The 72,089-nt window shown below is 36.5% G+C and overlaps 1 protein-coding gene across 3 annotated transcripts; it reads left to right on the top strand.

Annotated features, from left to right (window-relative positions):
* The first annotated feature begins 33,464 nt into the window (after positions 1 to 33,464).
* On the top strand, positions 33,465 to 50,319 carry LOC131061654 (peptidyl-prolyl cis-trans isomerase CYP63). Of its 3 annotated transcripts, XM_057995451.2 has the most exons (14): positions 33,465 to 33,750; positions 34,844 to 34,957; positions 36,691 to 36,745; positions 36,961 to 37,049; positions 37,829 to 37,853; positions 45,311 to 45,349; positions 45,436 to 45,553; positions 45,923 to 46,086; positions 46,221 to 46,587; positions 46,870 to 47,021; positions 48,318 to 48,528; positions 48,744 to 49,274; positions 49,358 to 49,438; positions 49,676 to 50,319. In XM_057995451.2, the coding sequence occupies exons 2-14, from the start codon at positions 34,880 to 34,882 to the stop codon at positions 50,079 to 50,081; spliced, it is 2,316 nt and encodes a 771-aa protein (XP_057851434.2). In that variant the 5' UTR covers positions 33,465 to 33,750; positions 34,844 to 34,879; the 3' UTR covers positions 50,082 to 50,319. The 3 variants fall into 3 exon arrangements, with proteins under 3 accessions (XP_057851434.2, XP_057851435.2, XP_057851436.2); XM_057995452.2 differs by lacking the exons at positions 33,465 to 33,750; positions 34,844 to 34,957; positions 36,691 to 36,745; positions 36,961 to 37,049; positions 37,829 to 37,853 and adding an exon at positions 37,998 to 38,022; XM_057995453.2 differs by lacking the exons at positions 33,465 to 33,750; positions 34,844 to 34,957; positions 36,691 to 36,745; positions 36,961 to 37,049; positions 37,829 to 37,853 and adding an exon at positions 44,236 to 44,279.
* Positions 50,320 to 72,089: the final 21,770 nt, after the last annotated feature.

Genomic DNA, 72,089 nt, shown 5'->3' with positions numbered 1-72,089 from the left:
AAATTGTTTATTACTGCTTTGGACATATTTGACTTGTGACCAAAATTATTGCATATGAAACACTAACCGGTAAAGGTAGGACCATTGTTTATATTGTTCATTCCATTATTCATCCTACTTCTACATTGATTATCCATATGACCAAATTTATTGCAAGTAAAACATCTACCATTGAATTTATAGGCATTAGGCTGTCTTACTGGAGGATTTTTGTTCTTAGGCTTTGAATTGCTCTATCCAGAACCAGAGGATTTGCCTTTTCATATCCAAGTCCTCTCATGCCTTTTTCATGTCTCTAACTATCCAACATTTCATCCAACCTTGCTGAGCTAATCCAACCATACTGAGCTAGCATTGAATTTGTCTTTGTATTCATTAGCAGTAACAAGTTCATCCCTTAGGGCAATAATTTGTCTTTCAAGTTCTTGTCTGTCATTCCTTGATTATGTAAACTCAAGCTTCATATGATCATTCTCATAGGTAAATCTGAAGCATTCATCTAATATTTCCTTCTATGATTGAGTTAAATTCTCTTCATTCTTCTTCTGGTCTTCAATCTCCTTAGTCAGCTCCATCACAATGTATTGCATTTCATTCTTTAATACAACATTCTCTCTAGCAAGCTTGTCACATTCATCGGCTTTGTCCTGATTTTACATGCTTTGATCTTCTTTCTCCTTCAGCTTGTCCATCAACTCTTTTCTCTTACCTTTTTAAGTGTTCACCTGATCTTTCAAATCCTTAATGAAGTCTTCAGATGCATTCAAGTTTCTCTTTAAGGACCTTATTTCATTTCTTGCTGCATCAAGATCCTCAAGTGCCACACAAAGTTGTCTCTACAGACTGGAATCCATTGATTCAATCTCTCAGACCTTCCTCAAGTGGTTAGGGTTCCTTGAAGGAACTAGGCTCTGATACCAATTATTGGAATCAAGGATCACTGAGAGGGGGGAGGTGAATCGGTGATCCACTGACAAACAATTTTTTTGACTTAATCTCAAACCACCGAAAGCATATGCAAGAAAGTAAAATGCAGAAACACAAGATAATCAACCACAAAATCATAACACCAAAATTTTTATGTGGAAACCCAAATGGGAAAAACCACAGTGGTATTTGAACCCACAAAATTATTCCACTATGGCCAGTAGCAAAACAATATTCCATAAAGGGAATGCACTTGCATTCAGGCATACTGCCTAGAGCTCACTGCTCAAGTACAAAGGGCTACAACTGGAGGAAGGCTCATTGCCTTATAATTGATTATGAATTGGTTACAACAAGTAGTGAACTAGTAAATAGCATCTAACCATGCAAAAATCAGTTACGGTTAAGTGAAAAATGATCTGATGCAACTGATATGCCTATCTACTTTGTTTTGCTCTGCAACTACTCACCGGATCAACCAAGATCAAAATGTGCACACAAAACTGCATTGAATCTCTCAAAAGCAGTCTACCACATCACATTGCATACTTAATGCATCATTCAAATCGGTCTTATATATATATATACATATATATGGATCAACAAGATTAATCTCTCATAGGTCGGCTTCTAAAAGTTGCATAACGCGCAACATGAAACGTGTAGTTGCAAGTCGGCTTCAATCTTTTCAAAAACTTTGTACTAGACTCAAAACACATTATCACACGCTTCCTATAGGTCTCACATAACTCCCAAACATGATTCCAACCACCATAATTATCTTAAACAATTCGGACACACACTGCATCATCAAACAGGAAAAATACTCTGCTTTGCTACTCTACTAGATACCAGATCTTTAAACAAGTGACATAATAAATACCAAAGGGTATATTTGCATGATAATAGGCTTTTGATACTTAACCAATCAACCCTGATCACAAAAACCAAAATCTGCTTCACCGAAAAAGAAAAGTGCTCTCAAACCTGTACATTAAGCTTCACTAGGTAAACTGATCACAAAAGACATACTCGAGATTATCGGTTAACCAAAACTTCATACTGGATCAAATCAATAAGCTGATTTGCCATCAATGACAACTCCTAAGCATCTGCAATCATTAGAGACTACCAATCTTCACTAGAGCATCATCGAAACATCAAATGCCAACACAATCTTTTCTCTAAATTAGAATGCACAACAAAATTCTACAAGTGAAACCAAATTAGCATATATAGTAATACATATCATTTACGATGAGAGTGTAAGTAATGTACATAGAGAGCCTTGATGCATAAATAATGATGAGGAGGTAGGCAATTTGGACACAACAATTGACTAAACCTCCAAACATGAAACACTTGTAAGCTTGCTTGACAAGTGTATGTGCAAGTGGCAAGTATGTATGAACAACTAGCTAAGGTGAGGCAAAATTCTAAAATTCCCTAAGTGAATACTTAAGCAATGTGAATAGGACTATCTCTAGGCATGCTATAATCTAACTAATTTGATAAAGTCACTATTTACATTAACATTATGATGCATGAGCATCTAGATACACTAGCGATATGAATTACTAAAAATATATAATAATTATATTATAGAAATCTCGTGCATACACAATAGTGTAGTTTAGTTGTAATAAATGCTTGAAACATTTCATTGAATTGAATCTTTGAAAAAAAGTTAGAGCTTTCACACTAGGTGACGACAAGCAAAAGTCTGGCAAAAAACGGAATACATGCATAGTGTGATGAAGGTCATGCACAAATAAAAGACTTGATCATAAAAAAAATGATTGAGATGATGAAACAAAAGATAGATGAAGATTCACAAACATATAGTTTATTGATGGGGAAAACTATTCAACCTCCATAACTACCTCATATGCCCTTAATATACCTTTTAAAAAGTGATGAAAATAAGATTGATAACCAAAGTAAGAGTATACAGAGTTGAGTATAAGAGAAGACTATGAGTTGTTGTGACTTGCATGTGAAAAGAGTCATTTGGGCTCAAGTAGAGCCTTACATGGTCACAAGACTAGCTTAAGATAATTTATTTTGATTAATTAAACAGGGGTAAAGGGCCCTAATCCTGAATACAAACATAGTTTAGCACAACATAGAGAAAAAACATCTAAACCTAGAAACAACAAGAAGCTACTACAACCAACCAAACATAAATAATCCCCTTAATCAACCAAAAACATAATAGTACTAACTGGGTAACTGAAAATAATAGATAACATCATAGCAGAGTACCATCTTAACATAACCAGAATTTAGCCTAAGTGCCTTAGAGTTTTAATACTAAAACTATGTCTTAAAAGTCCTAGCCGGACTATTACCAACTAAACTACTAGCATAAAATAGGCCTATCGGACTTTACCCAATGCTAAAAAGAAATAACATCATTAATCCTTATCGTTAGGGTCAAAAATGAGCCCCCAAGTCTTTGACAATTTCTATAGATTATTTTTCTAGTTATCTTGAGATGGAGTATGGCTTTCATCCTTAGTCTCCTTTCAATTCCCAACATTCTTTGGCTTAAGAGCATTTTTATTGATATCTCGTTTGTGATATTAAACTCTCAAATTGAAGATTTTAATTAAAGAAGTAACATTCTATTCCTATTTATGTGTTTTACTCCATTGATTTTAATTTAGTAATCTATTACAATAATATTGTTTATGCTAGGTGCAAATTCTTGCTTAATATGGGAGCTTTGAGCATTGGTATGGGAGCTTTGAGCATTCCACACTTTAAGGCATCCTTTCACTTAAATGGATGTTGGGCATTAAGGGCCACATCAAATTTTTTTGTATATGTTGGGGTCAGTACTACCTACTAGATATTATCTTTAGCCTACACATATGCTTATCCCATCTTATCATTTTAGATATTACACATGATTATAGCATAATATACTCATCATTACTATTATTTTATATGATTGCATGCTCATATTTAGATTACCTTTACTTTCATGTATGATTTTCTCTCTCCTTTAACTCTTTTTATCTTACAAATACAATTAATTGAAGGGATGACATATATTTTCACTCACATTCCTACAGTGAGTGTTTAGGTAGTGACAATAATCTAAAGAGAATCATGACTATGACCAAATAAAACATTATGTGGCATGCCTTGCATTTCATGTGCCTTGTCATCCCATAATTACCATGCCAAGCACATCATTATCATTCTTCAATTAGGAATTTTTTTTTCTTTTCTTCATTTCTAATTGCTTCATCTTCTTAGTAAGTTCGTTCCTATTTTATACTTAATTCTCATTTGAGAGACAAAAGCTACTTATGAAAAAAAAAAAATCTCTATTTTGTAGGTACACGTGGAGAGAGCATGCTAGATGACATACTTTTTATGATGGCACCTTATAGGGTCTGTTGCTTTATATGAATCCCTTTTCCATATCTTTAATGTTTGAATATGTACTTTACATATGTGTGTTGTGAGCGTTATGTATACTTTGAGATGCACAATAATTTTAGGACTCACATGTACCTCAAGGTTGGAAAAAATGTACTAGTGAAAATTGTATTTCCTTATAATTTTCAATTTAGTTTTGTACAAATTTTGAGAAAGCGTATCAATACATGTGAGAATTGAAAAAACCCTTAAAGATGAACCTTTTCATTGGTGTTTAAAGGTTCTTTTCAAGTTTGGTTCCTGTGTGAAATTAATGTGTAAATTAAGGCTACCTACGTTTATCTCCAACCATCCTAACTATAATTTATAACCACACAAGTCGGAACTACCAACTAGACTTAAACTAGGCAAACTATGTAAACTAGTAATATGTAAGACTTGAAAATCACTAAGAAATCAATTTGACTATGTTGGAAAATAAAATAAAAAAATAAAAGGCTTCAAATGCACTTATATAGAAATTATTCCAAATAAAAAAATACTTTGAATAAGGTTCTAGAGCTACCTATGAAATTTGGAAGTGATTGGGCCGAATGATAAGACCGACATATGCAAAATGGCCTACCTAACAATATTAACCAATCCTTACAACCACCATCAAATGAGGGGGTATGTGAGGGGGTGTTCACTGCATGTGGAGTGCTGGTGCTTTGTCTTTAGCAATTGCGTGGTTATTTTTGGGGCCTTTTTTTTGGTTTTGTGGCCCCATTGTTATGTTGTTCTCCCATTTCGCTTGGTTGCATAGAAATGGCTTTGGTAATTTTTGTTATGTTGAGATTAGTGGTCCCCCTTTGTTGTGGTCATCTTGTGATCTGGGGTGTAGTGCTAATTATACCCCTTAATTTGATATTGCATTTTTTAATAGCTAGGTCTTGGTTTGGGTATGGTAGAGCAAGAATCCACCCCGAGTTTGAGGATTCTTGAAGCTATGGATATTGTAGATCCATACTCTTCTTTACATGTAACTAACATCGAGTCTCTGATTAAAAGTTTGTCTAGTGATGGTCCCTCATCTGTGAAGGGTTTTCCCATAATTAAAAAGAGAATGACTATTTGGAGTGATGCCAAGATTTTCATGTTATGGTAATTCAGCCAAAGGTAGTCTCAGGGTATGTAGTATATTTGACCAATAATGCTCTTATTTGCAAATATACGAGGCTTTGACTCTCTATGCTAGTTTTGAAATCTTGGGCCCAATGGATCTAGAACCCCGAAGGAGATATGGAGACAATGATGATTTCAAATTATTACTTTCTATTTTTTTTCTTGCATGGAGGATAGAAATAAGGCATTTGAAGGTGGCCCTTATTTTTATAATTAGGTTGGGCTCTTTATTAAATCCTGGCATGTGGGTTTCAACTTTATTGAGGAGCTTCCCTCGAGGGTCCCTATCTAGGTGTATCTTCCTAGGTTTTTCCTTGAGTTCTGGAGGAGCAACATTCTTCATTTGATTGCTCTCATACTTGATAAGCCTTTTGCTTCTACTTTGCAACTCCAAATAGAAAGGTAATTTCTTATGCCCATATTTGTGTTGAAATACATTTAAATAATCCTCTGCTAGATTTTTTGTAAATTTGCCTTGGATTCTCTTCTCGAATTCAATAGCTCAACTATGAAGGGGGTGCAAATAGGGAGGGATTTGTTCTTGTTAAGCCTTGTAATAAGGGGAGATGATAGCAAAAGCGAACTATGAAGGATAGGAAAAATGATGGTATCTCCAATTGGTTTGAGGATTTAGATGACTTGGTTTAGAAAGAGAGGATTCTAGTTGAGCTACCCATTAACAATGGATCCATGGGAGTAGCATTATCAAAGGATAAAGGAAATTATTTTTAGAATTCTTGTGGATGATTTAGAAGATGGGAATATGGATATAGATTTACCTTCTTGAATTATGAATGTTACAGAACCAATTGGGACTTTAGCTTTGAAGGAGGCTAATGTATTGGCTAACATGCTCTCTCCTTCAATGAAGGAAGTTTTAGATGCTAGGAAAAATAATGGTGCTTCTTAAATGTTGGACTTGCAACAGAAACCCCTTAAAAAGGGGCCTTTAGATAAATCTTTGAAGGGAGGGCATAAGAAAGATTGGGAGAAGGTAAAGCTCATTGGGGAAACATTGGTTGAATCAGGGTCAATGAAGACTGTTGACTCCAATTTCTCCCAATCTCACAAATATTTATCATCTCATGCAATGTAAGGGGCATGAATAACATCCCAAAACAAAAGGCTATTCATGAGTTAATTAACACTCATTCTTCGGACAATATTTTTATTCAAGAAACCAATTTGACTATGGATGGTTTGTTTTACAAAGGTCATAGATTCCAGTCTTAGAGTTCTTATTAGTGTGTTGGGGCTCATGGTAGCTCTGGTGGCATGGCTTGTTTTTGGGATCCAAGGAAAATTGTTCCTCTCAAGTGGATATCAAGTGATTCTTCCATTTCTATGGTTGCCTCTAGTCTAGATTAAAGTGAAACTTCTCTCTTCGCTAGTATTCATGCTCCTACTGATCTCTTGGGAAAATTGAAGATTTGGACTCACATTGGATTTGTTCGATCTTTAGTGCCCTTTCTTCCTTGGATTGTGGCTAGCACAACTTTGATGTAGTTTCTAGCTTGGAGGGAAAAATAGGGGGTTAGCCAAGATTGATCCATCTACTAACCTCCTCGGGGATAATATTGCCCTCTTGAATGTTATTAATATGAATCTAAATAATGGTATCTTCAATTGGAATTGAAGAAGTTGAGAAATAAAACTTCAGGGATCCCAAGAACACCTGCAAGTAAAATACCTGTCACAAGAGAAGAATGGAGGCAAAAAAGAAATAATGGCTCTGAAGAAAAAGATGATCATTTAGAGAGGGAATGAATATAAAAGTACAATACAATCCTTATAAAAGGAGATTGTGCAACCCTAAAGGGATAATGTGTATTTAATAATTATTATTTAATACCTACAATATTATTAAATGCCTAAGTTTAGCTTAAGCATACAGTATAATAGACTAATAATTAAATAAATAATTATTAGCCACAACATGATAACTCTAACACCCCCCCTTAAAATGAACTTAGGGAGTAGCTAAAAACAACTAAGGACTAAAAATGCATGAAAGCAAAAAGCATGAAAGTAACAATGGGTCCCGGCAACTAGGCCTGATGAGGTACCCAAGTACAAAAGATCTCTGTAAAGCGGAGAAATAGAGAAAACCTCATGGGAAAAAACTCTAGTCCAAAAAGAGATGAAGACTAGTGAAGGATTGAAGAAGCCTCCAAACTAGAGAATGTTCCAGAAAATAGGAACAAAGGATGAACATGAAGAACACCACTGAAGCATGAAGAGATCTGAAGAACCTCCACTGAAATAGAAGATGATCAAGTAGAGAAGACTATAATCTGCATGAGTGCCCTCAAATAACACTACTTGAATCAGATGACAAACAAAGGCAAACAACTGATCTTGAAGATACAGGTGGCAAAAAAAACAAAGTTTGAAGAGTTGATCAATCGAAGATGGAAAGTTTGAAGAGTTGATCAATCGAAGATGGAAAGTTTGAAGAGTTGATCAATCGAAGATGGAAGGTTGCCTCCAAAAAAGGAATGAAAGAGTGTCCATATGGTAAATGATCCATCTCATCGAAATGTATAGGTAACCAGCCACTGCATCTGCCTAGTACATAGGAACAAATACTGAATACAAGGCTCACTCCAACGAACTAAGGAAGCATTAGAACCAACAACCAACAGGTGAAACCCCCCATAATGTTGACAAGGGAGAGGTGACAAGTACACTAAAATTGAATGCCAATAAAAACTGCATGACGAAGAATCAAGAACATTGAGAGTGCAACAAAAAGTGCAAACACATATAAAGGCTAATGTCGTGGAAGGAACACTCACTTGACACACACCATGAGACTAATGTCGTGGACAGAACACTCACATGACAAAGATAGATGGCAAACAAAGGCAAACATCAAACCCCCCCATGGCACTTTATAATGGAGTGTGAGTACAATAAGGCACAAGATGTGCAAGATCCCACGCATGCAAGGCATAGTGGCACTTTATCTTAGTGTGGTTGCAGAAAGGAAAATGCTTACAAAAAGATGTATACAATGCTCAAAGAAGACAAAAGGCTGGAAATACATGAAGAACATCAAAAAACAAGTCATCCCACGCAAACGAGAAGCTTCCATGATCTCATATGTCCAAGTAATTCACCAGAGTGTGAAAACACAAAAAAATGAATAAAAGGTACTTGGAGTAAAATAAGGGAAAAGTGCATGGATGGCTGTGAAGAGCTCTGAAACATCATCCCAACGCTGTTAGAATCGCGAAAATGAAGAAACTAGCGAAACGTTATGAGCTCGAGACTGAAAACAACACCTCTAACTTCAAATGGCTATAGAATGTACCATAAAAAAAACCAGGTGATGAAACCCACAAATCTGAAAAGTAGACGAAACCAGCTTTATGATGATATCTCGTTTGCTAAAAACCGATATCATATGCCCAAGTTATGGCCAAATGAAAAAAAAACACCTCTTTTAGGGCACAAAGAGGGTTCAAAGGGGGCCAATATGATGTTTGTACTATTGACGTCAGCGAAATATTCCCTTTCCTGCCAAAAAAATCCATTGTTTGAAAAACTTGTCGAAAAATAAATACGGTCATTGCATGTCACCAGAAAAAAATAGGTCACTGGAAAAAATACCACCTGTCGGGAAGGGATCATCAGTTGGAAAAATCATTGCCAGAAAATATCGTTTGGCAACGGGAAAGGAGCTTCCAGAAAAAAAATCTGGTGGGCGGGGGCCTTAGTGGCAGCGGTGGCTGGGAGGTGGGAGCCAGGGGGCCGAAGGCGGTGGGCAGGAGACGACGATTGGGAGGTGGCCGAGCAGGAGGCGACGATCGGGAGGAGTGGTTGTGAAGGAAGGCGACGAGGGCCCGATAAAAATTATCGACCCTACTACAGTCAGAGGGAGGACAAAGGGGGGGTGTAGCGTCCACAACCTGCTGCAAGCCGTATGGACCTGCAGAAGCTGCAAGCCCCCCCCCCCCACCCACATTTTGTTTGTTTTTAAAAAAAATTACAAGTTTTTCATTTCAGCCTGGGTATGCCGTAAAACTACCCCCCCCCCCCCCAAAAAAAAAAAAACTTAATAAATTTTTTTAACGAATTTCTTGAAATTCATGCCCAAAATTGGGCAAAAATGAAAATGGGGGTTTTGGGGTGTTAAGAGCTCAACGGTGAGGTCCGTTTGAGCCCAAAATGCCCAAAAATAAAGAAGCGCCCCAGATCCAAATACAAAGCTCTGAAAAAACTTGAAACCCTAGCCTCCAAAAATCTTTTGAAAAATCAAGAACAAGCAGCATCAGATGTAGGCTCTGATACCATGAAGAAGTTGAGAAATACAACTTCAGAGATCTCAAGAACACCTACAAGCAAAATACCTGTCACAAGAGAAGAATGGAGGCAAAAAAACAATAATGGCTCTAAAGAAAAAGATAATCATTCAGAGAGGGAATGAATAAAAAAGTACAATACAATCCTTATAAAAGGAGATTGTGCAACCCTAAAGAAACCCTAAAGAAACCCTAAAGGGATAATGTGTATTTAATAATTAGAATAAATACCTACAATATTATTAAATGCCTAAGTTTAGCTTAAGCATAAAGTATAATAGACTAATAATTAAATAAATAATTATTAGCCACAATATGATAACTCTAATAGGAACAATAAGAGAAGTGAAGACAATGCTATCTTATAGAGGCTTGATAGATTTCTTGTCTCCTACTTTTGGGTGGATGATGTAAGGAAGTTAAGTGGCGGAACAACTTCCTACACTAACCTTGAGAGGAGAATAATGCAAAACCTTTTACAGATTGTTACAACCATTACAAAAACTTGACAAAATAAAACATAATAACATTCATACCACAACACAATGATTTACGTGGGGAAAACCCTTTCGAAAGAAAAACCCCACACTCCAAAAGACGCCCAATATATTTTTCAACAATCAATAACAGATTACAATATACTATTGGATTCAATTCCCTCCTCCTCCTTTGTAAGCGGCAATGGGGGAAGGAGCAGTAAGCGGCAATGGGGGAATTCAAAATTCAAATTCTCTGCAAGGCGGGAACTCTCGTTCCAATGATGGGAGCGGCCAGATTGTAGCTGGTCCCATAGGAGAGAAGGATAAGCCTCCAGACTTTTCGGAAGCTGTTGCTATTCAACAGACTGGTGGTACTCTGCCAGAGAAGACAGTGGGTTCCTTTGGGCCCTTGGGGGAAGGGACCAGCGGGGAACCCATCCCATGTGACGGCTCCGGGGAGAGCGGAAAAGAATAAAAAAAATGGTCTTCCCTCTTTGGAACTAGACCAACTGGTAAATCCTCATTTCCTCCTATCAAGAATATATCTGATCCTTCGGGAGGTAAGTTCGCTATCTCTATCCCTGATCTGGTTTTGGATCATAATATAAATAGTATGTTGAACTCCTTGGTAGGCAAATTTATGGGACCACGTCCTAACATTGAAGTTGTTAGGGCCTATGTCAAACGAAAATGGGCCCTTAAGGGTAATGTTGAAATTTCGGCCTTACCCAAAGGCCTTTTGTCCTTTTCTTTCTCTTGCGAAGAAGACAAACTTATGATTCTTTGTGGAAGTCCCTCGTTGGTAGGAAAGACAACCTTGGTTCTTTGTAAATGGCAACCGAATCTGAATATGAATGACTCTCTCTTGACACAAGTTCCAGTTTGGGTAAAGCTGCCAGGCTTGCCTCTGGAATATTGGGCAGAAAGTATCTTCTTTGGAATTGCAAACTCTTTTGGTGAACTGCTTTCTATAGACCCAATAACAACTTCAAAAAGGAGACTCACTCATGCTAGGTTTTGCGTAGGGATAACCCATGATGCAGATATGTCAGAACAGATAGATTTAGTATCAAAGTTGGGAACATGGAAGCAACATATTGAATATGAATCTATTCCCTTTACCTGCTTCCATTGTAAAAAAGTAGGGCACTGGGCGAAGTCCTGTCCCATCAAACCCAAGGCAGAATCCAGGCAGCCTAAGCCCCATTCTGAGAACCAAAGGGTGCCAAAAAAAATGGTATGGCAAGTTAAAAACTCAGAAAGTAAAGAAGAAAACTCAAATCGTTTTAATCCCTTGGGGGAGAAGAAGGAAGTGCCCTTAGCCTCTATCTCCAGTCCTACAACCCAGGAAGCTCTGAGAAATGATTCAACCATTGTCAACCTTCAGATTACTTCTCAAACAGGGGAGCAGAAAGATCAGACTGATTACCCAAATGATATAGTTGAAGTGGTGGCTGATACTTGTGAAGGAAATGAACTGCAAGAGAGAAATGATCAACCAGAGGAAGGAGAAATCCTTGTCTCCCAAGAAGAAAAGACCGATTCCTCGTTGTTCATGCCTAGTCTTGAAATACAAGAAGCCCAAAAATGTTCAATTTTGGGCCTGAACCTCTCGGACTTAGACTGGAGTTCAAAATCAGCTAACAGTGATTTAAATAATTCAAATGCTTCTAGAACCCCTAATTGGGGAAACAAAGAAGAAATTTCCAAAATCCTAAGCAACCCGGTAGTGGCTCCTGAGATAGACGCTGAGTGGAAAATACCAAAGCAAAGGAATAAGAAAGGAACTACTCCCTCAACTTCTCTTCTAAGGAAATCTAGCAGAATAGCTCAAGTGGATGTCGAGTATACCTCCTCCTCCCCAGGTCGTCCCTCTAATCACACAGTCAGAAATAAGGAGGCTAGCAAGAACATTGCAGATGGAACCTAGAAGACTCTTAAGGAGTTAGGAATTGGTAAGTAGCTATGAAGATTATTTCTTGGAATATTAGGGGACTTAATAACCCCCATAAGCATGACATTATCAGGAACATGATAAGGAATAGTAAACCTGGTATATTTATAATTCAAGAAACCAAAATGAGTAAAGAAAAAATTGAATCATTGAAGTTTTTCAAAAACGGAAATGTCAGTGGTGGCAGTTCTGAAGGTGCTTCAGGAGGTATAGCTACATTTGGAATCTTAATTCTGTCAAAGGGCATGTTATCATCTAGGACAACAATTTCTCTTGTATCAAATTTGAGCACCTAAAAGATGGTACTTCATGGGTCCTCACCAACATTTATGCTCCCAACACCTTGAAGGCTAGAAACTCCTTCTGGAAAAAACTTATTCAAGCTAGGGACAGCTTCAGAAATCTTAGCTGGCTAGTTATGGGAGACTTCAATACTCCTTTGAGAGAGGAGGAAAAATACGGAGGAAGGCCCCTCAGCTGGAAAGCAGGTTGGCCCTTATGGATTTTATTAACTCTCGGACCCTCAATGACTTGGAAATACAGGGATGTAATTATACTTGGACTAACAGGAGAACTAGTACTGATCTTATCCAAGTTCGTCTTGATAGGACTCTCATTTTCGATGACTGGTTTAGTCATTATTTTTGTTCTCTGTCAGCCCACATTCGGGTTGGTTCGGATCATTTTCCCATCACCTTTATTGCTGACTCCATCAACAGAAGGAGAAACTTCCCCTTCAGATTTGAAAAAATGTGGACCCTCCACCCAGACATCAAAAGTAATATCCAGAAATGGTGGAGCATTCAAGTTGAGGGAACTGCTATGTATAGAGTTGTTAAGAAGCTTAAGAGTGTTAAGGACAACATAAGAATTTGGAATAAATCCAGCTTTGGTAACATTTTTTAGGCCAAAAGAAAAGTCCAGGAAGACCTCAAAGAAATACAAACTCAAATCCAGATAGATGGTTTCAAAACTGTGTCCATTGCTGATGAAAATGAGACTAAAAAAAAATATCATGATATCATTGCCAAAGAGGAATCCTTTTGGAAGTAGAGATCAAGATGCATCTGGCTTAAGGAAGGAGATAGGAACACAAGATTCTTCCACATGTCGACTATCAAGCATAAAGCAGTTAACAGGGTTACCAAACTCGTGGTGGATAAAGGGGAGATTATCAAGGAGGAGGAAATTAGAAAGGAAGCTAAAAGGTTTTTTTCGGAACTGCTAATGAGGGATAATAGATTGGATGCTGAAGCTCAATCTTTTTTTCTTCTTAACATCCCTTGTCTCATTGATGATCATAAGAATGCCTCCCTTTCTTCCATTCCTTCTAATCAAGAAATCAAAAATGTTGTCTTCTCCTTTGATGGTAACAAAGCATTGGGCCCGGATGGTTTTCCAATGTTCTTTTTTCAAGATTTCTGGGACATTGTCAGGAAAGATGTTACCAATGGAGTCAAGGAATTTTTCGTGGCTAGGAAACTTTTGAAAGAAATCAATGGCACATTTATGGCTCTCATTCCCAAATCTCAAGGCACTGACTCTATGGACAAATTTAGACCTATCAGTCTTTGCAATTCCTTTTATAAGATTATCTCTAAGGTTCTTACTTCCATATTGCTTTCTGTCCTTCCTGCTCTTATTAATCACCAGCAAAATGGTTTTGTCCCTGGTCGTCAAATTCTTGACTCTATTATTACTATCCATGAGAACATCCACTCTCTTGTTAAAGCTAAGAAGCAGGGTCTCATCCTTAAGCTTGATCTCTCCAAAGCCTATGATAGGGTTGATTGGTCTTTCCTCTTGAAGGTTCTCATGTCTTTTGGTTTCTCACCCAGAGTTTTGGATCTCATCACCCAACTTATCTCCTCTGCTTCTTTTGTTGTTATTATCAATGGTTCACCTTCTCCTTTTTTCCAAGCCTCTAGAGGTCTTAGGCAAGGGGATCCTATTTCCCCCATCCTCTTCATTATTATGGCTACATGTTTTGGAAGGAGTATGGAACATTTGGTTTTGCAAGGCTCCTTTAAGGGTCTCCACCCTTCCTCTGTGGATCTTGTTTGTTCTCATCAACAATTTGTTGATGATACTATTATCATGGGGGAATCTAGTATTTCTAAAGCTAAAACTTTGAAGAGTACTCTTTGTAAGTTTTCCTTTGCATCGGGTCAGCTTATCAATTGGACTAAAAGTGAAGTTTTTCTTATCAATACCCCGGAGAGAAGACAACAAAGAATCAATAGAATCCTGGAGTGTAGGACTGCTGATCTTCCTGCAAACTACCTTGGTCTCCCTATGGGCACTGCTCCTCCTGACTCCTTCTGGAGTTCTCTAGTGGACAAATTCCAGAAAAAGTTAGCTAGATGGAAAGGAGCCCTCCTAAGTCAGGCTGGAAAGCTCCAACTTCTTAAAGCTTCTCTTATAAGTATTTCGATATATGCTCTAAGCCTTTTCAAAATTCTAGTTTAAGTATGCTGATGCTATCGAGAAAATCCAAAGAAGATTCCTTGGTGGCCTGGGACCAGGTCTATAAACCGAAGAGCCATGGCGGTCTGGGCCTGAGGAGGATCCGAACCCTAAATGAAGCTCTTATGTCCAAACAAGTCTGGAGAATGTTTCATCTTGATACTGAATGGTGTAAAATTTGGTGAAGTAAGTACTCTCTTCAGTCCTCTTCCCTTTCTTCTTTTATCAACTCGGATATTAGTATTAATGGCTCTCGCATATGGAATTATGCCTCTAAATGTAAAGAAAGTATAGCTAAAGGAGTGATCTGGAAAATTGGAAATGGTAGGAAAGTTAAATTCTGGGAGGATCCCTATCTTTTTGCTAAACCTTTGATAGAAATCAATGAATGGGCCCCCTATGCTCCCTCTTATATAAGATCTTTTGGCTCCTTAGTTGTTGAGTACTGGACTGGTAACGAATGACAGAATATTGAAAACATCCACCCAAGCCTCTCTAAGCTCAAGATCCATTTGTTTGTGGTTTGGTTGAACAAAGAGGTTGACTCCCTGATCTGGAAACATGATCCCAAAGGTACCCTTACTATTTCCTCTATGTATTGTGTTATGTCCCTTGATCCTTTAGGTAATCCCTTCTGGTCTAAAGTCTGGATTAGAGGCCTTACCCCCAAGATCAATTTCTTATTCTGGACAGTCCTTCATAATAAAATCTTGACCCTTGACAACCGAAAATGCAGAGGCTTTGCTATCCCTAATAGATGTGCTCTATGCCTTCTGGAAGAAGAGTCTGTGGACCACCTTGCCATTCACTGCCCCTTCTTAGCCTCAATATGGGAAAGATTTCTCAATAGTTTTAGCATTGCCTGGGTGTTTCCCAACACCATCACAGATTTGTTTTCCTCCTAGAACATAAAATGGACTAATTCTTTTTTGAGATCTTTGTGGTGGCTCTCGCTTCCTCACATCCTATGGGGACTATGGAAAGAAAGAAATAATCGAATCTTCAGGGATATTTCCCTCAATCAGGATATTGTGTTCCAGAAAATCCAATGGGCGATTCAGGAAAATATAGAGATCATTGAGGGTCCTTGTTTTTCGAACAATACACTGGAAGCAAATATTTTAAGGGTGTGGAACATGAAGAGTACCGATAGTCCAAACCTCAATCATAACAAAAGGCTCGAAGCTAAATGACAAACCCCCCCTCATGGTTGGTTCAAAGTTAATTTTGACGGTGCTGCCAAAGGTAACTTGTGTCCTTCAGGTTGTGGAGCTGTTCTAAGAGATGACAAAGGAATGTGTAAGGAAATGGTTGTTGTCCCTATTGGAACTCAAACTAATCATAAAGCTGAAGCTATGGCTTCTCTCCAAGGTATCGTCCTAGCAAAAAAATGGAATTGTCCCCACCTATGGATTGAAGGGGACTCAAACAATATTATTAACTGTCTTAAGGGGGTCTCAAAACCTTCATGGTCGATCAACAACATTATCATCTCTGCTAGAGACCTTATTAGTACCTTTAAAAAAAGCTACATATCCCACATTTACCGGGAGGCCAATGGCTCTGCTGACTGGGCTACCACTGCGGCGGTTAACAAGGAAGCAATTACCACGTGGGCGGGAGAACAAGGACTCCCTGAAGATGTCAGGCAAATCATTTGCTATGATCATTATAGAAGTACTCCTAAGATACTTGATGGACAGGATAATTATGAAAAGAACTGACTTGAGTACTTCGAGTCATTATAATAATGAGAGACTCATTTATTATATTACCAATGCCATAAGTTCCCACGCTTTCTGGGTGACTTTAATAGTTCTAAAAAGCTCACCGGCTAATATGCTCTGCAAGTTTCAAAATTTGGTGTTGAACAGCGACAATATGGGTGGTAACAGGAGGCGATATGAACCAAGTAGCTGTAAAGAATGGAAACAAAAGGAGGAGGTTTGGGGTATTCTGCAGAAGGGTGGCTTCTCAAAATTCATGGAGAGACTCCACGGTCGAGATGACATGGTCATTAGTTTTTTCTATAAGAATTGGAAAAAGGGCATGCTGAAAATGGGAGACCAAACTGTAGAATTCGATGAAGATTTAATTGCTCAAGCTACGGGCCTCACAAGAGAAGGGTGCAACTTCTACAGAGATAGGAAAGTCAGTAGGGAAGCTATTGAAAGATACCCGGACACCGAGAAAGAGAAGAAACAACTGGTAAAGTTGAGCAAAACCTACTACCCGCCCAGGGCTTTTGCCAAACCCTGGCGGGAAGTCCTCTTTGTTTTAATGCGATACATCACTCTAGACGGTAGGTTCACTAAAGTTTATGGTTATCACTTTGTTCTACTGAATCACTTTAGGCACAATGATAAGGTTAACTTCCCTTATTTTCTGCTCTATTCGATGAATGTGTCCTTCAAGGCCTACAAAGCGAACCCACGGGGTGATACGACCATGCACCAAGGCCTTATGGTACTAATCTATGACCATCTCAAGGCCAACCAAATTGCTCGGATGCAACCCTCTACGGATTCTGAGGATGAGGGGTCTAACCTTGCCTTCTCAGAGGAAGAGGATTCTTAAAGTGACCCTTCAACTGATACTGAGGACAACATGGATGTCTCAGATTATAAAAGTGGGAAGAAGAGGAAATACATCAAAACCAGACCCTCGTCCTCTAAGGGAAAAAAGCCTAAAGGTAGACTCCTGATTAGCATTTCTTCGGAGGAGGAGACTTCAGATGACTCTGAGGAGGAGTACCCTCAAGGGCGGCTAAAGAAGAAGACTAAAGCTCACACCCAGGCCAGGAAAATGCACAAGAAGAAAGAGAAGACTGTTAAGGAACCAGAAGCCCACAAGCAGGTAAGGGCCCTGGAAGATGATCAAAATCTGGAAAAGGAGACCATGGAAGAGGCTCTAAGGGCTGTTGACACAACCATCCAGCACATCCCTAAAGAGGAAAAGGCAACCCCTGGAAAAGTTGACCCCCCCTCTAACCCTCCCCCCGAGGGTTTGCAAGTTTTCATGGAAACTATGGAGTGGCTCGTCAATGGTTACAAGAAAGCTATGGACGAAAATAAAAAACTTTGTAACTGAATCTTGATCCTGGAAACCATCAATACAGGGGAAGGGAAGACCATGGCCAACTTCATAGAGAACCTGAAAAGTACCATCGCCAAAGCTGAAGACATAAGAGATGATTTCAACCCCAGGTTCAAAAAAATTGAGAAGGATTTGCTAGAAAGAAAGAATCTTGCTGACACTAACGACCACACTCTCACGGAAACTGTCAGCAAAATTGGTAAAATTGAGGAGTGCCTGAAGAACATTGTTGAATAGAGCCTTAGCATCCTGAAGATTTTAGCCAACAACACCAACACTCTCATCAGCAAACTGGATGATGAAAAGGAAATCCTGGACATTGACCCAGAAACGGAAGGAACAGGGGAAGCTCAAGGCCCCAGAACCCGCACCAGAGGCAAAAAGAAGGACAAAAAACCTAATAAGGATCTGGAAGACCTTAAAGCCGTCGGGGCTACTTACGACGAGTTGGTGACAAAGGCGGAGGACTTGTTGAAGAAAATTTCGGTGTAGCGCCTTCTTAGTTTCTTTGCTGTTGTTAGTTTTGTTGTCCTTTCGGTTCACTAGCTTTTTGCCAGTCTTTTTGTATGCGGTTCTTAAGCACTGATCTTTTTGGTGTCTTATCTTAATATCTTATGTTAAAGGTTTCGGGTCCTGAAAACCTATTTTTTTAATTAATCAAAACATGTTACAATATACTTGCAGAGCAATCTCTTCATAGGAGTACCACTAATTAGAGATTCAAAGGTAACTCAATAGCCATAAGAACACACAACCTCTATCTCACACACCTCATATATAAGAGATATAATACAAGAAACCCTCAAACGATATTACAAAACCATGGGCTAAAACCACCCAATAAAGTATAGCCGACCTTATCTCTAATCCATATGCCTTATGACGTGTCAAAACACACATCAACATGTGTCCCTCTCTTTTACAGCTCATTTATGTGTCTGATACATTTTATATTTCCTATTTTAGGAGTCCAAACTTCCAAAGGCCATACCTTGTGAACCGTGTGTCCGATTGATGAACCGTTTGAAGCATCAGAAATCTCACAAAGTGCTCTATCACCTTGTAAACTGCTATGCTATTCATGCCTACTTTTCAAGGAATTTTGAATGGTCTAAAGTCCTCAAAACTAATTTTAAACCTTTCATCGTACCCCTCCAAAACAGAAACTTTGATATCTTCAAAACTAGTTGTGAGCTTGCAACGAAACTTTACCGATATGCTTATCTAACCAACTAGAAGCTTTGGGGAGAATTTCACACATTTTGTGCTCAAATGAAAACTTAAAATAAATAGTAACCTCATCTAAATGCAAGGTTGAGATACCATTTTCCTAATAGATGACAGGTGGACTACTAGCTCGAAGATCTTGGATTCGAGAGGTTCTAATCATTGATCAAATTCTCAATTGTTTCTTTCAAGGATTAAAAGAACCTCTCTTTTAAGTTTCAACTTATGTAGCTACGAGATCTTTTTCTTTGGGGTTAAATGATTGATTGGTGGTACAAAGGGAAGCCTGCTTATGGTAGGGCTATTTACTACTTTGTAACATAATTCTAAAATATGAAATATAAGCTAAAGAGGTGGAATAGTCAATTTTTTGGAAACCTTCACTTTAACAAAATGTCGACTCAAGCTTGTCTAGATACTATCACTCATTTGATTTGGGATCAATGGCTTAATTTCGATCTAAGTAGAGAGGAGATTGTTGTTGTTAAAGAGTTGGAGGAATGGGAGCTCTGTGAGGAGATTTTTTGGAAGCAAAAGTCTCAAATCGATTGGATTTAGGATGGAGATAGGAATACTGCTTTTTTCATAACTCTATTAAAGCCAGAAGAAATAGTCATCTCATAACCTCTCTTGTGTCTTTGGAAGGTACTCAGCTTTCCTCGATGAGAGATATTTCTTGGGAGGCTTTGTAGTACTTCTCTACTTTGTTTATAAAGGACTTCCCCTACAAGTGAAGACAAGATTTCTATTTTAGATTGGATTCCCTCATAGTTTCTACTGAGATGAATGGGGACCTCATTCATCCCATCTTGTTGGAAGAATTGAAGGAAGTAGTGTTTCATATAAAAAAGGTAAATCTCTAGGCCTTGATGGTTTTCCAATTGAATTATTTTAAGAGTTGTGGGAAATTATCAAATTGGATCTTTTGGGGTGGTGTCGAAATCACAAAGAAATAAATAAATGTTAAAAAATAGAAAATATTTTTTTTTGGCTCTATTCCTAAAATAGATGATGTGTATTGATCACTTCAAACCCATTTCTCTTTTGTGGTCTATAAAATTATCACTATGTTGATTGCCAAAGGACCCAAGTTGTGCCTCAAATATTTAATTTCTAGTGAGCAAGGTGGATTTGTTGTTGGTAGAAAGATTCTCGATGGGATTGTGATTGTTGCAGAAGATATTCATGCTATGGCAACCTCCAAGGACAAGGCCATGTTCATCAAGATTGACATTGGAAAATCTTATGACAGGGTTAAATGGATTTTTTTTATAAAAAGTTCTTTTGGCTTTTGGACTTGGTGGTGATTAGGTTAATTGGGTCATGAGTTGTGTTACTTCTACATATTTTTCAGTTCTTATTAATGGGGAGCCATTTGAGCTATCTAGTTCTTCTAGGGGTCTTTAGCAAAGGGGTCCTCTCTCTCCCTATCTATTTATTATCATGATGGAAGGGCTTGACATATTTATTAAGTTTTGAGTTAGACAAGTTTTAGTTCAAGGTTGGAGCCGGTGAGTTTTAGGAGAAATTTGGATACATACTTGGCCACCTCAAGTCAAAAGATTAATGAGGCTAAGTTTTATATTTTCTTCTTTAATACCCCTTGACTTATTTAGAGTAGGATTTCTCATATTCTTAGATTCCGAATTGGTTCTCTTCCTCTAGTTTAACTTGTGATTCTCCTTGCTATTGGAGCTCAATGCAAAGAGTTTTGGTAGGAGCTTTTAAATAAGTTTCACAAGAAGATTAGACATTGAACTTGTATATGTTTTTCATTTATTGGGAGAGTGACCCTTTTTAATTTCGTAATGTAGGATATTCCTAATTACAGATACTTTGTGTAAGTTGCCCCTTGTAGCTTTGTTAAAGATTTTGATGCCCTTTCTCGCCAATTTCTCTAGACTAGTTATATTTTCTCTTTGGAATGGAGTTTGGTCAGGTGGTATTTAGTTTGTAGGTTGAAGCAAGAGGGAAGTCTTGGGCTCCAACCTGTTGGTTTGGTTGGTTAGGTTTTAGCTACCAAGTTATATTGGTAGTGGTGTACTTTTCAAGGGTAGGACTGGACTAAAGTTCTTACTCACAAGTACCTACAGGGAGTTGACAACTCCAATGTGACTCGATGTAACCTTGTTGGAAAGGGATATATGATCTAAGATACTCTTAAAAAAGGGGAATAACTAAAAAAGGAGGGCCTTTTCTAGATTTTCAATAAGGGTTTAGAAGCACTTTCTGAGCATGATTCTTGGGATTGTCATTTTCCTATTATTTTAAAGTTTCCTACTCTGTAGCCCCTTTATAATATTTTGGTTGAAGTTGGTTGGAGTAAGGCAAAGAATTTTAAGACTATTAAGGTCAAGGGTCATTTGGAGGTGACCTACTGAAGGGATTCTCAGGAGTGGCCACTGGGTGGTACTATTGAGAACTGTCAGAAGTTAGAAAGAACATTCACTAATAGAATTTGTAGTTCCCTTAAGGGTAGGGATAATTTGGCTTGGGCTCCTGATCTGGAGGGAAAATTATTTATTTCCTTAGGGTATCCGGAGTTGGATAGACATTTGTATGGTTAGGTTGGTGTGCCTTTGTAGAAGTAGGTGTAGAACAAATTCTCTTGGCCAAAATGTAACTTTTTTCTTTGGTCGGTGGCCTAAAATAAGTGCCTCACTTAGGAAAATTTAAGTAAGAGAGATTTTTCTGGGTCCTATTTGTGTTCTTTGTTATAATAGTGAAGAATGTACTTCACATATTTTCTTTAAATTTCCTTACTCTCGAGAGATTTGGCATCTTTGGTGGGAGGTATGGAACCATGTTTGTGTCTCGCCACTTCTTTAGTTGAGTTTTTGGAAAGTTTGGGTAGTCCTCCAGCTAAGACCTCTTTTCTATAGGTTTCTTGGGTTATTGGACCCACTTTCATTAATTTGAGCCTTTTGTTTGAAATAAATCAAAGGATCTTTCAAGATTAAAAAATGGTACATGTTTAGTTGTACCGAAAGATTGTCAATAGGCTTAAGGAGACTATTTTAGTAAAGTGTGACCTTTCTATGACAATTCATCGTAGTGATTTGGTGGTTGTAGGTAATTTTATTTGGTTAATAGTAGTGTGGGATTCTTTATAAGTGGAAGACCTCGACAGGTCGAACAAAAGATTTATTAGGAGGGACGATAGTTGCCTCCTCCTAAGGGAGTTATGAAAGTTAACATTAATGGTTTATCCAAGGGGAATCCTATACATGTAGGAATTGGTGGCATTAGTAGAGGAAGTGATGGAGGTTTTGTGTTCTTTTTTCTCTATCTACAAAGGGCAGCATTCTGATAATCTTATGGAGTCTCTAGCTATTCTTCATGCGATGGAGATATGATACTCTCTTGGTTGGAAGAAGATTATTTGTGAATATGATTCACATATTGCGGTGAATATGTTGGATGAGAAAAATTTGGATGGAGTTAACCAGTATTCAACCTTAGTGGCAGAGTATATTTTGAATTTTTGCTCCTCTTTGGATTTATTATTTTTGTCATATTCCTCGGGAGTCGAACAATGTGGCAGATTGTCTGGCTAAATGGGCTTTTGAGAATTTAGAGAGGTGGAATGTGGATGACTGGGGACTCTTGTCCTCAAAGTACTCCAAGACTTTGACAAAGTTTATTATGGAGGATAGGCATATGTAATTGTCCTTTTGGTGGGGTTCCTATTGGAAATTCTTCTTGTTGGTTGCTGGATGTATCTGTTGGGCCTAAGGCCTTTGGCTTTGTACTTCTTGTTGTGGTTTGAATAAATTTTTACCCCCCCTTTTTTTAATAAAAATATTACTTAGAAATAGAAAGGTTCACCTCATAAATAGAATGGTAATGGTTTGAAATTAATACTAATCAATGTTAACACCATAAGGAAGCATATAAAGAAGTTTCAAGTCCTAATATGCAAATAAATTATATAAATGGTCTAAAAACCTAGTAGTCTTGATTCATTAAAAAAAGTAAGACAAATTGGGAAAATTAGAGTGGTTTTACATGATTATTTTTTTAATTTAAGATAATGAATGACTTTCTAGGCTTAATATAGATCTTTGGTAGCAAATTTGGTTGAAACAAATTCCAAACAGGGCCTAAAATCAACAATTGACAATCAAATATTACTTATGAAATCTCTGCTTGATCTGGACCATATCCAAACGAGGCTACGTGGCATCATAAAATATAATTTCTAAATGCCCCCTCCTCTTATTTCGAAGCAAGGTTATTACAGAGGTAATAAGTATTTATTCAAGTGTCTTTTCATTATTGTTTGGCACAGATTCTGGGCTTTTTTTCAGGGCATCCACAGAAACCAGAGAAGAAGATTAGGAGCTGAGAGAAGGAAATTCAGAGATAGCGAAGGAAAAATGGGAGGAAATAAAAAAAGGTTCAAACCTACTTCCTGCTCGAGTTGGAGGAAGAACAGGGAAGTGTGGGATATCCTTCAGGAGGGGGGTTTGAGTGTTTTTATGGAGAGGCTTAGTGGGAAAGATCCTACAGTTACCAAACATTTTATCAAGAACTGGAAGAATGGTAAAATTTTGGTCGAGTCCCAGATGATGACTGTAGATGAGGAGATCATTTCTGAAGCTACGAGGATGATCACGGAGGGCATGCAATTTTATAGGGACCATAGAATCTCTGATAAAGCTACAGACAAATTCCCTGTAACGGATGATGAGAGGAAGAAAATGGTAAAAGTCGACAATTCCTATCATTCCCCGAAACGGATATGCAGGCCATGGAGGTTTGGTTTATCCACTACTATCACTTATATCACTTTGGATGGTAGGTTTACCAGAGCCTATGGTCACCATTTGTTTTGCTCAATCATTTTCGCCATGGGGAAAAGGTGAGCTTGCTGTATTACCTAGCCTGCTCCATGGACCACACTATCAAGGAGATTCAAAAAGATCCTAAAGGTGACCATACCCTTCACCAGGGTCTTATGGCTCTTGCTTATAAATTTCTTAAAGGGAAGAGTATTGAAAAACCTATAAAAGGCAAATATGCAAGAAATGAGGACACAGAGAGTGAAGCTAGTGGCTTTAACTTTGATTCAGAGACTGAGGGCGATTCAGAGGAGACTAGCAAAAAAGGTAGGAATAAGGCTAAGAGGAAAAGGATTGTGGTAGATTCAGATATTTCGGAATCTAAGGCCGAATCCTTTGAAGGGAAATTTATTAAAAAAAAGAAAGGGAAAGTTACTGGAAAGCAAATGCAGAGGAAGAAGACAAGCAAGGAAAGCAATAAAGATATTAGCCAAATCCTGGTTGATTTTGAAGAAGAGGCAGAGGAGAATAAAAAGGATGAGGGACGGGATAAGGAGGGGGAGGAGAACCCGGTCACAAACAATATTGAGGGTTTGAATGCCCAAGATATGCAGAAAGAGGAGCAAGAAGACAAAAGTGGTAAGCTTAGTGACTGTGTTGGTGAGAATGTGACTACAAAGGGTTTCTATGAGATTGTTGGTACAATGGTGAAGGATATAGGTAGCTTGAAGAAAGATATGTTGACTGTCAAAAGAGCTACGATTGGAAAGAAACCCCTAACGAAAAATGTTAAAGAGTTGGCAGTTGCAATTAATAACGTGGAAGCCATTGAAAGCATGGTGGGTAAAATTATTGTCACTGAAAAAAAGGTTAAAGAGATGGAAGAAAACAAGGAGGGGAAAGGAATGGACACTTCTATAAACAATCTGGGTAGCAGAATTGATAAGATGGAACTCACTGTTAAGAAGATAGCATAACAAAACTTCCAGATCCTCAAAGCTTCGATGGATAACATGAACATCCTGATCAATAGATTTGAGAACAACACTGAGAAGGATGTTGACAAGGAACAACCAGACAAAAAAGGCCATGAGAAGAGGACCAAAGCCAATACTAGGATCAAGGGCAGCATCAAAGGTCGTGAGCTGGAGGAGTTAAAGACTTCGGTGGACAACATGAAGCTGATGGTTGTCCAAGTTGAGGATATCAAGAAGAGTATATAGCTGTCTCTGTCTCTGTCTTGGTAGTTATCTTGTTTTCTGTCTTTTTGCTGTCGTTCTGCTTTTCGGATGCTATCTTTCCTGGTTTATTAATGTAATGTTATGTTTTATGGGTTGTGATCCCTTTTTGTTCGATTGGGATCTGTTTTAGTTTTTGAAGTGATCAGGCACAATGTTTTCTAGCTCTTTCTATATATCCTTGTTTGTAAAAGGTTTGGGTTCCTTTCAAAAACCTGCTTTTACTTAATCAAAACAATCGACAATCAATAATGCAATCAAACCTACTCTTAACAATTAACAAAGTGGTTTTCACTATCTGGAGTGGCATTGTCATTGTCAAATAGGACAATAAAAATTCTTCAAGGGTTCAATTGACAAATTTAAAGGAAAATTTAATATTGTAGTTTTTTAAAAACTCTATAGAATCTCTTAAAACTAACTTGCAAGCACACTTTAGTGAATGAGAACCCTTAAAAAACAAATATTAAATAGAAGAATGACTCAAGTAGTCCCCTTGTGGGAAATCAAGAATGAATCTACATTGAAATATTGGTAAATAATAGGTCATAAAACTAATCTATGCAAATGAGTTATTTTGAATAAAAGTATAACAAGCAAAATCCATAAGATGATGACAAAGGGTGCACATAAAGTCTCAATAAGACTAATGGGGTGGGAAAATGGTTTAAGGAGCAAGGTGTTGGTTCATTCCTAAGGGGATTTGGGTTGTTAAAGAGGACTAATGTGTGGATGGGGAACCTTATTGGCTCCTAACTTGAAAAGGTGTCATATAAGGGTTTGCATTCATAAGAGATTGATATACAACGCACTAAAATGACATAATGGATACATGTTGACTAAAATAAAATGAAAAAAATATGGTGCTTATCTCTATAAATCTAAAGTAAAAAAGTGAGTTGATGGTTTATTTAGAAAAAAGCTAAGTGGAAATGCTTGAACAATTGAAATGGGGAGATGAAAAAATGAATCAAAGGGGTGATGAAAATGGATGGAAGGATTATAGGGGTGTGAGGAGAGGTATGAAGAGGAAACCATAGGAAAATTAGATAAATAACTTCATTTCAAATAACATCCACAAATGGAAATAGCTCACCTTATTGAAATCCTTAAGAAATAACCATCTCATGTCAAAGATCTTGTTGCAACATTATCCAATGGACAAATAAAAAATATTTGAGTCTTTGGGGGTGAAGGTAGCTCACACTTAGAATTTTGGAAGCGTTGTTTAGATGTCATCCACGAGAAAAAATAGCTAAAATCATATGAACAACTCAAAAAAATTCTTTTTCTATGTAAAATGCAATAAATAAGGCATATTTTAAAGATCTTGTGTAATGCCCCGCCAAGAAACCCTAAGAATTAAACTAAAACACTTGAAAAAGAGTGTAATATTTAAAAAAAAAAAAACTTTGTTGAACTAAAAGATGCATTAAGATAAACATTGCATTTAATTGCACAAACGAAAGACTTAAACAACAACTCCTAAAGGGTTTCCCAATGTGGATTACTCAATTAAACTAATCATTACTTAAGGTCAATAATCCACTTAAGATATATTTAACAAATATGAACTTAATTAAAGTAAACAATGACTGATTCATACTTTTGCACTTGATAACATAAACATTTCTATGCTACATTTATTTACCTTACACCAATGTTTCAAAATAAAGATATAAATTCTCCCATTTAATTCTCATCATAATACATTGCATATACATTACGAGGTTTTCATAATATTCCATTGCACTTAAAACACCGTCTCATAAGAGTACATAATGATTACATCAAAATTACATCTTGCCATTAAGGCATACATAACAAATGATACATCCAACCACATAAGGTCCAAGAAATATAAGAATGATCCAAGAAGAAAAAAGAGGATCCAACTGGTACATGAGATGATCAAATCCATGAGAACAACTGGAGCACCTGCGAAGCCAACCCTCGCATGAAAGGGATGAACACCCAATGGAAAGTGGCACTATCACCCGACCATGTGGCTCAAAAAGAACCACCCCATCGTGCTAGGAGATAGCAATAATACCCTCTAGCAAACCACAAAGAATGCACATGTGATCTAAACCATTACATCGGGTAACTACATAAACATACACACACAAACATGACTCCACAATAAAACTCCAGGTGACATCAACAAGCCTACACATCAGTGAACATAAGGGAAGAGTGTCATCGCATAGCTTGGAATGGTTATCTTGACAGATCTCCATAGGCTCCGATCCCCATCCTGGGTTATCCTGGTAGCCTCTCTCGAACCCCCGACCCCATCCAAGTCTCATGCGGACCCAACAAACCTTTTTGTTGGCATTACAATAGAAAGGAGATTGTTGGCATTTCAATAAGGATATTGAGAAGGTTGTTGGAGATTATTGATATAACTGAAGAAGGATGATTATTGTCTTTATAATATTATTTTGTCATTGATGTCAAGAAATTGATTTTCTGATTCAGTATGATGTTGCCGTATCTTGAGAAGTATGTATTGAGGAGTGTTAAGAGGTCGGTAAGTGACATGGAAAGGATGTGATAATAAAGGGGAGAAATAAGTTATTCAATGGGCAACTATTACCGAGTTAGACAATGACGAGATCATGTTGTTTTGATTGTTTTGATATCCTACATATGTTGCTGATTATAAGTTTAATACTGTACCATGTCACCAAGCAAAGAACCTAGTCGGTAAACCCTAAGGAACCTAGTCAGTAAACCCTAAGGTTATCGATATTAGTTAATGAAGGCGGAATGTCTACCGAGTAAAGTTTAGTATTTATCGAGTAACAACCGAGTTATAATAGATCACATTGGATGGATAAAAGCATTATTTAATGAAGGATGCTGATGAGCTGGAGATGAATAAATGATTGGTATGCCACACAGAAGTTTGTTAAAGATCTACGGCAATGGAAAATCAAGAGGAAGATCTACAACACAAATTGAACCGCAATAACCTAGCACAAGTTCCTAGGAAGGTATGCAAGTTCCAAGGCGAGGTAAAACATTTTTTAGATTGAAGGATACATTGAACCTAGTCAAGATTGAAGATCAGATGGCTAAGATTGATCATGGGAAATGTGATCAAGGAGATTCAACGGTTATAAATTGTTTATAAATAAGGAATTGTTGATAAACAATGTATGCGGACAAATGTATGCACAGTGATGCTACAGGATTGTTTACCGAGCTCAGAAGCTTGAAGATTTGATTGAAGAACAGATTGAGAAGCCCAACAAGCCCAACAAGGGACTAGATAAGTCTTATGACAAGATTGTTTTGAGCAAATAAGAATCTGCTTTAGCATTTTAGATGTGAAGTTGCAGATATATTTTTATTACTGTTATTTTGTAAAGTGACAGAAAATCTCTTAACCGAGTGGACCTAATAGTCTTATTTGTAAATCCTCTAGCAAGGTAACATTCTAAATGAGTGTTTGAAATCCTTTGACAAGGTCACTTCCAACAAAGTGAAGATCCTAACAGATCTGAGGGAAATCCCTTAACCGGGTCACATCTAGCAATGTGTTTGTAATCTTTAACAGGATTTGCTTTTAACCGAGCATACTTTAGAAGGGTATATTTCTTAGTGGGTCCGAAATCCCACAGTGGTTTTTCCCTATTTGGGTTTCCACGTTAAATCTGGTGTTACACGTGTTATGATGATTATGTGTTCATAAGTTTGAATGTTTTACAGTTTTGGTTATATATTGCTGAAGTATAAGTTACCGAGGTTGAATTTGTTGATTTTATGGAAGATTAAGTTTGTATGATTCACCCCCCCCCTCTCATCTTGTTAGTTATTGGCATCGAAACTTTACAATCGACATTAGAACTTTACACTTTCGTGAGGACATGGTTGTTGGTTTTTCCATTCCAGGCCTTCCCACTGCATCTTGAGTCTGTACAAGCACTCAACCATGAGTGAGGTACAATTAATCTTAATTAGTGTTTAAGCTACCCAAACCCCCTAATATATTATTAGGTTATCACTTAATTATCCAACTTCCGAGGAGTTTATCCTGTCAACCACTTTGGGCTCGACCCCCACTCAGAAGCCACTCTTCCTTATGCCATTACAAAAACCCAAAAGAACTCCAAGGCAAAAACATAAAAACCAACCATACACAAGGAGTTCAAACGCCACTGAAGAATACACTTGGTCACACAAACCCTACCATCTAGGTTTAACCAACTGGAGGTAATATAACACAATTCAATCTACTCACAAGAAGACCGTAAAAGGGAAAGAGCGTGAAAAAGACAATCCAACATATAACCAATTAATTTACATGATGACTTGCTTACAAAGCCAAACATATATGCAACAAAACCATTATTTACATTTGAATAAAGATTGGTTTTTCCATCTAGATCATATTGACCAAGTTTACTATAATTTATAAATTTCGATTTAAATCAATTTCTTCAATAATTTCTAAAAACAATATAATCTTCCAATCCATATTCACTAACATCAATTTAAAATTTCTAAAACAACAATAGATAAATTTAGTCACACACACACACACACACACACACACACAGATATATATATATATATATATATATATATATATATATATATATATAATATTTTAATTTTGATAATTTAAAAAGCAAAATTAACTGATATTCAAACTTAAATTAAATATTAATTTTGTTGGGCCCATGCAAGGCAAGGGAGGGCATGGATTGTGGTAGTGCCATGACACCCACAGTCGTGGGTTCCCATATGGGCACCCACGTTGTGGTAGTGCCATGACATCCATAGCCGTGGGTTCCCCTATGGGCACCCACGCTGTGGTAGTGCCATGGCACCCATAGTCGTGGGTTCCCATATGGGCGCCCACGGGGCAAATATTAAATGCCCCAAACAATAATAAAAATAAATAAATAAAAGAACAACAACAAATAAAAATGACCTTCCCCAATCGGTAATAAATAGAAAATTTTACTTTCTTTCTAAGCATTTTTAAAACAAAATTTTAAAAATAAATTTAAACAAAACACAATTGTATATACACAACACACAACAATTTCTTCTGGTAACTTGTTTTTTTATCAACAACCATAGCAGATTCAAATTTCCCCTTTTTTTCCATTCACAACATAAGCACTAATTTTTGAAATTTCAAATTCCCAACCCAAATTTTATTGCTCTACATTTCTGAGACTCTCATGGAGAAATAAAAACAAACTAAACAGAGAATTTACATTTCCAAAATAAACTACAACCATTTACTTCTTTCCTATAAGATTCTACAATAGATTTTCTCTACTAAACATGCACACAAAAATCACAGAGATTTCTTAAACAACAGTAACATTCAAAAATAGAGATTCAAAAACCAACCTTAAATGCTCTTTTGGAAGAGAATTGAAGAGTCTTTCCAAACTTTTCACCAAACTAAACCCCTTCAAAAATTTCTTCAACACCTCCAGCAAAATCCACATTCAACAGCAGAGAGCCAATTTCCCAAAATGAAAGAACTCCCTATTTTGGAAAAATCCCCAAATATAAGGATTTTTACCCAAAAATATCTTTTAGGGCAAAATTCTTTTCCTTATGAAAATTGAAATTGAATTTCTTTCTTTCAATTAATAACCTTCGTATTTTTTTAAATTTAAAAACTCAAATTTCCTCACACAAATAAAAGTCATTTAGATATGTTAATTTTTAGTTGAAATAACTTTTCTCAAATAAACAAGACACAATATAAATCTACTATATGATATATACTAAAACAATTAATTTAAATAACCAACCTAGAATGCTTGATTTATTTTTTTAACCATAAAAAGTGCCCATATTAATTCATCCTTAATTTAATTTATAAATGCAATACACATTAATTATTAATAACCATAACATATTAATAATAATTTCACAGTAAATAACACTAGAAGAAAATTAATAAAGTCACACAACACATAACACACCTGTGAGATTTTGCCAAGATCAAGAGCTCAATGAAAAGTACAATAGAGAGACAAAATATTGATATGAATAAACTGTATTCTATCAAGATGAAAATACTGATAAACTAGATCATCAAAAGTTCCAATTGTTACATACAATGAATATGAGCCTGCTTATATAGGCAAGGCTATATGGATATGTGAGCACACAAACATGACATGTGGTTCAATGAGAAACAAGGGTAGGTAGGAAATAGGTGTGGTAGGTAGGAGAAACAATATAATATTCCACATGAGGTGGATCACCCACCGAATGTGGAATGTAACAACAAGATAAGACCACAAAAGGTGGAAATTCTCCTACACACACTATCCCAATGTGGCACAAACACCCAAGTGTCTCATACCCAAACTACTATGATATGCATATACCTAAGTAAACTTAAGTAAGTGTAAAAATATCCAACATGAATAATTAATTACACCAACAAGACCAACTCATCTAAACAAAATTAAGATTGACTCGCATACCAACATAGGAAAGGTTAACAAAAGACTTACAATGCTCACTATCGAGCAAGGCTAGGGATGATATTTAGGGCCTTAAGACTATCTCCTCCACTTCCATTGGGTTAATTAGGTATGCTCAGACTTGTGGAGCCAGGTGGAGTTAGTACCTTGTACCTGCAATTTTTGCATCATCGAACCTCGGTAAACACACCGGTGAAGGAGAATCGTGACTTTTCGTGTCTCACCGAAGTGAGTGATGGAAAATCATCTCCTCGCACCCCATACAAACTCCACAAATACATGAAGACAAATACATAATGCAACTCATACAAAAGGTAAATGTGTTAGTCCATGGTCAATAACACATAAATAAAGTTAACATCTAATCATTTATAAGGAAATAATGCATAATCAACATTCACTAAATCACACATCAAAGCATAGTCCATAATAGCATAATATCTGAATAAAAGCAACACCACATAGTGTATCCACAAAAACCACTGAAAAGTTAACCATGGTCAAAAGAGTATCGAAAAAGTCTGATAAAGGGAGGGGTACTACATCTTGATCTGGGATTTTGAAGCCACGAGCTTAGTAGGTGGGATGCGCTAAAAATTAATTATCTTAAATTCAAACATTATGGTGGGAGGGTAAAAGTCTTGAGGGTGTCCCATTAGTTGACAAACTATGGGCATTATTTGTGAATAAATTTTCAACTTGATCTCTTAAAGACCCTAAGCTCAAGGCGATCCATCTAGTTGTGGATGTCCTCATTAATTTTGTGTTAATTAAGGTAGGATTTAGGATGACAAAAGGTGGAGTTTACACATAAAATGGGACTAAGCACAACATTTAATGGTTTAATAAGGGGAAGGGAGATAAATCAATGATAAATTAAATGTGGGATTTAGACATGAGATGAGGATATAAAAAATAAAGGGAATAATAAGAACTCTAAACAAATCCATGAGGGCAACATAGGAAAGGGGATACAAACGGTTAGGGTTGAAATACAGGCTATCCAAAAGGAGTAAAAAAACACAAGGCACACACATTGGGTAAAGGCTAAAATGGACATAAAAGTGTAATAAGGAAGTTATATGGTATGCAATTTTTTTATTACACTTGATACAATCTTGTGTGAAGTTGAGATCATTCCCTAGCCTTCCACCCCTTTATATGCACACATTTCCCCATAAATTTAGCTACCCTTTACATGCCCACATACTTGTACATTTGTATTGTCCTTACATTCACTTATACAACTACCTTTGCATAGTTAGTCACTTGGATTTGATTGTTTACTCACTTTGGGACATTCCAACAATTTCAAGGATGATCTCATGGTAACAGACATCTCCCCTTCATTTCCATAACTCAAATCCAAAATTTGCCTTATTGGCTCCATTCACCTTCTCATCTTGATCCAACTAAACACACATTTCACAAACTTCGACACTACACACATTTCACAAACTTCGACACTATGTGCTAGTATTTAAAGAGATTTAATAATCTTCATTTCACATCCATCATCTCTCAAGCATTCCCTCTCATCCTAAAGCATCATTAGAGTAATCATAACGACACACTTAGATTTGATGTAATAAAAATGAGTAACAAATATACACACATCATCTTAGGAGGCATGCTTGATGTCTTCAAATCTTTGTACTCCTTTTTGAAGGTTGATCTAAGACAACTAATCTCTTTGTTAATTTTTTTTGTTAAAACACTCACACCATTACATTCTGTCATTTCTTACCATTATAAAATACATCTTAAGATTAATAAAAAAATAAAAGTTTTTGTGTTAAACACACTCACGCTATTACACTCCACCCCTTATTTCCATTGTAGAATACCCCTCCACATTAATTAATTGAAGACATCACTTAATTAACCTAGGTGAACCCTAAGAAAATAGTTTATTTTCCATTATACATGCAGGTCCATGAGAGGTGATATTTTGGGCAACACAGAAAAACGGAAAAGAAAAAGAAAAAAAGGAATTCTATGTCTCCGAAGCCTTGTTATCGTTCCCGATTTTTAGTGAAGTACATTGAGAGCGAAGCCATAATTAACTTACCTCTTCCTCCCCACTTGAAAACACCTTACGAGCGTTAGGATTATAATTACAACTCCAGATTATTCCAGTCAAATATAAAGCGGCGAGGGTACTCAAAACCCCAAGGAGGAGAGATTGAACATACCAACCCCACTGCACAAACAAATACATTTTTTACAGATTCTCATTCTGGTAAGCTTTCTCTTCTCTTTAATTTCTTAAATCTTCTCCCGTTAACGCTATCGATATAAATTGTTATTGTTTTTTTTATTGTTATTAGTATTTCACCAAAACCCTGAACCCTTCGAGATTCGATGCTGGCACTACTTCTGTTAATCGACGCTTGTAAATTTTGCCATCTTGTAAAAATCTTTTTTGTACACACTAATCGGAACGGCCGCAGAATAAAGTAGGGTTTCGACCTTGAACAATATATTTAGGTTCTTTCTTTACCCCTTCCATGCGCTAATAGACAAGGGCTTTATACTTTGTGTACTCGTGTGGAATGAATGGGCTTCAAAGTCTGTTTCTATTTAGGTCTGGCCAAGTAAGTGGTGCTTTGAGCAGAAAGAACGCTTTGTCAAATTAGATAAACAAATGTTGAATTTCATATGTGGGAAAATCGTATCTTTTTGCCTTATAAAAATAGAATGTTTTGGCTTTGCAACGGTTTTATTTATACCTCAATTAGGGGAATTTTATTACTGGGGGGATTTATCCAAGCATTCACCTTGTTCATAACTCTATTTTCTGCTATCTGTTTTTGTCTTATCAGAACTTTTATTTTACATTTCGATTTGGTTTTGTTTTACGTGGCATTGGTTTTGAAGTGGTATTCCCAGTTATTAGGGTATTGGAGTGGTTCTGCTAGTTTTGGTTTGATCAAGCACTGAGCTTCACATTTTTCTTATTATCATTCCTAGTGGCAACTTAGAGATAGTCAGTAGTTCATTCAAATTTTCAAATACTGTTTCTAGTTTCTACCAAAGCCTAAAATGTTATTTGTTTTGTCTTTGCTTTTTGGGCTTTCGTCTACTTTACCTTGCTATGAAGCGAAAATAATGGTTTGTTTATAGGTGGTTCACTGATTTATTTGTCCATATGAATTTTGGACAAATTTAGAAGTTTGAAATATTTTAAGCCTATTTTTTTTGCACATTCTTATAGAAATATAAAGCACTTTTTTGATTTTACGGGTACATATCAAGGGCCTGGGCCATTATCTAAATCTCCAAGGTGACATAATATTTGGATTATGAGTTTTGAATCGTGAAATTCCATGCAGGTTGTTTGTTGGTAGTCTTTTGTGAAGTCACAGAAAATGAAGCCGAGGAAAAATCCAAGGGTCTTTATGGACATTTCAGTTGACGGGGAGCGGGAAGGAACCATTGTTTTTGAGGTAATGCTGTCATGGTTTTTTGGAATGGTAGTGTTTTGTTAAATGCCAAAGCAACTGGGATTTTGTTAATGCATTGTCAAAGCTGTATGCCAATACTTTGGTATGCACAATAGTTGAATTCGTCTCGTGTTGACAGTAGCAGATCTGCTATTGATGAAATAGATGAAACACATCTATGTTTGGAATTTCTCTTACTCTGATCTCTTCAACGCTAGGATTCTCTTTTAAGCTGGATATCTTGTTTTATTCATACATGCATCTCTAATTTGTTTCCACATACACATACTTAATTCATAGGCATCTGATTTATCATTTTTTTTGTGCTGCATCCAGATATTGCCTGAATACAACAGTGCAGTATCCAGGCAATATTAACTATAGGAACAATCATATCTGGGCCATATGTAGGTTGTACCTAGTCACATACCTAACGGCTCTAGGTTAAAAAAGTATTTTTTTTTTATATCTAATTGCTAATCTACTAAGTTTTTATTTAGCTGGAATAAATACTATATTTGTTTTTGGTCAACTCATTAATACACATGGAAATTTATCATTTCTAAAGCAAATTCTGATATGCAATAAAGGATGAATCGGAGACCAAGGTCTTTCTGTAGTAGTATTCTTTAGGAATGATTTATGTGTTAATGTTGGGTCAATTTTGGTAAGCCAGTAATTATTGCATCTAGGTGTGTCTTGCAGGGTGGAGCATGGGAACTTTCTGAACCCTGCACTTTTAGATATCACAATAAATGTAGCAAGATGAGGTAGAGAATAATGGGAAGAAGAATATCAATGAGATAATATAAGATGAAAGTCTAGAAAATGGATAAGAACATAAATGTTCAAAATGAATACCACTTCGAATAAAATATTCTCCACAGGCATATTTCATCAACATGAGTAACAAGATGTTAAAAAAATAAGTATGGATTCGTAGATTGGGAAACAGATGCTCAAAGCTAAACATAAAGAGTGCGTTTGTTTAAAATTTAAATATATACACACACATGGATGTATCCGCACCATACCATATCGTGGGATTCTGAAAAAATTCATATGCTCCTACATATAACCTGGTTCATATGTCACCAAACTATAGTTACAACTTGGTATTCTAAATAAAAAATGAGAAACTTTAAAGGAACAAAAAATCTTTAGGATGGATGTAAATTCCTAAAAGTATATTTTTTCAGTAAGCTTCAAATCTTATTTGACTTGACAGGATGTAGACAAGCGCTTCGGTTTGTGAGTGGAGGTGAAGTTGCCTTTGTTTCTCTTTGTGATATTGATCTCCGTTTGCTAGGATTCCACTACTGCTCTTTTAGAAAGGAGCTTGGAGCTCTACATGTGAGCTTGTAGCTCAGCACATGGACATTCAAGCTGCCTTGGAGAGCTTATATCACCAGCTTTGGGTTTACATAAATCATTAGACATCATGATATATTAGTTTGAATGTCATTTGATGTATGAATTCAAAGCTTGCAATTTCATCCATGTTTCCCTATCAAATTGCATGTGGGCTGGTTGGGATCTTTCTCTGTCAAAGTCTGATATGTGCTCTTTTGTTTAAGAATAATTCTTCGAATTTTAGATGTAGGCTTGATTAAGATGGTTAAGAATGATTCTTTGAATGATCTATGCTTGATGAAGATGTTTAAGAATGATATATGCTTGATGAAAATATGCTTTGCCTGTGGAAGAATTTTCTAATTATGTTGTTGGAGAAGCAGCTTTTTGCAGATATTGTTCCTAAGACAGCAGAAAATTTCAGAGCACTCTGCACAGGTAATAGACCCTTGCTAAATATGCATATTTTGTTTGTTACATCTTTTCGTCTGACAGTTTTGCTATATTGTGCAGGGTTGAATGGCCTTTGTGCTATCCTAACCTTGCCAATTTTTTTTCTTACATTATGACATCGAATTAAGCTGTAAATTGAACAATGATGCTGCAATTTCACCCCTGATGATGTTAAATATTTATTCTTACTATCTATACAGGAGAAAAAGGTATTGGGCGAACAACCAAAAAACCTTTACATTACAAAGGATCAATTTTTCATCGGATAATTAAAGGCTTTATAGCTCAGGTATATTCCTGTTTTTTCACTAGATCTTTCAGATAGTGCACTAGTAATTTGTTCTTCTTCCCTACAAGAGTAGTTCTGCTATTTAATTTTGTTTTGAATGTTATATGTTCTCGTCTTTACTATTATTCTATACTCTTTGATTAATGGGGCAGTTTTTTATTGGATCTTTGTGGCTGTTGCCCTACTGTTTTTTCTCTACAAAGGTGCTGGCCATCAGAGTCCGATTTGTTCCTTTTCTTTGTGCCTCTTTGAGTAGTGTCTAGTTTGGATTTATTAATTCGCGTTTCAAATTTTTTGTGAGTTTATAAGGTCTTTATTTAACTGGATTCTAGTACATCTGTGGTGATTTTTTTGTTTCCTTCAAAATTTACTTGGAGAGGCCTTAGGCACTTAAATAAGTATGTTGTGTGTGGCAATTACAATTGATTGTTTTTTTCCACGTGTGAATATCAATGCGATTTCTTTCTCAAGATTAAACTTGCAACATTGTTTTGTGTATTACTTACACATTTAAGGTCATTTGTAGGCATTTCTGGATATGCTTGACATGAGTTTTGATATTAAAATACAAATAGCTTCCCTTCTTCTTTTGTATACATATTAAAATATTGTGCTACTTCCAATATTTAAAGTATCAACAGGTTAAAATGTAAGTTTGAGTTGATGAGTTGTTTGCTTTGACTCTTTGAGTATTTTGTGAATTGTGAAGTTATGTCATATGGTTTTTCTAGCTCTTTTATAACTAACTAACCATCTTTCTTTTTCTTCTTCAATAACAGGGAGGCGACTTTTCAAAGAAAGATGGTAAACACTTGCACTTCACTCTTATTTGCTTACTTAATAGCTGGTGTATCTCTTAAGTCTCATGTTAAAACATACTCCCTGTAAATCGAAAAACCGTCCCCTTTCCTTATTCTAGATTGGGATGCTTGCAGGGCTGTTGAATGCAAAGATAATACTCCTATGATTTCAGGTTTGAGTGCCCTATTCTACGAAGTGCATGTACATGCGATAACTGTAGGCACTTTACCTAGAGTTATGTGTTAAACTTTTCTAAAATATCTCTATGGGTATATGAAGACCCCCATGGAGCCCTATGCTTTTGTAAGCAGCCCTTTTTTTATTAATGATTCTTAATGTAGTACAAATTTACTTAAAACTTGAACTCTTGAGATAACAACTACCTAATGATAAATTGTAGCTATCTTATAATTCTTAAGAATGCTACAGGCATTCAGTCTATTGAGAATTCAAAGTGTCTAGTTAAAACCATATGCATGGCTATCTGTTAGTGTTTTGTATCCCTTAATGCTACATTTATTAATATAAATGTGTTTGTATGTAGGTATATTCTTCTGTTTGGTTTCCTCCAACAGTTAGTATGAAATTTAAACTTTTTAGGTTAATGACTTTGTATAAAACATAGACAAGTCATATTGTTTGGGAATCATGTCTGAAAAAAATAGTTGTAGAAAAAAGAGACAAGTAAAGAGGGATCATAGAGTAATAGGCTCTAGTCTGCATCAGAGTGAAGAGCACACTGTTGAATAATCTGGGTACAGCAGGATACTTCTCTTAGTTGTGTTCCTATGATTCAAGTCTGATTACACTCACATGAAGAAAGAAACTGGTAATGTGCATCTGCCCTGTAGAGAACAATGAATGTAATATGTTCTCAGCAGCTGTGTTGTATGCCAGGTCTGTGTGTTGGACTTATAACATCCAGTTCAACTGGATTGCCCATGCTTAATACACCACAATGCTTAATGCTTGATATGTTCTTGTATATTCAGTCAAAATACAATATACAGATGATTTTTTCTTATTCAGCCATTTTAAATTTTACATTTGCTCTCTAAGATTCATGTCCTGAGCTGATTCAATCTATATTATGGTTATTTAATGTTTCTACATCTTTAGATAAAGTACATATAATAATAAAACATTTGGCATCTTTTTGCACTGTTGACAATATTTTATTGTTTGTTCTATACAAGTCAACATTTTCCCCTCATAACTAGGTTCCTGATACAATTGGACCATTTCATAGCTTTCATCTGTATATATAGTTGGATTCACTGTGTTTGATCAGAGCAGCTCAGATGCATTTACATGTTTAAACATAAAAGAATCAGGTATATCACTGCATAGAGTATGCCAGAAGGGGTTTGATACATAAATCAAAATATGTACTGATACAGCTTAAAGTACTCTGAAATTGGTTTATGTGCTTCCTGATGTGGTTTAGTTTTGAGACAGTAAACTGTGAAGATATTGTTGCTTCTTTTTTGATTTTTCAAAGAGCAATTTGTTATTTCAGACAAAAGATTTGGAGTAGACTCGAGAGTTTTTCAACATCCACGTGTAACTATGTGATTTTATCTAAATGCAAGTTGCACTATCTTTGTCTTGTAGACAAACTAAGTAGATGTGAAAAGGTCCACGATAGATCCTTTGCTGTTTGATGTCTTGCGTAAGACAAATGGGGCAGACTTCCTTCAAAAAATATGCACAAGAATAGATTCCAGGCACTCAATTGTAACTTATTATCATTGATAATAACAAATATGATGTAGCTGGCGAATTTCCTTCTTTTTTTCCATCTATGTTTTAATTAAAATATGTAGTAAAGAATGGCTGTTAAAGTTTCTATGCTAACTTGATTACAATCTCTTCTTAGCAAGATAAGAGAGCCTTGCACAAATTTTTTCATGAGCAAAAATAGTTTATGTTGTCATTATCTTTATTGTATTTTCTTACATGTTATTCAATATTTAGACATTCTTCTATTCATCATTGAGTGCAAAATTTAACATTTGATAGGAGATTTGATTCCAACTCTTCATTTGTGCAGCTGTAACTAGTCTGTACGTATTGATCCTCTTATACAAAATAGAATTTTTTCAATACAAAAAGAGTGTAATATCGCTTAGAAATTTTTGTGTCTACTAAGTGCTTTGGAGATTAGCAGTGAGACTTATGTATTAAGCAGTCAAAATGTGGCGGTTTTGGTAATATGGTATTATTATTCAGGGATCCAATACTCTCTGAAGTCAAATTGAGACTTGTGACATAAAAATGAAATATGTGTGACCCAAAGTTACATTTTAATATTTTGTTGAAATTTATTTATTATTGCATTTGAGCAAAACTGAAAGGTGGCTTGTTATTATGGCTTCTCTGCCTCCTAAGTATGGTAATTTTCTAGGACTGCTGTCTGCCGAATTTATTATTATGGCATTTATTACTTTCATGTAGTTATCAGTGACTACATGCCAAAATTTCAAAATACGCTTGAAGTTGACCATCAATGGTCTTAATCCATAACAACGATGGACTTACAGTAAGTTACTGTTGTAGTTAGTTTATCTCTTTGTACAAGAAGTTGAAAGCTCTTGGAAGTTGCTTGTTTGGCAATCCATTTAATTCAATATTGGAGGCTTAAAACATTCTGTTCACATGCCATTTTCTAGGTCACATGCAGGTTAGTGTAGGTCCTTATATCACCTAGACTCGAGTTATCATAATGTTTCATGCTTATTATTTGTAAATATAACGGTGATGCTAAGAAATTTGCATCTTAATGTCTGTCAGGTTCAGCCTTAATTTTGATGGGACTTTTTGTCATTTTGTCAGTTCCAAATATTCTATGTTCCATGATGATGGGGTGTTCCCACCTCTTGGTCCCTTGTTCTCTGTACCTGCTATCATGTCAATATCCTATTTAAATGTCTTTTGATGATTTTGGATGAACTTCTAGTCTTCTAGGCTTTTCCTTTCTATATTCTGTTGTTTCCCATACCCCACAAAATGGGACTCAGTGGAATATAGCAAAAATCTCTCTTAGTTTTGAGACATCAAAGTTTCTTAAGCATAATTATGATTCGATAGTTAAACATTTTTATGACTTTGGAACTGGATTGGGGTATATCTTCAGACTTAAGCATTGTAGCATGCAAATGTTGGATCAGTTTTCTTGTTTTTCCTTAGATGACATGATTTGCAGATATATATCTGTTTGTTGTTTTTTGGCACTGTCAATATAGACATTTGACCATAGACTTCACTCCTTATCTACAATCTCCTTTCTTTGCTTCTTATTGTTATAAACCATTGGCAGGCTAGGTAGTAGCTAAGGTGATGTTTTGATTTTGTAGAAAGTTATATATTGTATGTACTAGAGCATGGTCAATAGGCTTTTGACTGTGGATGATGAATCACAGAGTGTGATTCGAAACATTAATGCTAAAAATTGGCTCACACAATCGAATCCAGAAGCAACAAATGAATAATATAATGGATTGTGGAAATCTCATAGCTTTAATTTGACCATGGAGTCAATTGAATATCTAGCATTTTATTTGCTTGTTATTGTTTATCTCACTGGTGAGCTATTATGCTAGGAACCAAAGTTCCCAGGCTCGGACTCAGCAAGGCCAACTCGACTCGTGACTCGGCTATGACTTGGCAAAATAAAAAAAACCCTTGAAATTTAGACATTTTTAACGATTTAAAACTTGTTTCATGCACCCATTATTGAATAAAGCTTAAAGACACTATAGCATCATCAAATAGAAGCTCTAGCTCATCCTCAGTCTCAGCCTCAGAGTAGTCTGTCTGCCTCCTACAAAGGCGTCTAAGGTAGGTCCTGGATGACTGAGTAGCCATAGTCTCCGCCTGTGAGGTGCCACAATGATCAACATCAGTTGTGCCTGTGCCGGATCGTGCTCTATCCTCCTCTGCCATAGCCACAGCCTCAGCCCCTCTGTCTGCCATGTCTGACATGCCGCGGCGCGAGTCTTGGAGCTCGGACTTGGCGAGTTTTACCATGACTCGCTGAGTCCGAATCACGAGTTGTCAAAACTCGCCGAGCTTGGCTCGACTTGCCAACTCGGCAAACTCGCCTGACTCGCGGCGAGTTTTGATACTCTGCTAGGAACATTCCCACCACTTCTCCAATTTGAAGCTCACATTGGAATGAGGTGCGGACTTGAAACATGGAGAGGAATACATTTTGTAACCATGTTTTAATTTTATAATTCAGTACAAATATCAATTAAAGCTAAAATTAATGCTGACAGTCTGGCCTGGAAAAGGGCTCATGGAATGTGCTTGTCAAAAAGATTGTTATATATAGAGACTATGTTTATTGCTTTTGTTGCCTTAAGATGTTTTCTACTACAATTGATTTGAGTTTGCGTGTGATGCAATTTGGTAATAAACTAACCATAATCCCGTGAATGTACTGCTTTCATGTTTGGAGATTGGAATTTGAAATTCAATTGATGACATCAGAGCTTCATATCTAGATCAGTGATGTTGCTGGCCTTGTGACTTATTCCATTATATTGTGTTAGTCAGTTTCTCTTTGCAGAAGAATGTTAAATTTTCTTATAGCTGGTTGTTGGGAATCGGTTATAGTGATTCTAGCTGGCATAAAATATCATATGCAAGTACAAAATAAAGTAGGTTTTTGTATCACCTGGCCTCTAGATATCATACTGACCAATGTTTTATATTTGCAAGCGTTATGGTGATGCTCAGGAATCTCTGTAAGTGCCCATAAGGCACAACTTTAATTTTAATGGGACTGCTTTTTGTCATCTTATAGTTTCCAAAGAAAATATATTCTATTCCATGGTGATGACTTCTCACCTCTTGGTTCCCCGTGCCCACTTTTGTTTCCATGCCATTATTCTATTCAATTAACATTCTAAAAAAATTTACGGGTGCTTCTAGGCATCTCCTATGTGTGTTCTCCCATTTCAACATCCCCCACAAGATAGGACTCACTGGAGCACAGAAAAGTTCTGTCACTTAGTTTTGAAGATGACAGATGAAAGTGCCTTAAAGGTGATTATGACTTTGGAACTAGATTGGGGTATGCTTCCAACTTTGAGTGTTGTAGCATACAAATGTTGGACTACTTGTAAATTTTAATATTTAAACAACTGTTTTAGTATAAATAGTAGCTTAGATGATGTGATTTGTATGGATTAATCTTTTGTATGTATTAGAGTGTAGTCAACCTATACAATTGACTATGGATTGTACCCAGTGTCTTGCTTCTCATGCCGTTGCTTATTATTATTATTTACCGTAGTTGCCAAGAAACTCCATTATTGAAATATTGTCTGTGTACCGGTTTCCATACCCACAATTTCTGGTGACTACATTTATATATAATATAGCTGTCTCCTAATTCATTTGCTCATGTATCTTAATTAATTTGATTGGTGTCCCCGTCCTTGAACCTGTACATGTACTAGTAGCCTTGTGCCTCGTGTTAACTTAGCTATTTAGTGTATGGGCAAGCTGGTATGCTAGCAGCATTATTGTTCACCATGGGGAATATTACTTTTATAAGTATGCCGCGGGTCTAAAATTCTATAAAAAGAATCAATTTAAAGTAAAATTAATGTTGATGGACAGTGGGCTGGCAAAGGGGTTTGAAGAATACCCTTTTCAAAAAAATTGCTACATCTGAAGACAATATTTCCTACTTGCGATTCTCAAAATGTCTTATTACAATCAATTTGATTTTGCATATGATGCAATTCAGCAGTACAGCTAATTATGATCTGTGTTCAAGAAGTGCTTTCATGTATGGAGTTTGGAATTCAAAATTTGTTTGATGATGATATAGCTCTGCATCCAGTGCATTACTGTTGCTAGTCTTGCGATTTTTGTTGTCTTTAGTGTTCGTTTCAAGTTTTCAATTTTCAGAACATAATGTAAAATGTAATGCACTAAAACTAAAGTCATGTCTAAGTCTATTTTGATTACACGTTTGATTGATTTGTATTTTCTAATGTGATTATGTTGGCTTTTTCGTGCACATAAGATTTTTGTCACATTGCTCAAGACAAGTCCACATAAAATATATTTATTTCACTTCAAATCTGCGTGTCATGCAAAGTTTATTTCTTTTTCAACCATCTTTACTCTCTTCATTTTGGATAGGAGTTAGTTATCAACATTTGACTTCTGTACTGGTTAAGCCACACATTGTTTAGTTTTATGATTGCATAAACTGAATTTAATTGACCTTACTTGTATCTGTATGAACTTGGCTTGCGGTTTCTTATGAAGCTTAAGGTCTTCTGGATCTTTTGAGTGTATTCAATGCTAAGAGATTGTCATTCTGAATGATTTCATTGGGTGTCTGTTTCCAGAATTCAGAACAGTTGACATGACTGCAAATATTGTCCTTCCTTTGCAAGGACACTGGTAAGCGATCTGTGTAACTCTTGAGTTTCTTAATTTTGAGTCGGAACAAAGGTTCCACTTCAAATTTGTTATCTTGTGGAAAGATGTTACAAACAACTAATCTTTTCTCTTATTAGAGATAGTTTTGGACACCGTTACAATTAATACAAATTCCTTATTAAGGGGGGATCAGACTTATGTTGCAGACACTCAAGTAGAACTCAAGGTCTTCATGTTTTAATTTTCTGGGCTTACTGTTTTTCCTCCAGCTTTGGAGTGCCATGAATAGCTGCTATTTTCGGTTTTGTTCAGGTCACCAAGAAAGTATCCTGTATTTAATATGAATCTAATTTGTTTTTAAGTTGTATGTTTTAATACTAAATAATTTTATTATGAAGTTATCTCGTTCCCCCTTTTTCTCCAAATGAATTTTTTTAGTAGTGCTGGTTACTTTTCTATTGAATGCATCTTTTTCAGAACAGTATCTGAAAAGCTTGTGAAGCTCTTATTAGCTGATGGTAAATGTAATCTTTATCCTTGTTTGTTGGCCATCTTTTTTCCATGTATGTTTAGCTCTTTTACTTTTGTATAAATGATATAATATTTACAGAACATTTATTGGAAATATGTTGTTTTGTGTTAATGGATATGTGTGCATGAAATTAAAGCTACTTCATTTTTCAAGAGATTATAGGAAGGGTCAATTAAGGATATCTTTCAAATTGCCATTGTGTTATATACTTTTGCTTTGCAGGCAATGCAGTTTTCTCTTTTATAGATTTTACTATAAATGTGGAGCATTTTAGAAATTACCTGAGCATTTTTTAACAAATTCGTGGATGGACAAATGATTGTTTAGTTTGTGCAACTTGATTCTATCATTTTAATTTTTTGTCGGTCAAGAAAATGCTTGGTTTCCTAGGTTGCTCCATATAGTGATGACCATGAGGCAAATTATATTCTGTATGCCTTTTGATTGAAATACTTAGAAAAGGTGCTTGAATATCTGGATAGTATGATTTTTAGTTGACTGGATCTTGTCTTTTATACAGGTACTGGTGGAGAAAGTATTTATGGTGGAAGGTTTGCAGGTTTGTCACCGCCCACTCTGTTATTACTTCTTTGTGAATGTAAATTCAAATTGATAGCATTTTAATTGATTTTTTAATCTTCGCAGATGAGAATTTCCGGTTAAAACATGAAGGCCCCGGAATTCTTTCAATGGCCAATGCGGGTGCAGATACCAATGGATCTCAGTTTTTCATTACTTTTGCTGCAGCACCTCATCTTGATGGGTATTTACTTGTTGCTAAGCCTGTAGTTGGTTGAATTATGTTTTGCTTTCAAAAAGGCACGCTTTGCCTTTTCTTATAAATTCTAGTTTTATTGGAACCTGGGTCTGCTTGTAAACTAATACAATTTTTTATCCTTCAAAAGAACAGGTTGTTGTCTGTTGCACATCAGACAACTGTGTGATTTTTAATAATTGACCTACAAATATTTATAATCTTTTGTAGGCTATTCTCTACAGTGCAGTTCAATTGGTATATATGCTACTGATGGGGTGAGGCTAATATTTGGTTGACAAATGTGGTTCTCTTGCCTCTCCCCATCTTTATCATCTCCTTACTGTCTACTAAGTTCCATTTTCTGATTATCTGCAGCAAGCACGTTGTTTTTGGAAAAGTTATAGAGGGAATGGATGTATTGAAAAAAATTGAGCGCCTGCCTACTGCAGATCGAGGAAGGCCTACTGTTCCAGTTAAAATTATTAATTGTGGTGAAGTGTCAGCTGGCAAGGAGAATGGGGCTGTTGCGAATGATGAAGGTACTTAAATTTTGGTTGTTTGAAATAATATATTACTTGTTACTTGCGTTTTCTCATAAAAGATTTGGTAAGAAGTTTATTTTTAAATTCTACATTTAGTTGTACTGATTTTAAGTTATGGCTATTATTTCTAGATAAAAAGAAAGCAAAGAAGCTGAAGGGAAAAGAAGCTGTGTTAAGTGATGATGATACCCGGAAAATACGTAAACGGAGAAAGCATAGGAAAGTGCGCAAAGACAGAAGAAAAAAGAGGAGACGCCATTATATGTCTGATTCAGATACATCATCTGAAAGTGATTCAGAATCAGATTCTTCCGACAGCGAGACTGATTCATATACCTCATCATCAGATATCAGCTCATCAAGTGAAGATGAGAAAGCAAGGAGAAAGAGGAAGTCATCAAAAAGAAATAGACGTAAACATGCTAAGAGGAAAAAAGACAAGAAGAGGGGGAAACGATACAGTCGCAAAATGAAGAGATCCAGACGGAAGTCCAAATGGTGTGTTTGATTCTCTCATTCTGACATGCATACCAGATGCAGTCTTATTTTTAGATTTGGTTTATGTTGGTATGGGTGTGGGTGTGTATGAAAGAGTAGAAGAGGAAAAAAATAAAACTAAAAGAAACTACTTAAATTCATTTAAAATAAAAAAAAACTACTGAAATACATGTTTGGTGTGGGATATGATTAAGAGTAGAAACAGAAAAAATTAAAACTTAAAGAAGCTGCTTAAATACATTTATATAATACTTACTACTTATATGATGGTTTGAGTTGCAGGACCTCAGATAGTGACTATAGCAGTGACACTGACACTGACAGTGAGAGTTATAGTGAAAGTGATAGTGAGAGTGATAGTGAAAGTGACATCAGTGAGAAAGCAAAAAAATCCAAGACAGTTTCCCGTGCAGTAGATAAGATCCATTCCTCTGGTAAGTGCGTCTCTCCAAGGTGGTAGTTTTGCTTGAATGTTAACCTATTGCATAAAATATGTAATCAGACCTGAACATTTGAAGTTATAGTGTGTGCATGTTCAAAATCTACAATTGAGATATTGCTTTGCTAAATGATCCTGTAGGATTATGCCAATACAGAAACAATGATATTGGTTCATGTAACAGTAGCAATTACATGTGGTAGTTGATTTTAATTTCTAGAAGAGAATGCTTGTGTTCTCCTGTTCAAGATTGTTGTATTCTTTTTAGTTTTCTAGATTGTAGTATCAGCTGCTTCCACTACATTTGAGTAGTGTGTCTTCCCAAATGCTTTGTCTATGTTTTTGTGTGTTCTTTTGCTTTTTATTATTATAGGAGACTGAAGAAGTAATAGCATGTTCAAGCTCTACAGTCGAGATCTTGCTTTTGCTAAATGATCCTGTAGGATTATGCCAATACAGAAACAATGATATTGGTTCATGTAACAGTAGCAATTACCTTTGGTTGTTATTTCAATTGCTAGAAGAGAATGCTTGTGTTCTCTTGTTCAAGATTGTTTTATTCTTTTTAGCTTTCTAGATTGTAGCATCAGCTGCTGCCACTTCATTTGAGTACTGTGTCTTGCCAAATGGTTCGTCTATGTTTTTGTGTATTCTTTTGTTTTTTGCTAATATAGGAGACTTAAGAAGTATCAGTATGTTCAAGATCCACAATCGAGATCATTGCTTTGCTAAATGATCCTTTAGGATTATGCCAATACAGAAACAATGATATTGGTTCATGTAACAATAGCAATTACCTTTGGTAGTTATTTCAATTGCTAGAAGAGAATGCTTGTGTTCTCTTGTTCAAGATTGTTGTATTCTTTTTAGCTTTCTAGATTGTAGCATCAGCTGCTGCCACTACATTTGAGCAGTGTGTCTTGCCAAACGGTTTGTCTATTTTTTTGTGTGTTCTTTTCCTTTTTGTTAATATAGGAGACCGAAGATGTATACTTGGCTAGTTTCAAGATTCCCAAATGCTTCTTTCTACAGATCTAGTTCATGCTAATTTCTAGGTTTTTAGCTTCCTATCATCTGATCGTGGAGGATTTTGCTTTCCTGGCAACTCGTAAGAGCATTTTTATGCTGTTTTAATCATCACTTTGTATCTTAAATAAGTTAATTCCAGGTTGACATTTGCAAGGGGTTCATTTACTAAATGCATTATGAAGTTAATTTGCAGATGCTGCAAAGTATTTCTTCTCTACACTGTTATTATCATATGACCTTTTTTCCTATGCCTATTTGTCAGGAAAGCTCCTTCCATCTCTACCAGCTGATGAAACGCTCGACAAGCAGGTTGTCGAGGAAAAGGCAGTTGTGGTCAAAGATGTTTTGGAAGAAGAGGGTGAGTCGTTCAAAGAGAACCAGGAAAAAGTCAAGGTGATGGATGGTGTTGAAGTTAAAGCAAACAGGAGTCCAGGCTCAAGATCTCCTCAGAGTGACGCTCCAAGCAGATCTAGGTTTGTGTCTTTATTATTTCCTGTCTAAAATGCATAAATTGGTATGGCAATTCTGATATGTTCTGTATTTGTTGATCATGGCATTATCTAAAGCAGCTTGTTCCAATTTTTGCGTTTATTTATTCTGGTGTGTTATTATTTTGCCAAAATCCAGACATTTAAAATAATATATTCAAATATTTGTATCTTATCGCTGGATATTTTGATTTTACCAGGAGTCCCAGCAGGACACCTCCAAAAAGGTTAAGTAGGAGCATGAGTCCTAGGAGGAGTTTGAGTAGGAGCCCGAGCATAAGCCCTCGGAGGAGCTTGAGTAAGAGTCCAAGTATCAGCCATCGGAGGAGCTTGAGTAGGAGCCCCAGTAGAAGTCCTCCAGGGAGTATGAGCAGAAGCCCAAGTGCAAGCCCTCGGAGGAGCCTGAGCAAGAGCCCACCCAGGAGTTTGAGCAGACATTCGAGGCAAAACCCACCTCTGAATCCTCCGAGAAGTCAAAGCAGGAGTCCTAGTAGAAGATTGTCAAAAGGCCTGAGCCGCAGTCCTTTGGTAGAAAAGAGTACAGTACCCCCTCCCAATCTAACTCAGAGTACAGCAAGGAGTCCTAGTGCAGAGGAAACACCTAAACGTGTGAGGAGGGGTCGTGGATTTAGCCAGCGCTATTCTTATGCTCGACGCTATCGCACTCCATCTCCAGAACGTTCGCCTCCAAGGTCTCGATTCCCTGCCAGAAGCATTCCAGATAGGGACAGGTTTGTAATGATTTGTATTTGCCTATTTGAGTGCACCTTCTTGTAAACAATCTCTGACAATCGTTTATTGTTTTGTATTATAGATATGCAAGTTACCGAAGTTACCCTGAACGGTCTCCTCCAAGGCACTACAGAAATCCACCTAGAGGCAGAACTCCTCCAAGGTCAGGCAACATTTTTGTTTGTTAGTATGCTTTTGGTCTAGGGTTTAAAGTCAGTGAACAGGGCCCACAGATAATGTATTAATAAGTTATTTTGAGCATCCTTCTCATATAAGTTATTTGGTAAAGATAATTTGCTGGGTTAGTTTTTGTGGTGTCAGGTGCATTTGTAGCCAACTGGAATAGTTGTTCTTTAAGTTTTCTTAAAAGATTGGACATTATTTCATGAGTAAAATGTAGGTACAGGAGGAGCCGAAGTCGAAGCACAAGTTATAGCCCAGTTAATTATCGTAATCGGAGAAGGAATAGAAGTCCAAGCCGCAGTCATAGTCCTGTAGATGAACGTCCTCGTGTGAGTGATCATTTACGTTCTCGGCTTGGCCCACGGGATTCATATGAAAGTAGAGGGAGAAGGGGTCGATCTCCTTCAAGGAGCAGAAGCTCATCTGTCTCAAAATCATCTGAGAGCTTGGCTACAAACAATCGAGGTGCAGCTGTGAGTGACAAAAACAAGTTAGGACGGTCCCCCAGAAGGCAACAATCTCCAGCTTCTGTTAGCAAGTCAAGGTCAAGAAGCCGAACGCCACCAGGGAATGGAAGTCTTGTCTCTTATGGAGATGGAAGTCCTGATTCACACTCAAAGTGATTATGCTATACTTTACATGGCTTACATCAGATCTCAGAAAACTTTTGATGCATTTGGACTTTTTGCCACTTCAAACTTTTCATGGTAGCATGCTACTGCTGGTTCCAAAAATTCAGAAGTGTAGGAAAATGTTTCATTTTGCTCTTTTGAGTGATTTGGGTTTTTAGGATATTTTTGCATTGTAAGTGTTTTGCCCTTTGGTACTCTGAAATATGATTTGCTTTTTTATTCTGTTCAATATGATTATCACGATTATCACCCACCTTTGTATGATTATTAAGAGAGGCAAAATCATTATATTCAGTATTCTCATTGAACTTGGTTTACTTTTGCTGGCAGTTAGCTTTTTTTCCCCCCTTTATGGCCTAGTTGAATGTTTTGAGTGGTATTACGTTCTTGGGTAGCTTTTTGGGCTCAGCTATCTATTTTAATCCCGATCCTACTAAATCTTGAGGGGATAAATGCCACTGAGTTTATACGACATTCATGTCCCTATTAACTTATGCACCTAGATGTTGCAACCCTTAACAAATAACAAGGTCTTCATTCTCTAGGTCTATTACCACACCATGTTTGGTAAGGTGACCAATGTTGATGGGATTCCGACACATTGGCCATTGACATATGGAGTTTTCACCTGTTTAGACTTTTGTTCTCCATTGCTTTGATGACTAATGAGACATATATCTTTGAAGCAAGCCTTACGCGTGAAGCCCTGAATTCATGGCATATGAAGAACATGAGCACTAGCACGTCTGTGCGGCGAGTCATCAAAATTTGAACCCACTTTCCAGTAATTGGCATTCTTGCTGATTAGACCAAGTTCAACTCGGTTATTAATGGTATTTACAATTAACGATTCATTTACATCATCCAAAGCCTACTCGATTGGATTTGACCTTATTCTGTCAATTGAAAATTTGAACCAATAGTTGGAACAGTGCTTATTGTCATTGCTCTTAATTTGTATTATATGCTATATAAAAGACTATTGGCAGTATGGTTAGATATTGTAACAGTGCCCTAGGTTTTGTTTAGATTTCTGTTTTCTGGGCATCATGAACAAAATAATATTATATCGTACATAATGGTCGAGTGTCTTGCTAACCCGTCAATTCTCACTTCGAAATCTTCATGCTTTCCTTAAAGCGCTTGGAAGAAGATAAATCTATTTTATTAGATCATCATTGAAGGATTCTGATCTTGAGGTAGAGATATATATTTAGTAGGAATGTCAATTCTTTCCTGAAAGCGATTGGAAGAAAATAAATCTACTTTATTAGAATAGTGGAAGGAATGCTCATCTTGAGGTAGAGGGTCATGCCACTCTTGACATATTTTAATATACACACACACACACACATACATATAAAGTTGATTAATCACTTCTAAAGTTTGTATTTTTTTAATAAAATATTATAAATGTCTTGTTTAAAAATTAAATTCAACGGCTTTCACCTAATATTTGAAGTTTATTATTTTTGATGGTAGCATTCTGATGGGTTTTGAACTGTGGAGCTATAACACTTGGATGCCTTAACAAGTCATTTCAAAATATCTTTATGCAATTGTATTGATTTTAATCATTTCAGTTCCTTGAAACATTTTTTAAATTCGTCACACTATGATGATTTCTTGCATAGTTGAGATAAATACACATAATTTAGACAAACAAAATCAAGTTACTTTGCTTTAGGTTTGATGAAGATCTTCGTTTAGATGTTCTCAATTCAGTCACCGATATATTAAAGAGTTGGGACTCACCAAATTATTCCCTAATGAATGAGTATGTTAGCTGTTTCCGTTACCTTTTTTGAGTGTAATAATAATATCAGTAGGAAATACTCCCGTGTAACTTGCGCAATGGATTTGAAGCTATATGATTTTGATGTGCGAATTTTGTTTGCCTTGATGGCTGTATGTGTATCTGCAAAATGATGGTGTTGGTGAATGCTAATTGAAGTTAACATGTGATCATGTAACGTTAATGTCACTTATAATGCTTCTATTTTCTTAGATGCACGTTAGATGTTTAAGACCTTTGAAATATATAGCCTTTTCCTCCATTTTAAGCACCTGAATTGAAAGATGGAACGGAATTGTCAAAGGTCACTTGCCTTGTACAAACTTATATTGACATCAAGGCTTAGTACATAATTAATTTTTAATTCTATAGTATGTCAATGGATCATTTCAACACTTGAAATTTTGAATTTGTGCAATATAATACTCTTAAAACCACACTAATCACCTTATTTGTCTTTGATTTTTGAAATACAAGTCAATGGAGGAATGCACGCATTGGATAATGGAATGCACACAATTGTGTTGAGCATCCCTTCCATTGCTTGCTTTGTTCCGACATCCATTCGACCTGACATACTTACTATATACCTATTTTGGATTTGACACAGCCGCGGTGGAAACACATTCATACAACGTAAGACAGTCAATATTGAAGATAGATCAGGACCAGATTCTAAGGCCACTTTAGAAGTTAGTTCCAAGCTTGTGGGTGCCCATAGATAGTAGGGGCTCCCACCCTATGAAACAAATGTTATGTTTCAACATTCCAAATAATGTTCTTAAAGTTCCAATCTAAAATGCAAAAAGAAATCAACAAAAAGAATATTTTTTTTTGGTGATATGGGATTGCTTGAAAAAAAAAAAAAATCAATAGAAAGTATTTTTTTTTTGGTGATGTAGGATTGCTTGTAAGCTTGGATACTTGTGCATCAAAAACTAACCCCTCTTAAGTGTAAAACTGAACCTTTTCTTATAGAAGTGATTCATGGAATCAAGACAAGCTTGGGGAGTGATTTAGACATACGAGGCAAAATGCCCCAAAGTGATCCAAGTCATCAAAACTATGAAATTTTCATCGTCTCTGATTATTGAAGTTTTCACTAATGATGTACTAAGATCCTGTGGTTTATATAGATGCAACTTGAGATCAAGAATAAAGAGTGGCCACATAATTTCCAACTACAAAGTTGTGTGTATTATATCTCACACCCATAGAGATTTAGATTGTGGACAAGGTATGATTTAGGTTCATGAGAGGTTGTAAGCATTTGGGTATGATGTGTAGATGTTGATTGCTTTGGCATGGGTGTGTTTTAGCCAGTACTTTCTATTTGTCCACAAGGGAGATGAATCACACTTGATGATGTGTGGAGGATTCTTTAATTGCTAATATGGTGTAGGTAGTGATCGACTCCTAAGTATAATAGACTGATTTAGAAAATTCATGCATACGACCCAACAAACCAATAGATACCTTATAAGGAACCTATCATCTCAGAGTGCTCATTTAATAATCAACAAGGGACATATCTTTTTGGACGATTGTGGTATTGTATGTGCAACTATGGAGTCTAAAGTTATTCTATTATTTGTGAGAAAATTAATTGAAAGCAACAAACTGAATTGAACACACAAGAGTGCTAAAAGAAATTCTAACTACATAGCTGTAGAAAGCAAATGAGAAGTAGAAACCATGTAGCTTGTTGAAATAACACGTTTCACCATATCTTTAATGAAAAGAGTACTTCCATTTACAAGTCTTGGCAACACTTTCTTCTTCTCCTAATCTGTTCTAGTTGTTTGCTATCTAACATCTATCAATTATTCTCTATTGTTGAACTATTAACTATTTCTAGACTATTAGCTTGCTATTTTCTCTTCTTAACCTTTACAAATGAGAGAGAGAAGCCTTTTATAGTGCTACCTTTACAAATGAATGGCCTGGATTGAATCCATATCAATGGCCAATATTACAAGATGAAACCCTAATTAGGGTTTGTTAAAACAAACTCTTCTTATCCAATGCAATTTTACAATATTTGGACACATCTTCTCTTGAATATTTGACCACTAGGTAGTGAGGGTAGGCAAGTTGGAGTTTGTCCCCCTATAGGATGAGTTAGGTACATTGCAATTGGACATGCTAACACAAAGCCTCTTGATTGGGTGAGCAGTGACTAGGGTGCCCTCTCAACTGATCAATGACACACCAATGGTTGTAGGTCTATTTCTACTGGACTTTTAACTGTGCTACAACTTATTATACTTATCATTATTAACAACTAATCAAATCAATCTACATCAAATAGATTAACTTAGTCTACCAATTTAACCAATAATCAAACTATGATTAACAACAATAATATACACTATGAAGAGAGTTAGAATATCTCAAGTGGCCTTTGCTTGAGTCTTGTAACCCCAACTATTACTTCTCGGTCTTTAACTCAAAATTTTATCATTAACATTTCATCATTTATTTTAGTTTCAAAAGAAATATATAAAATTGATAATAATCTTGCTGATTGACAAAGAAACTTCGATAGGATCTAACAACTGATTGACCTATATGTTTTGGGTAACCTTCCAGCTCTAGTAGATTCTAGGATTTAGCTTTGGTAAGATCTAGGATTTATACATGAAACCTAAGAGTTAGATTCCTTTAGGACTAAACAACTATCTTGACAACTATCAATTTTCCATGATTATCAAAAGACAAATTTCTTCCATAATTGATAATAAAAACCTAAATAAAAGGATTCGAGAATGTCACAGTCCTATTCGAACTCGTACAACATTAAAGAACAAAAGAAACAACAAACATGCAAGAATGTAAACTCATACAATCTCTCCTTGTTGTACGATTGCATTTATTCTTCATTAACATTAACAGAAAGTAACAACTACTTCACATTCTTGACAATTGCACCATACCTAATGCATCCTCAATTGCTACTTCCATGATCACTACCTTGCGAGCTGTAGGGGACATAATTGCTACGAGTGTATGCCTGGAAAAGTGGAATCCTGCGAATGAGAAACAATTCAAGCACACCAATGAAACATTATATTAGAGGTTAGAATCATAAACAAGTTGGTGAAACAAGATCTCTAAAACTGTCTCATTGTCCTCTATCTCCAAGGATCCTTCAAATCAAGGTGGCTCTCAGCTTGGAAGAGCACTTGATCTCTAGGATGACTACCTAAGAACGAGGGATATATGATAAAAGATCTAAATGCAAATGCAACTAAGATCTTAACATGTGAATGTACATTGAAACTAGAAAATGATATGGTGCAAGATGATGAGGGTGATATGAAGCTAAACTAGCATGAAAATAATATTAAGATGAAGTTAACATGATATACTATCCTAACATGATGATTCTATGATAATACTAAGATGTGGTAAAGAAACTAACATGCTATTGAAATGTGATTGCTATCTAAAATGCTTAAGCTTATGAGAGAGGCAAATGTAAATTCTTGATAACCTAGATGTATAAAAACTTGGATCCTTAAAATAGAGGAAATGGAGCTCTATTTATAGAAGAAATGGTCAAATGAAGGGTTAAGATTGAGTAATCTTAACAAGGGCTAGGATTGGAAGTTATTCAATCCTAGTGAGGTTTTCAATCCTATCCTAGGTTGACAAATGTCACCCTGAGGAGGCTTGAGTGGAGATTTAAGAGGTATTGAATGCCTGAGAAGACATGGTGGTTACCTTAGGAGGTAAGGTTAGGGTTGAGTTACTGGATAACCAGTGGATAAAGATTTTAACCAAAGGGTAAACTCTTGTGCAAGGGTTAAAAAGATAACTAGGGTCAAAGCCACGAGTGCTTGATGAGACCCCTGGGTTAGATGAGGGTTGAGTTAGAGAGAGTCTCTAATCATGTGGTAAGGTTGAGTTAACCATTAATGGTTTAGGAGACTTTGAGGGTTAACTTGTTGGAGACATCAAGCCTTCAATGCATTTCAAAGACTTTGAGGCTTTTGTGAGAAATGACCTTCTCTTAATGGATGTGCAAATGATTAAGGGTGGATTAGGCTAATTAGGAGGATTAGAAGAATCTAGAAGGCTCTAGAAGAGGTTTAGTCATGAATTTAGGAGAATGCAAGTGGGAGATATTAAGATTTTAATTGAAATAAAATGTTTTATTTCAACTAAAAATGGATGCAACTTACATTTTTAGGAAAGTCTAAGGTGGGGGGGGGGGGTGTGGATTTATAAATAAATTTGATTTATTTATACACAAGAAATGATTTTAATTCAATGTAAATTCAATTAAAATGTGGAAAGAGAATTTAATTAAATAAATAGAATTTATTCAATTAATGGAAGAAGGGGGATTTAATCAAATGTTGTATTTAATTAATGGCTAGATAGAAGAAAAATGGGATATTAATTAAACCTTAGTTTAACTAATAGGTGAATAAGAAATAATTAAACAAATAAAATTCATTTAATTAGATGCGCAAGTTTTAGGTGTCTAAAATTTGCCCCTCTTTGAAGTGACGTGTGACCACATGTTGATTCAATGAAAAATCACTCAATATGTCGCCAAAGTTTTCGATATAATGTCCCAGATATGAATACTGATATTGATATGATGCTGATATGATAATGATGCCCCCTCGCGAGATGAATAAAGAAAAAATTGCACTCAGGGTGATTTTGTTAATTTTAATGATTTTTGGAATTTTGTAGTTTTTTTTGATTTTTTTGATTTTTTTTTTTTCATTTAATTTTTTTTTTGATATTAATCTGCCTACAAAAGTTATTTAAAAATGGTGAAAATACGGTGCAAGCATAGCGTGAAGATGCCCCACATGTCCATCTAGGTAGCACACCCTGCTGACATCACCATGGGCTATATAAGCCTCCAAGGGTCCCATTCCAACTCATTTGTGCACTTGGCATTTGGAGATTGGAGCTTTGGAGAGGAGAAGAGAAGAGAGAGCAAGATGGTGCCCCCCTATCAGAGCCACATATTCGAGGGGGTTCGACGTTATGAGAGGCCAACAACACATGGACCTCTGGTGATTGGATTTTCTAACCTCTTTTGTCTGATTTTTACGCATTTTTGGTAGGTTTTTCAAAATTTTTAGCAGTTTTTCCGTATTTTTTGTGCCCTAGTTTTTAGCTTTCATTTTAGTGCATATGTAATTTTGCGAAGCACATTTGATTTATTGCGTGGCACATTTGAATTTTATCGTGGCGCATGTGAATGTTTAATTAGCGCATATGATCAGGGAAATAGCACATATGTTCGATCTTTGAGCACATTCAATGAATAGTGTAGCGCATTAGTTGACTGTTGTGGCACATTTGCTAAATTTTGTGGCGTGTTTGATAGTTGTTATGGCGCATTTGCTAAATTTTGTGGCATGTTTAATAGCTATTATGGCGCATTTGAATTAGCGCATGTGTTGATTGTTTTAGCGCATTTAACATAGTGTTATTTTTTGATATTTTTTGGAAATTTTGAAGTTGGCAATTTTGATTTCGGTACTTGCGATGATGTCTGATACTTGGTTTGATGGGTAATAGGACGTGTTTTCGTTCGAATTTGTCGAAAAATGTTGAAGTTTGATATTGATAGGACTTGGTGTTGTGTTTGTTTGTGTTTGGATAGATAGAGTTTACAATCGAAACTCGAAATGGATAGCGTGACTTGCATCACTAATAGGAGAGGTCTTCTTAATAGTGTATGATCGATACTCTAAGTGCTTGATAGGTTCAATGGCTAGGTCACTGATAGGATAGGTTGAGATGAACCTTCCCATGTTAATAAGAGTTTAAGATCGAAACTCTAGAATGATATTGTGACTTTCGTCATTGATATGGGTCAACTTGATTTCGATATAGGATAACTTGATTTCGATAAGGATAACTTGATGTTGATAAGGGACTGCGTCACTGATATGAGATAACTTGATTGCGATAGGGTGACTGCGTCACTGATATGGGATAACTTGATTTCGATATGGGTTCATTTGAATTTGATATGAGTCATTGATGTCGATATGGGTTGCTTGAGTCAATAGGAGATAACTTTTGTATTTGATATGGGATAACCGTGATTTGATATAGGTCACTTGTATGTCGATATGAGTCATTTGTGTTCTTGATATGGGTTTAACTGGTATTAGATAGCATTACTTGCGTCACTGATAGGAGAGGTCTGTTTGATAACCAATAGGATAGGCTAAGGTGAAACCATCTGACTTGATTAAGAGTTTAGGATTGAAACTCTCGACTGATAGCGTGACTAACGTCACTAATAGGGGATTAATGAGATTGTTTTAAATCTCTCATTGAGAAGATAGAATATTGTTTGATTGACACATGCTGATTGATCGATTTGATAGATAAAGCTGATATGGTGTTTGATATTGTGATGTAGGCTCGAAGTGGTGCGTTGATGCTTCGAAAGCGATACCCGAAGACGTTGGCTATGCGGGGAGCTTTGACTGATGATGACATGGCTGTTATTGCTGCATATGGTTTGTCACATATCCTATTCATGCCTTCCTATCGGAAGAACAAGGCTCTATTGACTTCATTGGCAGAGAGGTGGCACAATGATCATAACACCTTCCAATTGCTGATTGGAGAGATCACTGTGACACCAGAGGATGTCTACAAGATCTTGTAGATTTCGATTACTGGTGAGATAATTCAGTATGATGTGGAGGAGCAGGGCGAGACTGTTGCATTGTGGGAGGTGTTTGCTGATCCACAGCTCAGTGGTTATTCAGTGGCATGGTAGGACATGGTAGATCAGTATGCCCCATTGCCATCTATATTAGTAGGTTTGATCAATGGCTTCCTTTGTCCAGATAGGAGGTCTCATGGATTTTCAATTGGATGGGGCCAGATATTACGATAGATGATTAGACAGAGGACCCAATATGCATGGGGTATCTGTGTTTTGGCCCATTTGTACCACGAGCTACATTAGGTTGTTTATGAAGAGGGTGCAAGCTTAGCAACAGGGGTCACACTGCTACAACTCTAGGCATGAGAGAACATAGAAGTGACCCGTCCAGTGGTGGAGAAATCACAACTGATGGGGTTACCTTATTTATTTATGTACCGACAGGAAGCTTCCCAGCCCATGATTGGGAAATTGGATTACTGGAGACAGATTATAGATGACATGGGTTTAGTGATATGGAGACCGTACATGGACTGTGAGGCATGGGCCGAGGATGCTACAGAGATCCCAGTGCTATGTAAGAGCAGGTACTTGATAGGGAGGATTCCCTTTGTTATTAAGAGATTCATTTTGACATGTGTGTACTGACAGTTTGGTCGTACTTAGGGGGCGACCATGTATGCCCGAGTGCACAAGGAGAGAGCAGACTGAGGCCCTACACTGGATTTTGATATAGCACGAGCAAAGTTTGAGGCATTGCCACAGGTATGGTGGGATATGCAAATAGGGTTGGTAGATGTAGGTATGACTGACCAATATGCACAATATTTTATGGAGCATCCCTTCCCACAACTGATAGGACCTGGGGAGACGATACCACCCTTGGAGGAGGTAGATGATGATGATGATGATGATGATGATGATGAAGGAGGGCCTGGAGGTCGGAGAGGTGGTAGGCGAGGGCATGGGAGAGGGAGAGGTAGGAGAGGTGCTGGTGTGGGCAGAGAAAAAGGTCAGATTGGCTGAGGTAGAGAGGGTGGAGGAGGTGATGGTGGGGGAGGAGATGAAGGTGATGGAGGGCAAGGGCATAGGGTTATTGGCAGAGGAGGAGGATGGCGAGAAGACATTCGTTGTGGAGGGCCTTTGCAGCTAGAGGATGTGGTAGGGGGGAGTCGGGGGAGGAGGATGGTTCATCCGAGGAGACTGAGTTGGAGGAGTTGGCGGAGCATGTGCAGGTCCTACAGGTGGAGGTGATCCCAGCGCCCGCCCGACAGATTCAGGTGGTAGCCACTCTTAGGTTGTCCTCTGATGATGCATTTTTCTCATGTGGATGATACAATGTACATTTTGATATTCTTTTGATCATTTGATATGATGTACCTATTGATGTATATTGATCTTTGGATAGTGATGATCCTGAGCCCTTGTTGATGCACATTTATTGTTTGATAGGATATGTAGGGACATTTGGACATTATTCTTTTTATTGATGTATCTTGACATGTATCAGTGCTTTCCTTTGGATCGTCATGGGTCACACATGCATGATGATATGATACTGAATTGCTTATATAGGATAGGGATGCATTTACTTTGATGATATAGATGCTATGATATGAAGATCTACATGATATTGTTGTGATGATTTCTTTTTATGTGATGTGTGTGATGATGTGATTTGTGATGAGATAATCTATATGTTTTGAAGGTGATATATGCCTATATGATGATTGCTTATTGAGATGTTTATGATATGCAAATGATAATGTAGATGTGTACACATGATGAATAAATGTCCTATTGTGAAATGCATATGCGATGTTGATATGGTGAATGTTTTAAATGATATGATAAATGCTTTTGATATGGTCCTAAATGATAATGATTTTAAATGAAATGTTTTCAATGGAAATGGTGCTTAATGATTAATGATATGTAAATGAGACTAACGTAAAGGCTAAAATGATATGATAATGAAGATGAAACTAATGTAATGTTAAAATGATACGATAATGAAACTAAATGCAATGATATGAGATGATAATGAAACTTAATGCAATGATATGAGATGATAATGAAACTAAATGTAATGGTATGAGATTATAATGAAACTAAATGTAATGGTATGAGATGATAATGTACCTAAGGATATAGAATGCCACTAAAGTGATTAATGATATGTAATCCACTCTAAATGATATGAAAATGACAATGATAATGTAACTAAATGCGACCTTTTAAATGATATGAAAAAGAACAATGCACTTAAATGCAAATTTTTAAATGATATGAAAAATGAAAATGTAGCTAAATGTGAATGTGAAATGATATGAAAATGATAATGAGATGTATCTTGAAAATGAGATGCAGAATGATACTAATGTAACATTTGAATAAGATGAATCAATCAAGGATATGCATAAGTGGTAATGACTAATTAATGCAACTAAATGATCCCTCATTGTTGATATAGTCATCCTTTTGATCAAATTTTATTGTGCTTCCTTTTTGTCATCATTGAGCCTTTGATACGTTGAAAGTTGATACAAGCATCATGGTATAATTGAACCATAATGAACCAAGTATAACTTACATGGAGTTTGATATTGCAAGATGACACAAGCATCGAGATATAATTGAACCAGGACGACTTGAGTGGTGCTTGCGTAAAAACAAACAAGAGTTAACCTTTGTCCTATACAAATCCAAATGGTCCTCAGTGATATGTTAACTGATCACGTCGTGAGACAAACTTGCACAGTAAAAGGCTTTGCTCACAAACAAAGGACAAAGAAAATATCACACTCCTTCCTTGCGTCTCTAGTTTCAAGACATTTTTGAGTCGCTCAAGAGATATGATATCAAAAATGAAAAACAACCATAGGAAAACATGCATGCTAATTTATGTATTTTGTCAGATAAAACATCTTGCAAGTAGATCTTTGTTTAGTTTGTTCAGTTCCTGGTTTTTGAAGTCTACTATTGATAGTTGTGATCTTTGTTTTGTTCAAAATGTCTCTGTTTTGATGGTTATCTGCTTTGTTTAAATCTTTAAAAAGGTGAGATGCCCCTATTTACAGTTAGGATTTTGCCCCTAGCTATGAACGCTTGTTTCGATATGGATATATACATTGATCACCAAGCCATGGTGAGATATGATGTGAATAATTGTTTGGATAATCAAGGACAATGACTATGCTAAGTGTGTCTAAGATTGTGCCGTGTTAAAAAGTTTTGCAATGGCCATAGGCTTAGTTCAGATGGATGTAGAAAAAGATATGTTATGGATACATATAGATGGAAGAGCTGATTTATGACAAATAGCGCCTGTTGCCAAGTTTTCACTACTTGCTTTTATTTCACTTTTTGATTGTTTTTTTTTGATTGTTTTTTTTTGTATTTTTCTCTTATCCGTGCATTGGATAACTCAGGTATAGAACTTTTTGAGATACACACTGTTGATAGGTTTGTCGAACATGTCCCCTTCTGATGTAGATAACTGATATGCCCTTGATCCATAAGCTGATATGATGACAAAATCACCTAGCCAATTTGGTTCAAACTTGCCCTTCTTTTCCTGATCCTGTTGATTGCAGGGATTTTCTTTTAGGACCAAATCACTGATTTAAAATGCTCTTGGTTTTACCTTGTGACTGTAGCTCTGACACATGTGTTGCTGATATGATTTGAGGTGATCAGAAGCACGTTGTCGACGCTCATCCAACAAATCTAACTCTTGCAGTCTATTTACCCGATATTCCTCATGCAGAATGAGTCTTTTCAGTGATACTCTGAGTGATGGTATCTCAACCTCAATAGGTAAAATAGCCTCTGATCCATACAAAAGTGAGTATTGTGTAGCTCCTATAGGTGTGCGGATGCTAGTTCTGTAGGCCCATAATGCTGGGTTGAGTTGAACATGCCAATCACGTCCAACCTCGTTCATTGTCTTCTTGAGGATTTTCAAGATGGTTTTGTTTGAGGCCTCTGCTTGGCCATTCCCCTGTGGATAGTATGGTGTGGAGAAACGATGCTGGATATGGAATCGTTCGTAAAGTTCTTTCACATCTTGATTCTTGAAAGGTCTTCCATTATCCATGATAATGGAACTAGGAATGCCATACTGATAAATGAAATAATTCAAGATAAAAGAGGATATTTTCTTGCCGATAACAGTAGTTAATGGGATGGAATCTATCCACTTTTTAAAATACTTAGTGGCTGTGGTGATAAAATTATGTCCATTTGATGAGGAAGGATGAATCTTGCCTACTAGATTGAGTCCCCATTGATAGAATGGCCATGATGTAGTGAACGGTTCTAGCTCCTGTGCTGGTGCATGTATTAGATTACCATGAATTTGGCATTTTGGATATTTTTTGGAAAATTGATATGATTCTTTTTTCATGGTCAACCAATAACATCCAATCCTTAGAAGTTTCTTGGCAAGAGTAGGACCACTTGAATGTGTGCCACAAATACCTTCATGAAGTTCTTGCAAGGCGGTTTTAGATTCGTTTTGACCAAGACACTGAAGAAGAGTACCATCGATACCTCGTCAGTAAAGTGTGTCAATGGTTAGGGTGTAACGAGATGCTTGTTGGATAAAATTGTGTATCTGGTTTTAGGATAGATCTAGTGGAAGGATATTGTCTTTTAGGTAGGAGTTGATCTTTCCATAAAGGGGTGAGTCGGAACCGACTATGTGGCATATGAATTGGGATTCATAATTGTCATAGGAAGGAGAAAATAATCATTCCACTAGGAACTCATAACGCCTTTGTTTATCTGGTATTTGCAGGAGTGAAGCAATAGTTGCCATGCTATCCACAACTTTGTTTTCCAACCTTGGAATCTGCTCAAATTTGATGTCCACAAAGTAATTTTTGAAGTCATCCACCATGCGCTTGTAGAGAATCATCTTGTCGTCCTTTGTTTGATAATCATCATTAACTTGATTAATGACCAATTGTGAGTCTCCAAAGACTTTCAACTCTGTGATCTTCCACTCAACAACCATTTTGATTTCCGTGACTAGCACTTCGTACTCGACAATGTTATTTGTGCAAGGAAACATCAATCTGTAATATTTAGGAATAATGTGTCCTTCTAGAGTGAAAAATAGGACGCCGACACTTGATCCATGCTGTGTGTATGATATTTCAAAGTACAAGACCCATGGTTTTGTCGATACCGTGAGAATATCTGTATCTAAAAATTCAACATGGATTTGATGACTGTCTTGTAATGGTGCTTCTGCTAGCTGATTAGCGATAGCTTGACCTTTGATAGCCTTTCTATCTGTCTACTGAATTTCAAACTCACTTAGTATCATCACCCATTTAGCTAACCTCCTTGTGAGAGTGGCTTTACTGAGTAAATATTTTAATGGGTCGATCTTTGCTACTAGCTTGATTGTATGAGCTAACATATAGTGGCAAAACTTTCGGGAAGCGAACACCACAACCAAACAAGATTTTTCAATGAATGTGTAGTTGAGCTCGTATCCATTTAATGTCCTTTTGATATAATATAATTCTCTTTCCTTGCCTACTAAATCCTCTTGTGCTAACAATGCTCCTAGTGATACCTCTGTAGCTGATATGTAAAGAATGAGAGGTTTACCTGCTATTGGTGGTACTAGGATAGGTGGATTCATCAAATATTAGTTGAGTTGATGGAATGATTCTACACATCAATCTTCCCATCTAAAAGGGACATTCTTGTGGAGTAGATCAGTGAACGAAAGACACTTGTCGGCTAGTTGAGAAATGAATCTTCTTATGGATTGTAGCCATCCTTGTAGAGATCTTAACTGACTGATATTTCTAGGAGGTGGCATCTCCATGATTGCTTGTACCTTTGCGGGGTCTACCTTGATTCCTTTTTCTGAGACTATGTATCCCAAGAGTTTGCCAGATGTTACATCAAAGACACACTTTTTATGATTTAGTCATACATTGAATTGCTCTAGCCTCTGAAAGATTTTATCCAAAATCTCCAGATGTCCTTCTCTTGTGAATGATTTTGCCAATAGGTCATCTACATAATCCTCCATGAATGTGTGCATCATGTCATAAAATATGGCGGTCATTTCTCATTGATAGGTTGCTCTTGCATTCTTCAAACCGAAAGGCATGACATTCCAACAGTAAGTACCCCAAGGGCATGTAAATGCTGTTTTATCATGGTCCTCATGTGCTATTTTTATTTGATTATTGCCTGAGAAACCGTCCATAAGTGATAACATAACATTGACTGCTATTAGATCTACAATTGTGTCGATGCTGAGTAAAGGAAAGTCATCCTTTGGACAAGCCTTGTTGAGATCCCTAAAGTCTATGCAAATTCTGATGCTATTATCTGGTTTAGATACATGTACAATGTTAGAGATCCATTCTGCATAATCTATGGGTTGGATGAATCCTATGTCAAGTGAATCCTACATCAAGTAGCTTCTTTAGTTCTGTTTTAACCAATATTGAGACACGTGGGTTCATTTTCCTCAGTTTCTGTTTGACAAGCTTAGCTCCTGGAGCTATAGATGAGTGGTGCATGGTCAAATCTGAATCTATCCCTGACATATCTGCATAGGACCAAGCAAAATTGATTTTCTTTTCTTTGAAGAAATTGGTGAAGTTAGGTTGTTCTTGTTCTATTAATGACTCTACCAGGTGTATGGTCTTTGCCACTTCTTCAGTGCCGATGTTGATTGATTGAGTTGGTTCAATCAAAATTGGTGATCTCTCTTGATAATGTTCAGGAAGAGTGTCAAGTCTCTCATCCTCTGGCACCTCAAGGAGGTTTTCACCGTTGGATACGTCTTTTATTTTTACTTTTTTATGATCTAATATTGCCATTGAATGGTTTTCACCATTAGATCGATTTTCTATTTTATTAATTTTGCGACTAAGAGACTTGGCACTCTTCTGATTGACAACTTCGTTATGAGATTTACAGGTGGAACATGTTTCTTGATTTATTGAACAAAGGTATTGGACATAGTGTCATCATCTGGGAAGATAGGTATGTTGAGTTGTTCGGGTTGTTCCCAGTCTATGAGTCCAGGATGTATTAATGGTAAGTGATCGACGGGTTAAGGTCTATAACAGTGAGGGTCATGATGGGTACGTTGTCAAAGTTGGCATTAGTGAGGTTAAAGTCTATGATGGTACTCTCTTTGGTATTGCCTGTTTCGTAGTGATGCTACTCGTTCTCGCTAGCTTTGTAGATATGTTGTGGTCCAAATTCAAATGATCTAGACCTTGAGCCTTGTCCTTCATTAAGAATGGGTGTATATTTTTGGATTATATCTACCTCAATGTCTTCAGTTACATCAGATCAAGTATCCCATTCATATGCATGTGAGTCTGTTTTAGAATCACTCTCTAAGACTATTGCTGTATGTAATGGGTATACCATTTGGTGAGAAGAATTTAGTCCTTGCTTCTATCTCTGAACTAGCTTTTATGTTATTTGAATCAGGCTCCGTACTAGTTTGCAATCTATGAATCTTTTTGTGAGAAGCCTCCTATCTTTGTATGGCAAGCTCTTCTTGTTGTTTGTCATACTCCTCTTCCTTGTGTTATGGGCTTCCTTATCAACTACTTGTTGTTGTGTTAACTCCCGTTTCTTTTGTTGTCGCCGTATGGTTTCTTGTTGTCGATCTTGTTTCCATGTAGATTCTTGTTGTCGATTTTGTTGCCATGCAAATTCTTGTTGTTGGTTCGATTGATCAGTTTGATGCTGATGCTGTCCATATCCTAGTCCAGATTTGTCCTTGGCAAGTTGTGAGTGTGGTTGAATTGGTTCTACAATACCTTCTTTCTGTTTGCCGATAGGACCATTTCCTGAGTATCCCATCCTTTGCATGATTTTAAATCCGTTGCCATATTTCTCTGTTGGGAGAGTGACACTTAACATTGTTGCTTGGGTGTCCTCATTATCTTTGTACAACCAATTCAAAACATCTTTGTCTTCCGTCTCATCTGCTAGTGTTATTGCTTGAATGAACGTACCATCAAACAATTTGATAGGTTGTGAAGATTGCTATCTTGAATTTGATGGTTGCCCATGAGATCTTGGTGAAATTGGCAATTTTGATAGACATAAGGATGGTTCAAAAGAGTACTCTCCCACACCTTTGTCTTTTAACTTCATATTTTTCTCAAAATCTATGGATAGAGATTGGAGTTGATCCTTACTATTTGATGATGTGGAAGTAAGAGCTTCCCTATTATGTGGTACTAGAACATTCTGAACCGCTTTAATATTATTAGAATACTGAAAAGGATTAGTATCTGCTATAATAAAAAATTCTTGTCCATTATATGGGAATTTTAGGTATCGATGATAGGTGGATGACACTGCTTGCATTTCATGGATCCAAGGACGACCCAAAAGTACATTATAAGATACGTCTATGTCGAAGACTTGATATAGAGTATCTCTTTGAATTGGTCCTACTTGAATAGGTAATACCATGAGTCCTTTTGATGATCTTTCTTCATCATCATATGCTTTGATTGTTATCTTTTTCTTAGGATCAATGGTTGTTTCCGAGAAACCCAATGCACAGATAAGTTTTAAAGTACATATATTTAGACCGGCTCCTCCATCTATTAGTACTCGTTTCACTCGATGTTTATAGACCAGGACTTCGATATGGAGTGGAGTATTATGCAGATGATTTAGAGAGATGTCATCATGTTCTGAAAAATGATAGATTATGAGATACGGTTAAATGTCCCACCATGGCTTGGAATCGAACAATTTCCAGGTTATTTGGAACTGTAGTGTCAATAAGAGCCTTTTCTAGAATATCCTCGTGTGCAGGTGAGATCTTGAGAATCTCCAGTATGGATATGTGAGCTGGTGTCTTTTTCAATTGATCTACCAGGTTGTATTGAGTGTTTGGAGATGTTGTCGTTTTGGAGGCACTCCCTTTCAATACATATCTAGATTGAGCTCGTGTAGTCATATTGACCGGAACATGTTCTTGTTTGTCTTTGATTTTTATGACATTAACCTGGTCGTCGTATGTCGATATGTGATTGATGAAATTGTTGTACACATGATTTATATGGGCCCCTTTGTTGTTTGAGGATGATGATGCGCTTTTGTCATAATTTGGAAGTGGATTCTTAAAGGCCTCGTGATCATTGTTGGTTTTATGACCATCAACTGTTATATCACCATTATCTAGCAAATCTTGAACCAAATTTTTCAACCTTAGGCAATCATTTGTGTGATTCCCTTTGTTTCTATGATAGTCGGAGTAGTGTGCATCATTCCACCATGATGGCTTGACTCGAGGTTCAAAATCCCTTGTGTTTGGTAATGTAATGAGTTTATTTTCCAATAGTTCTCGAAATGCTGATTCAAGGGTTTGTCCTAAAGATGCAAACTTCCATCGATATGGTGCCGGTTTTGTGTTAGTGTTGTTTCCTTGATTGTTGTTCCTTTGGTTGATGTTTCCTTGATTGATGTTTCCTTGATTTCTGGTTCTTTGATTAGTATTTCCTTGAGTTTTGTTTGGTGGAGTAAAACCAAATAAGTTTAACACCGGTTGTTTTGCTTTAACATTGTCTACTACACCATCATTGACAACATTCCTGTTTCTTGTCCAAAATTTGGACTTGTCTGAGTTGTTGTAGTTGTTGTTTGAATAACTAGAACCTTCTTTAGAGAACTTCAAAGTTCCTCTTTAGGTAGATATTGTAGTTTAAGTTGATATCTCATCCCGTCACTAAGATTATCTATGAAGATTTCCATTTTGTCCTTTTCAGGTACGGTTTAGGGATATCTAGAGATCAAACGTCTCCATCTTTGCAAGAACATCATGAATGATTCATTGTTCTTTTGTTTTATGTTGCAAAGATCAAGCATGGTAACCTCATGTTGAATTTTATAAGAATATTGGGAAACAAACTTGTTCATCAACTCTTCAAATGATCTAATGGGAGGTGTGATTTTTGAAAGCCATTCCATTATTTGTCCCCCTAGGCTCCTTGGAAATAACCTCATCATGTAAGTGTCATTGTGGGAAAACTCCAAGCTCATCGTGCGAAATTCCCTTATGTGATCGCATGGATAAATTTTACCATTGTATTTGTTATACTTTGGTATTTGAGAGTTTGGTCAGAATGGTGCCATGTTCAGACTTCGATCAAATGGATAAGGACAAATATCCTCTAAGGAATATCGGGTGGTAGTTCCTTGTTGCATGTCTTCCATTTGTTTTTGAAGTGCTTGTAGTTGTTGCGTGAGTGTAGTGAGAGGATTGTTTCCAGTGTTAGTATCCCGATGGTTGATGTCACCTTGATTATTAGTGTCGTCTTGATCATTGGTATTGCTATGATCATGCATATTGTCATGATCAGTGTTAGAGGTGTGTGTTCTTGATTTTGTCTTTATGATGCTCTCAGTTTGTTTTGGTTGATCTGTGCCAAAATCTTAGGGGATTTTGATACCTTTGCTAGATAGTAGGAGGAAGTATTTCTGTTTGTCGGTTTCGATGAGTTTCTCAAGAAGTTTGTGTAGGATAGGGTCTTGTTGTGCCTCTTCAATAACTTCATCTATTATCTTTTCTTCATCTATATTTAGGTAGTTTTTCCAAGTGTTGACTTCTCGGTGTCTCATACTTGATTTAGGCTCTTCGTCCCACTCAACGTTTATATGGGATCGTGTAGAAACTGGCATGACTTAATTTGACTTAATATGTGATTGGATCCTTAGGAAAATAAGATAAATTTATTTTTCCTCCTTGGTTGATACGTTGAGAGAATGTTGATTTTTGTTCAAAAGCACGTGCTTTCAAAGCTTCCTCGTCAAACTTTGTTCCTTTACCATGTAGATAGGTATGAAAGTGGTGTAAGAAAGTACGGTGTTTTAGGAAGAGTTTATAGTTTATGTAGAGAATTTTTCTTCTTTTTAAGATTTTCTCTTGGCTTGGTTGTTTTCTCTTTAAATCAATTTTCTGGTGAAAATTATTCCTTTGTAACCGTTGAGAAGTGGTCATACAAGTGATCAGAATTGATGATTGTTGATAGGTTGATGTTGATAACAAATACTTGGTTTTGGATACTCAAGCTCACTTAGTTTGAATAGAGGGTTTGATATGCCCCCTATTTTTTGTGACCAAGTGTGTCAACTAATATGGATAAAGTCCATCGATTTTGGAAACTTGATTTGACTAACTTGAAAACCTAACTGGGTATTTGATGTTGATATTGAGTTGGATGAAAACTTATGATCACTAGATTGATACCTTTTTGAGTTGGAAGACGAAAATCTGTTTGTGATGATTGAAAATAAAACACCTCTCAAAGGGGTATTTAGATCTGTTCTTGGATTCCGAGAATCTTTGGTGGATAAGCCTCTGTTTTAAATGCGCTAATCAAATGCACTATAGGATTTTTCAACTGCGCCACACGATTGTTCAAATGCGCTACAAGATATTTCCTATGTGCCACTGTTTTGGTTGAATGCGCTACATGATGTTTTATATGCGCCACAAGTTTATTCAAACACACTACATAATGTTTCCTAAGCATCACTGTTTGGGTTGAATGTGCGATAGGATGTTTTATATGCACCACGGGTTTATTCAAATGTGCTATTCTGTGTTTTGCCTTATTTTGACTAAGTTTGAACTGATTTGATGTTTTGCAAGATGTTTTATGATTTTTGACAAAAATACACAACAATCATGAAGACAATGGTCATTCTAATTCTAAACATTGAGTGTATGTTTGTTTGAGGATGTGTTCAAATCCCCGATGTTTTCATTGGTTTAGACACAATAAAACACACCAAGTAGACTCTTTAATCAAGGGTCATCAATAATACCATAGCCCACATCTAGATACTCCTTAAGCTCAAACAACTGCGTCACCCCCTAAAGGGCACCTGTTGTTTTTCCTTTGTCCATAAATTAACTCAGAGAGGATTGATCCTCAATTGAATTGTTATCCTGGGAGATATATGGTGAGTGTCTTGGAGGCAGATTCTTCCCCACCCTTGCACTATGATATTATTAATGTCTGGATACTGACTCGGCGACGCTTCTATTTCTAAAGTTTGTAATCAGGCTTCCGTTTGGTCTTTAGTGATAAAATCCCTTAGGAGGATTCCCAACTTTTAGAACAAAGGCTTTACATATCTCAAGGATACTGGGGGAAGACTAGTCACTGAGAAAAACCGTTGGAGGGTATTTTCATCAGCCTCCACATTTGATTATAGTGGATTGGAATACTTGTCTAAAAGCTGTTCCCCACTTAGGTCGTTCCCCTCTCACCGACCTTAAAGGCGCCCTAAGGGAAACTCGAGAGGGTAGGCCTTCTAAAGGATTTATTGCATGAAATTGAATAAACCATGAAGGAGTGACTCTAGATTTTTGGTCACCCAATTAAGGGGAGAGCATATACCTTTCACTCAAAACAAAGCAAACAATGATTTATTTTAAACCTTCAAAGCAATTGTTTTCTAAGTCCTAATTGGAGATGTTGCTCTAATCAAACATGGTATTCTTTTTACCCACAAAGCAATGATTTTATAAACTAGGAAAATGAAATCCTGGTCAACGAAAATGGAAAACGCTTTGCAAAAATTGACAAGTGGCTTGTTTTTTTTTACTTGCAACAAAAGTGTGGATTGTTCTTTTTAGACTTCGCAAGAAAGAGAAATTTGTCTTGTTCTTTTTAAACCCCCAAAAAGAGGTTATCTTCCTAACTTACAAAAATGAAAGATTTTGAGTTTGTTGTTCTTGTTAACGTTGGAAGTGTGGTTTCTTTTAAGCCCCAAAACACTAGTGAAGTTATTTTTAAACCCAAATAGAAAGTGTGAGGTTATTTTTACTTGCTAAATAAAAAAGTGAATTCTTTTTAATCCAACTTTGAACAAGCACATTAACAAAGAAAAACTAATTCCTTTTGGACCTGTAAAACCACTGTTAGAAACCTGCAACAAACCAGATTAGTGAAAATAAAAAATCCAAGTGGGCTGGACAAGCCTAATTTTCTGACCCTGTTACAAGTTTTCAACTCTGTTGTAAATGTGCCACATGACTTTACAAACACACCACAAGAAATAAAACATGCACTGCAGAATGATGTATATGCACTAGAATAAGCATCAAATGTGCCACACAATGAGTCATATGCGCTATTACAATGAGCAGATGCGCTAAAAAATGAGGTGTATGTGATAGAAAATGAGGTATATGTGCTAGAACAAGGAAATGCGTGTTCAAAAATTCTGTGTGTGAACCTGTAGAAAATAAAGTTAGAAATGTCTAAAAATGGGGTTGAGCCCCACGGTGGGCGCAAAAAATGTATGCCTCGAAAAGTGGAATCCTGCGAATGAGAAACAATTCAAGCACACCAATGAAACATTATGTTAGAGGTTAGAATCATAAAAAGTTACTGAAACAAGATCTCTAATGCCATCTCATTGTTCTCTATCTCCAAGGATCCTTCAAATCAAGGTGGCTCTTAGCTTGGAAGAACACTCGATCTCTAGGATGACTACGTAAAGAACG

Source organism: Cryptomeria japonica, chromosome 7 (assembly GCF_030272615.1).
Source record: "Cryptomeria japonica chromosome 7, Sugi_1.0, whole genome shotgun sequence".
Lineage (NCBI taxonomy): Eukaryota > Viridiplantae > Streptophyta > Pinopsida > Cupressales > Cupressaceae > Cryptomeria > Cryptomeria japonica.
The sequence above is the reverse complement of the archived record's forward strand: the minus strand, read 5'-3'. Positions and strand labels throughout refer to the sequence as shown.

Excerpts from the sequence above, each read along its gene's own strand:
- LOC131061654 (XM_057995451.2), top strand. The coding sequence starts at position 34,880 with ATGAAGCCGAGGAAAAATCCAAGGGTCTTTATGGACATTTCAGTTGAC. Across the intron at positions 37,854-45,310 it reads CGACTTTTCAAAGAAAGATG|GTACTGGTGGAGAAAGTATT; the intron begins GTAAACACTTGC and ends TCTTTTATACAG. Across the intron at positions 49,275-49,357 it reads AGCATTCCAGATAGGGACAG|ATATGCAAGTTACCGAAGTT; the intron begins GTTTGTAATGAT and ends TTTGTATTATAG.